General features: G+C 37.2%; 1 long non-coding RNA gene across 2 annotated transcripts; it reads right to left on the reverse strand.

The window, feature by feature from the left end:
- Positions 1-14,114: 14,114 nt before the first annotated feature.
- LOC309651661 lies at positions 14,115-44,309 on the reverse strand. 2 transcript variants are annotated; one of them, XR_014258287.1, is made up of 3 exons: positions 34,795-44,309; positions 22,928-31,880; positions 14,115-15,290 (listed from the first exon to the last, which is right to left on the reverse strand). It is a non-coding gene; the product is annotated as an uncharacterized lncRNA (long non-coding RNA). The 2 variants fall into 2 exon arrangements; XR_014258288.1 differs by having other exon boundaries at positions 22,928-44,309.
- Positions 44,310-72,089: the final 27,780 nt, after the last annotated feature.

The raw sequence follows: 72,089 nt of genomic DNA on the forward strand, positions 1-72,089 counted from the left end.
TAAAGTGTTTTGAGAAGACAGTAATACCGAGAAGAGGAAGTTGGGGAGAGACAGGACTCAGGCGGCACAGACTATTTAAAGCTGTGGGGTTGAGAGGAGATGATTCCATTCACTCCTCCCTTCCTTCCTTCCCTTCTTCCTTCAGCAAATATTTATCTTAATCCTGTTCCTCTCCCGATTAAAATCCTTCAGTGGTTTCCTTTTTTACCTAGAGTGTAAAACAGATTTCTCCCCCCGACCGTCATGGATACAATGATATGATCCCTGCCTACTTTGCTAACTCCACCTTATGCCATCTCTCTAGTTCTGCTGTTCAGGCACAGTTTTCCTTTCTGAACTGAACCCTTTTCCCTGTGGGAAACACTGCACCCCACCACACCTCCATCACACCCCACCCCGTCCCTATCTCACACACACACACACACACACACACACACACACACACACACACACACACACACACTTTTCCAGTAGCCGGTGGCTTCTCATCTTTCTGGTCTCAGCTTAAATCTCAACTAGTCGGAGAGACCTCCTCCGACCACCCTATCCAAGGCAGTTATCCTCTGCCCCAATATTTGTCTCTATCTCGGAGCTTTATTTGTTCCTTCACAGCCCTTATTACCACGTGTAGCTCTTTTATTTGTTGGTGTGTTTGTTGTGTGCTTCTACCTCTAGACATACACCCCAGGAGAGCGACATGTCCGCTTTGTTCTTTGCTGTGGTTGTGTTAGCTGCTCCCCTCACAGTGCCTGGCACTGAATAGGTGCTCAGTAATGAATGGACAACGAAGGTTGCAGAGGCTGGGATGATGAGTGATGGTGGAAGAGGCTACTCAGTGAAATCTCCTTAGTCTAAGAAGCAGCCTGTGGCTTTCATTTCTAAGCTTCTTCAGGGACAGAGGCGCTCTGGTGGAGCAGCCTCCAGCAGCAGGGCGGAGTGAGGACCAGAGTCAGGCAAACCACAGTGTAGCAGGGTCCCTAAACCCTCGGAAGAGGTTGCCGCTGGATCCTGATTTGCACGTCTGAGTGTTCATGAGGACGTGCTTTGCTAACGTGGGTTCTATTGTCATAAGTTGCCTATTGGCCAAAGGCCCTTGCAGATTATTCCCTTTGTACTGGAAGGAAGCATCAGAAAGTACTGGTGCTCTTAGACAGGGCAGTATGTTGAAGTGTGGATACTCTGGTCCTGGTCCCTGGCATCTCACTGAGCCAAGGCTAGTGCCTGGGTCACCGTCAACACCCCTCCGGACAGCAGTCACAGCAATGTGCCAGCAGAGGTGTGGAGTTCCCTGACTTCCAGTGACTGGGTCTTCCAAGAATCCTATTTACAGCCCTCTGGGGTGTATTAGGGAAGTGTGCTGAATACCAGGATGTCCCTTCTCTCTCCTCCCTCCACAGATCCTTTCATCCTGCCCTAATGGAACCATACTTCCCTCAGCAGGTCTTCCTCTCCTGCTCCTCAGGCTGTTACATCCCTAGGTTATGACATGGTTGAGCCTATGACGTTCAGCTAATAGTTTGCAAACTCAGTGGTCTAAAGAACATGGCAGTACTCTGCAATTCTTCCAGAGCTCAAGGACAGATATGCAAATCTGTTCCCAAGAATCTCATGGTTCCCAAGGCAGTTATGCAAAGTAAACTCTGATAATGATTGCTTTGGCTTTGGCTCTTTCTTTTGTTTTTCTGCCCTGCAAACCGATTCATCTGTACCATTTTTCTAGGTTCCACATATATGCGTTAATATACAATATTTGTTTATCTCTTTCTGACTTACTTCACTCTGTATGACAGTCTCTAGATCCATCCATGTCTCAACAAATGACCCAATTTCATTCCTTTTTATGGCTGAGTAATATTCCATTGTATATATGTACCACATCTTCTTTACCCATTCATCTGTCGATGGGCATTTAGGTTGCTTCCATGACCTGGCTATTGTAAATAGTGCTTCAATGAACATTGGGGTGCATGTGTCTTTTTGAATTACGGTTTTCTCTGAGTATATGCCCAGTAATGGGATTGCTGGGTCATATGGAAATTCTATTTTTAGTTTTTTAAGGAACCTCCATACTGTTCTCCATAGTGGCTGTATCAATTTACATTCCCACCAACAGTGCAAGAGGGTTCCCTTTTCTCCACACCCTCTCCAGCATTTGTTGTTTGTAGATTTTCTGATGATGCCCATTCTAACTGGTGTGAGGTGATAACCTCATTGTAGTTTTGATTTGCATTTCTCTAATGATTAGTGATGTTGAGCAGCTTTTCATGTGCTTCTTGGCCATCTGTATGTCTTCTTTGGAGAAATGTCTATTTAGGTCTTCTGCCCATTTTTGGATTGGGTTGTTTGTTTTTTTTAATATTGAGCTCCATGAGCTGTTTATATATTTTGGAGATTAGTCCTTTGTCCGTTGATTCGTTTGGATATATTTTCTCCCATTCTGAGGGTTGTCTTTTGGTCTTGTTTATGGTTTCCTTTGCTTTGCAAAAGCTTTTAAGTTTCATTAGGTCCGATTTGTTTATTTCTGTTTTTATTTCCATTACTCTAGGAGGTGGATCAAAAAAGATCTTGCTGTGATTTATGTCAAAGAGTGTTCTTCCTATGTTTTCCTCTAAAAGTTTTATAGTGTTCAGTCTTACATTTAGGTCCCTAATCCATTTTGAGTTTATTTTTGTGTATGGTGTTAGGGAGTGTTCTAATTTCATTCTTTTACATGTAGCTGTCCAGTTTTCCCAACACCACTTATTGAAGAGACTGTCTTTTCTCCATTGTATATCCTTGCCTGCTTTGTCATAGATTAGTTGACCATAGGTGCATGGGTTTATCTCTGGGCTTTCTATCTTGTCCCATTAATCTATATTTCTGTTTTTGTGCCAGTACCATATTGTCTTGATTACTGTAGCTTTGCAGTATAGTCTGAAGTCAGGGAGTCTGATTCCTCCAGCTCCATTTTTTCCCTCAAGATTGCTTTGGCGATTGAGGGTCTTTTGTGTCTCTATACAAATTTTAACACTTTTTGTTCTAGTTCTGTAAAAATGCCATTGGTAATTTGATAGGGATTGCATTGAATCTGTAGATTGCTTTGGGTAGTATAGTCAATTTCCCAATATTGATTCTTCCAGTCCAAGAACATGGTATATCTCTCCATCTCTTGATATCATCTTTAATTTCTTTCATCAGTGTCTTATAGTTTTCTGCATACAGGTCTTTTGTCTCTCTAGGTAGGCTTATTCCTAGGTATTTTATTCTTTTTGTGGCAATGGTAAATGGGAGTGTTTCCTTAATTTCTCTTTCAGATTTTTCATCATTAGTGTACAGGAATGCAAGAGGTTTCTGGGCATTAATTTTGTATCCTGCAACTTTACCAAATTCATTGATTAGCTCTAGTAGTTTTCTGGTGGCATCTTTAGGATTCTCTATGTATAGTATCATGTCATCTGCAAACAGTGACAGTTTTACTTCTTCTTTTCCCATTTGTATTCCTTTTATTTCTTTTTCTTTTCTGATTGCCGTGGCTAGGACTTCCAAAACTATGTTGAATAATAGTGTTGAGAGTGGACATCCTTGTCTCGTTCCTGATCTTAGAGGAAATACTTTCAGTTTTTCACCATTGAGAATGATGTTTGCTGTGGGTTTGTCATACATGGCCTTTATTATGTTGAGGTAGCTTCCCTCTATGCCCACTTTCTGGAGAGTTTTTTATCATAAATAGGTGTTGAATTTTGTCAAAAGCTATTTCTGCATCTATTGAGATGATCATATGGTTTTTCTTCTTCACTTTGTTAATGTGGTGTATCACATTGATTGATTTGCGTATACTGAAGAATCCTTGCATCTCTGGGATAAATCCCACTTGATCATGGTGTATGATCCTTTTAATGTGCTGTTAGATTCTGTTTGCTAGTATTTTGTTGAGGATTTTTGCATCTATATTCATCAGTGATATTGGTCTGTAATGTTCTTTTTTTGTAGTATCTTTGTCTGGTTTTGGTATCAGGATGATGGTGGCCTCATAGAATGAGTTTGGGAGTATTTCTTCCTCTGCAATTGTTTGGAAGAATTGAGAAGGATAAGTGTTAGCTCTTCTCTAAATGTTTGATAGAATTCACCTGTGAAGCCATCTGGTCCTGGACTTTTGTTTGTTGGAAGATTTTAAATCACAGTTTCAATTTCATTACTTGTGATTGGTCTGTTCATATTTTCTATTTCTTCTTGGTTCAGTCTTGGAAGGTTATATCTTTCCACGAATTTGTCCATTTCTTACAGGTTGTCCATTTTATTGGCATAGAGTTGCTTATAGTAGTCACTTAGGATGCTGTGTATTTCTGTGGTGTCTGTTGTAACTTCTCCTTTTTCATTTCTAATTTTATTGATTTGAGTCCTCTCCCTCTTTCTCTTGATGAGTCTGGCTAATGGTTTATCAATTTTGTTTATCTTCTCAATGAACCAGCTTTTAGTTTTATTGATCTTTGCTATTGTTTTCTTTGTTTCTATTTCATTTATTTCTGCTCTGATCTTTATGATTTCTTTCCTTCTGCTAACTTTGGGTTTTGTTTGTTCTTCTTTCTCTAGTTCCTTTAGGTGTAAGGTTAGATTGTTTATTTGAGATTTTTCTTGTTTCTTGAGGTAGGCTTGTGTAGCTATAAACTTCCCTCTTAGAACTGCTTTTGCTGCCTCCCATAGGTTTTGGATCGTCGTGTGTTCATTGTCATTTGTCTCTAGGTATTTTTTGATTTCCTCTTTGATTTCTTCAGTGATCTCTTGGTTATTTAGTAATGTATGGTTTAGCCTCCATGTGTTTGTGTTTTTTACATTTTTTTCCCCTGTAATTCATTTCTAATCTCATAGCGTTGTGGTCAGAAAAGATGCTTGATATGATTTCAGTTTTCTTAAATTTACTGAGGCTTGATTTGTGAGCCGAGATGTGATGTATCCTGGAGAATGTTCTGTGTGCACTTGAGAAGAAAGTGTAGTCTGCTGTTTTTGGATGGAATGTCCTATAAATATTAATTAAATCTACCTGGTCTACTGTGTCATTTAAAGCTTCTGTTTCTTTATTTATTTTCATTTTGGATGATCTGTCCATTGGTGTAAGTGAGGTGTTAAAGTCCCCCACTATTATTGTGTTACTGTCGATTTCCTCTTTTATAGCTGTTAGCAGTTGCCTTATGTATTGAGGTGCTCCTATGTTGGGTGTATATATATTTATAATTGTTATATCTTCTTCTTGGATTGATCCCTTGATCATTATGTAGTGTCCTTCCTTGTCTCTTGTAACATTCTTTATTTTAAAGTCTATTTTATCTGATATGAGTATTGCTACTCCAGCTTTCTTTTGATTTCCATTTGCATGGAATATCTTTTTCCATCCCCTCACTTTCCATCTGTATGTGTCCCTAGGTCTGAAGTGGGTCTCTTGTAGACAGCATATATATGGGTCTTGTTTTTGTATCCATTCAGCAGCCTGTGTCTTTTGTTTGGCACATTTAATCCATTCACGTTTAAGGTAATTATCGATATGTATGTTCCTATGACCATTTTCTGAATTGTTTTGGGTTTGTTTTTGTAGGTCCTTTTCTTCTCTTGTGTTTCCCACTTAGAGAAGTTCCTTTAGCATTTGTTGTAGAGCTGGTTTGGTGGTGCTGAATTCTCTTAGCTTTTGATTGTCTGTAAAGCTTTTGATTTCTCCTTCGAATCTGAATGAGATCCTTGCCGGGTAGAGTAATCTTGGTTGTAGGTTCTTCCCTTTCATCACTTTAAGTATATCATGCCTCTCCCTTCTGGCTTGTGAGTTTCTGCTGAGAAATCAGCTGTTAACCTTATGGGAGTTCCCTTGTATGTTATTTGTCATTTTTCCCTTGCTGCTTTCAATAATTTTTCTTTTTCTTTAATATTTGCCAATTTGATTACTATGTGTCTCAGCATGTTTCTCCTTGGGTTTATCCTGTATGCATCTCTCTGCACTTCCTGGACTTTGGTGGCTATTTCCTTTCCCATGTTAGGGAAGTTTTCGACTATAATCTCTTCAAATACTTTCTTTGGTGCTTTCTCTCTCTCTTCTCCTTCTGGGACCCCTATAATGCGAATGTTGTTGCATTTAATGTTGTCCCAGAGGTCTCTTAGGGTGTCTTCATTTCTTTTCATTCTTTTTTCTTTATTCTGTTCCGCAGGAGTGAATTCCACCATTGTGTCTTCCAGGTGACTTATCCGTTCTTCTGCCTCAGTTATTCTGCTATTGATTCCTTGTAGTGTAGTTTTCATTTCAGTTATTGTATTGTTCATCTCTGTTTGTTTTTTCTTTAATTCTTCTAGGTGTTTGTTCTTTAATTCTTCTAAGTGTTTGTTCTTTAAGTCTTCTAGGTCTTTTTTAAACATTTCTTGCATCTTCTCGATCTTTGCCTCCATTCTTTCTCCGAGGTCCTGGATCATCTTCACTATCATTATTCTGAATTCTTTTTCTGGAAAGTTGCCTATCTCCATTTCATTTAGTTGTTTTTCTGGGGTTTTATCTTGTTCCTTCATCTGGTACATAGCCCTCTGCCTTTTCATCTTGTCTATCTTTCTGTGAATGTGGTTTTTGTTCCACAGGCTGCAGGTTCATAGTTCTTCTTGCTTCTGCTGTCTGCCCTCTGGTCTAGCTCTTTCAAATATCAGTGTGGATTTAGAAAAGGACTGGGGGTAGGCTCCTACAGTTACTGTCATCTCAGCTCCCTTTTCTGGTTGCTGATTTCTTCCATCTCTAACTAAGAGATAGGACCAGAGTTGAGAATTACAAACTCCACGGTAACACACTGAATTCAGAAGGTAGGTGCTGGTTGAATTTAATAGAATGGAGTGTCATTGCAGTAAATCTCCCTTGGGACAAAGAAAGAAAGTGGTTGCCTTGAGAAGAGAGAGGTGTCTGCTCTTTGAGGCATGTCCTATGTGTTTGTGATTCTGCTGTTTATAAAGAAGCCAAGATGTTGGCAAAAAGAACTGATGGTGTCTCTGCTCGGCTGCATTCGGTGAAAGTGAATCTTCATGAAGATGCTCCAAGTATATGACTCTTCTCGAATCTGCATAAGGAGGCTCCAAGTATATGAATCTTCTCTGGGGATGCCTGAAAACTTGTGCAGCATGCCAGAGGAATACAAAGCACTGACTTTTAAAAGCTAAACCTTTTTTTAAAAAATTCCCATTCTTTCATGCAAAATTAATAGTTTTTCTCACCTGATCATTTCATCCACAACAGGGAAAATTTGTTTTCTGTTAGAACATGAAAGCTAGTGAGAGCAGAGCACATTACAGAAATAAAGACACTGCACAGCGCCTGAGTAACAGTGAAAGGAACTCCCAGGCTGTTTATAAAACATCTTAAACTAGTTTTACCTCAGAGTCATAATTTCTGCAAAATGCATCGCTACTGGGTAGGGACTAATAACCCTAAGGACATGTAATTATGTACACTGTTTAAAGAGCTGTGTAAACAGGTGTTCCATGGTGTTCTCACTAACTTATTTCCATCAACTTACTAAAATAGCTGTTGATCAAGGTAGTCTCCAGGTACTGAACTGATAAAGCAGAATTTCAGACAATAATTAGGTATGGTGAAAAGAAACCCTGAAGATTTAGTATTGCTTCATATATACTAAGTGCCTAATAAATGTTAAAACATTGTTATTAAAGATGTTGTTGTTGTTTTTTAATTAGAGGGGCCATCGGCACCGCAACTGAGGCCATCACTTCTCTCTTGGAGTTGGCTTTCTTCTGATTGTTCTCTGTAAAGAGGTGAAGTCTCCCTCCTTGGGCTGTCAGTGGCTGGATAGCACTATGCTCCCTTACTGTGTCCTTTTCACAGAAACGCTCTGGTGGGTGCCTCATATGAAGCTTTTCCTTCCTTTTTCTTCCTGAATCCTCTGGGATGGGTGGCTTGGGAAGAGGAAGCCATACAGGCACCATCCATGTGATTTAAACAAATTTTTAAAAAATGTTTTAAGTAACAATGCCTAATGTCTCAAGACGAATTAAGGAGACATTTCTATCAGTGTTTTGTAAACTTAAACAGACCAAATAGATTGGATTAGTTTTGATTAATTGAATTAACCTTTAAGAGTTTGTAAATTTATGTTAACATTTGGCTAATTCACCTTTGGTCATGAGATGAACTTTGAAGAACTTCTCTGGACCGCTAAATTTTATGAGATAAGAATAAAAGTAGCACAACTTTCCCACTAGTTTATTAAAAAAAAAACCCTCACCAACTATGTTCAAATTAATATATAAATTGTTATTATATTTAATTTTCTTATCTACTTAAAAGACAGTGGCGGGCTTCCCTGGTGGCGCAGTGGTTGGGAATCTGCCTGCCAATGCAGGGGACACGGGTTCAAGCCCTGGTCCGGGAAGATCCCACATGCTGCGGAGCAGCTGGGCCCGTGCGCCACAGCTACTGAGCCTGCGCTCTAGAGCCTGCGGGCCACAACTACTGAAGCCTGTGTGCCTAGAGCCCATGCTCTGCAACAAGAGAAGCCACCTCAGTGAGAAGCCCGCACACTGCAACGAAGAGTAGCCCCTGCTACTAGAGAAAGCCCATGCACAGCAATGAAGACCCAATGCAGCCAAAAAATAAATAAGTAAATAAATTAAAAAAAAAAAAAAAGACAATGGCTTACCATGATGAGCCAAACAAGAAACATATGGCTGAGAAATAGCTATTTTTAAAATCAGGTTAGCCTTTCTTTAAGTTTTTAAGATTATAGCTGCTTTCCCCTTTCCTTGGTAATTAAATCTGAGTCCAAAGTAGAGTTATAATTTGGTGAATAATTTTCTAATTTATAGAAGTTCAATATTATTCTTAAAATTTTATATGAAAATTGTCTTATAAGGTGACTGTGAGACTTTGGTTGCTTGTAACAGTACCAGTTTGCTTGAAGCATTCTGGTTTATGCCTCTTGTCTAGGTGTATCATTAATAGCACTCTCTTCACTTTCAAAAGTGTCCTGGTTTGGACAATAAATTTTATAGTCACCATATTTATCCGTCACTGGTAGATAAAACTCTAAACCAGTATCCACACCAACAATCACATCAACAACAGTATTTATAGAGTAGCAAAGAGGGAACTATTTTAAGCTCGACCATAAATGAAGAATAGCTTTAAGGTCAGTCAGAGGAGGATAATGAAAGATCAGTTTATCTGCTTTGGGTGATGTGAGTTATGGGGAGTAAGCAATAGGTTGGATTACTGGGATCCAACCATGAATCTGAACTCTTTGAAAGCCATGGAGGGTCTGGGTTGGTACAGTAAAAAAATGGGGAGTTATTGAAGCTTTATGAGCAGATATGTGATAGATTAAAAACCACTATAAGAAAGTTAGTATAGCAACAGCATGTGAAAAAGGTTGGAATAGTAAATGACATCATTCCTAGACCATAACTACTGAAAAGGGAGCCTAGTAGGTACTCTAAAAGGCAGACTTAAAGCAATAAGCAAGCAAAATAGCTGGTATACCACCCAAAGGAGTCATCATTCTAAAAAGGAATGGTAAGAGGTATATAATAGTTACAAAAACAGTAATATGGAACCTGAGTAGAAATGAGATTGGAATGGGGAGCTTGGATAACCTGGTAATTCCTTAAGCCTACTAGTATATAGCTTCAGTGGTCTTTTTCATGGTTCTTGTGGTTAAAGATAAGGTTGTGTCTTGAGGATTTAGCTCAGGATCTAAATAAGTGATCCCTCCCCTTATCACTAGTTATTATATAAGGCCATATTTGAGACATATTGGTGTTTAAGCATTAAAAGAGTTGTGAATACTTTAAGGTTGAAATCAAATGGAATTTTACTTCATAAGGGGGTTAAAACAGCTATAGAATTAAGAAAGATGTAAATAAAATCATGAATATCTAGATGGAATTTTTGAAGGTTCATTTAGTATGCTCAGGAGACAACTTAATCTTTTGAGTTCAACATCATGGAAAACCATAATGACACTCTCTGACAAATAATACTATGATGTTTGACAGAGACAGTATACACAGATCAATATTACTTTGTCCTCACTCAGGATTTATTTCTTATATTAAGAAATTGTCTGCTACTTGTGTAAGATGTCAAAAACCAGGGAAGACAAGGATGATCTAACTATACATACCAAATATAAGTTTCCCAGATAATCCTTCATCTATTTTAAATTGGTAAGTGCTTCAATTTTCATAATCCACCAATATCTCTATCACTTATTTTCTTTCTTCTTTAAGTATCTCACCTTTTATCTTTACTAGCTTAGAGCTAAGCAGTAGTAAACCTTTTGGAAAGTGGACTCAAAGAATATACTGGAGGAAAAAGAATGAATTACCTACTTCCATATGGTTTATATAAACCTCTTAAAAATCTCAGCTGACATTTCAGGAACTTGTTATGTATGCAGGCAGAAATGGTGAGGGACAAATACATCAGAGTTACTGAAGGATAATGTCTCTAATGTGGACAGCAGCTCTTACTTATTGTATGGCTTTGCAGTTGTAAATCATGAATGAGTTCACTATTTTTTATAATAGTAATAATAGTCTTGGTTAAGCACTGAACCAATACTTATTAATAATCAGTGATCAGACTTCATATAGCTTTTATAATATGTTTAAAGAATCAAAAGAAATCATGTCTATAGGATTAAAGGTAAGTATGATAACAATGTCTCAACTAGGAAAGAATATCAACAAAGTGATAGAAATTATTAAAAAATAGAGATTTTGGATTTGAAAAGTGCAATCATTGAAATGGAAAGTTCACTAGAGGAGCTCAGCAGCTTATGTGAAATGCCAAAAGAAAGAGTCAGAGAACTTGAAAATAGTTCAGTTGAAATTATCTAGTCTGAGGAACAGAAAGAAAGAAGAATGAAGAAAAATAAACATCTTCAGACACCTGTGGTACTCCATCAAGCATACCAAAATAGGCATAATGGATGTTCCAGAAGAAGAGAGAAAAAATGTCAAGAAAAAAGTGATTCATCATGTGTAAGGGATCTTCAGTAAGATTAAATGCTGACTTCTCATCAGAAACCATGGGGGATAGAAAACAATAGGATGGCATATTTAAAATGCTGAAAGAAAAAAAAGTCAACCAAGACTTCTATATTCAGCAAAATAATCTTTAAAAAATGGAGAATTAAAGAGATTCCCAGATCAATAAAAACTGAAGAGAATTCATTGATAGCAAACTTGTCTGACAAAAAATTAAATAGGCAGTACTTCAGTTTGAAATGAAAGGACACTAGATAGGAACCTGATTTCACACAAAGAAATATTGATCAATAAAAACTGAGAGAAAATTCAACTTAATAAAATCAGGAATGAAGGAGGGAACATCATCACCAACCTTACAGAAATAAAAATGATTATAAGAGAACACTGTAAACAACTCTGTGCCAACATATTATGTAACTTGGAGAAAATGAACAAATTCCTATGACTACTGAAACTAACTCAAGAAGAAATGAAAAATCTAAATAGATACACAACAAGTAAAATGATTTAGTTAGTAATATTAAAACTTGTCACGAAGAAAAGCTCAGCCCCAGATGGCTTCAATGAAGTCTACAAAACATTTAAAAAAGAATTAATACCCAAACCAAACTCTTCTTAAAAAAAAAAAAAGAGAGAGAGAGAGGAGGGAACCTTTCCTAACTAATTCTCTGAGACCAGGTTTATTGTGATACACTAAAACTAGATAAAAGTTATGAGTAAAGAAAACTACGGACCTTTTGAATATAGATGAAAAAACTAATACAAAATACTAGCAAACCAAATCTGGCACCATAAAATGGATTTTACACCATGATCAAAGGGACTTTATCCCAGGAATGCTCAGCTGGTTTAACTTTTGAAAATCAGTAGTAATACATCATATTAATAGAATAAATGACAAAAGCTGCAGAAAAAAATTTTTGACAAAAGCCAAAACCCTTTCATGATAAAAACCACTCAACAAACTAGGAATAAATGGGAGCTTTCTTAATTTGATAAAGGGCATCTATGAAAAATACACAGCTACCACCATACCTAATAGTGAATGATTGGATGCTTTTCCACTCCAAGATCAGGAGAAGACAAGGATATCTACTCTTGCCACCTCTATGCAACATTGTATTGGAAGTTTTACCCAGGGCAATAGGCAAGGGGTCAGGTCGGGGTCGGGGGTGGGGGTGAGGGGAACAAAAAGAAAGAAAAGGTATCAGATTTTAAGAAGTAAAACTATCTGTATTTGCAGATGACATCTTGTATATAGAAAACCCTAAGGAATTCACTAAAAAGCTATTAGAACTAATATATGAATATAGCAATGTTGCAAGATACAGCATTGAAATAATAAATAAATTGTATTTCTATACACTAACAATGAACAATCTGAAAATGAAACAATTAAAACAATTCTATTTATATTAGCATCAAAAAGGATAAAATACTTAGGAATAAATTTAACAAAGGGGTGTAAGACTTGCACACTGAAAACTACAGAACGTTGTTGAAAAAATTAAAGAAAACCTAAATAAACAGAAGGACATTCCAAGTTTATGGATTAAAGACGTAATATTATTTTAGATGAACATACACCCCAAATTAATCTACAGATTCAATGCAAACGCTGTCAAAATCCCATCTGGCTTTTTTGCAGAAATTGAGAAACGATCTTCAAATTCATATGGAAATGCAAGGGACTCAGATGGCCTAAACAATATTTAAAAAGAAGAAAAAGATTTGATTACTTACATTTTCTGATTTTGAAACTTACTACCAACTACATTATCTAAGATAATATGGTGCTGGCATAAAGGAATAGTTGAATAGAATAGAATTGAGAGTGCAGAAATAATTTACATTCGTGGTGCATTGATTTTTGACAAGGGTTCTAAGATGCTTCAATTGGGGAAGAGTAATCTTTTCAACAAATGGTGCTGGAGCAACTAGATATCAACATGCAAATGAATAAAATTGCACCACTAACTCACACCATACAAAAAAGAAAAAAAAATCAGAGACCTAAATGTAAGAGCTAAATCCATGAAACTCTTAGAAAAAGGCAGAGAAGTAATTTTTTTTTTTTTTTTGACTGTGAGTTACAACTGTTTCCTAGATACAACACCAAAAGCACAGGCAAGAAAAGAAAGATTACGTAATTGGACATTAATTTGGCACTTGGTAATTTGGTAAGTAGGTAAACTGGACAAATAATTCAATTTAAAAATGAGCAAAAGATTTAGTAGATATTTTTTCATAAAAGGAATACAAATCACAAGTAAGCACATGAAAAGATGCTTGATCATTAGTCATTTAGGGAAATGCAAATTAAAATTATAATGAGATACTTCATATGTAGTAGGATAGCTCTAGCTAAAAAGTTATACAGTAAAAAATCTTGATGAAGCTATGGAGAAATTGAAATCTTCATATATTGCGGATGGGAATGCAAAATGGTGCATCTACTTTGAAAAGCAGGTTAACAGTTTTTTCAAAATATTAAGCACAGAGTTATCATATGATCCAGCAATTGTACTCCTAGGTATCTACACACGAGAAATAAAAACATATATCCACATAAAGACTCGTACGTGAATACTGATAGCATCATTATTCATAATAGTCAGAAAGTGGAAATAAATTGTCTCTTAACTGATGAATGGATAAGTAAAATGTGATATATCCATGCAGTGAAATATTATTTGTCAATATAAAAAGAATAAAATATTTATATATCCTATAATATGTATGAATCTTGAAAACAATATACTAAGGGAAAGAAACCAGAAATGAAAGACCGCATGTTGTGTGTGTGATTTCATTTATACGAAATGTTCAGAATGGGCAAATTTATAGAGACAGAAATTATATTAATGGTTGCCTGGGTGGAGAGTAGAGAATTGGGAAAAGTAGAGATGACTGGTAATGTGCATGGGTCTTTTTATGGAGTGATAAAAATGTCCTAAAGTGATTGTGGTGATGGTTGTACAACTTTTTGAATATATTAAAAGCCGCTGAATTGTTTGTCTCTCTAGAGCTGCCAAGTAATGAGGTTCCAAACCCAGGGACAGAGACCTGGGGACACAAACCACTGGTGGTACTAAAGAAAAACTAGGCTACCATTTCCTCTGAGAGATATGGCCAAGTTGAAGTTGAACACTGGCCAGAGAAAAACATGAATCCTACCTGTGTAGACATCTCAATATGAACAAAGGCCATCAGCATCAGAATCTGACAAAACCAGAGAGCTTTAAATGGGTGAATGATATGGTGTGTGAAGTATATCAAGTATTCACTTTTGTTTAGAAAAGTATACTGACCTTTGGTTTTCAAAGCTTTTTCTTGGTTTTTAAGCCTGAGGCATTGCTGCTCTTCTTGAATATAGAGCATTTGAAAGGTAGCGATGAAGTTGGTTTAGAAAAGACTAGAAGGTATAAAATTAGAATATCCAGTATTCTTGATTCTCATATTATTGGGGTATAAAACAAAATTGATTTTTCCATGTTTTCCAACGTTCCATATTAAATACCTTCTTCCCTTCATACTCATACACAAGTTAAAATTCACCTCTTGCAACTAGAGCTTTGATCTTGTCTCTCTGTGAATGTGTGTGTGTGTGTGTGTGTAGCTGGAGGCTGGTTATGGTCTGGCTTTGAGATACCTCCAACCCTGCTCCTTTCTTTTCAGGGCTAGCTCCTTTGATGTCGGAGCAGGGACAGGAAAGAGAAAAGATACTGAAATCAAAAGATATTTTTAAATAATGGGTGCATGGCAATGCAGAGTAGCTAACCTTTAAGCTCTGGTTTAGTGTAGTCTTTTTTTCTGATGCTGATGGCTTTTGTTGATATTGAGATGTCTACACAGGTGGCATTCATGTTTTTCCCTGGCCATTGCTCAACTCTAACTTGGCCCCTATTCTCACTAAGGAAAGGGTAGCCTAGTTTTCTTTTGGCATCATCAGTGATTCATGTTCCAAAGTCCCTGTCCTTGAGTTTGGGTCCTCTTTACCAGGCAGCACTAGAGTAACTTATCCTTTAGCATCCTTTTGCTTTCATATGGTGCCATGGAACTGTTAATTATCTTTTCCAGGTACTCACAGTGCCATGGGGAACTGTGATGGAAAATGACCCCATCTTTTTCTTTCCTGTATGTTCTAACACGTCCCCTTCAAATCCCGTTGGCTTATTCTCTGGCTGAGAGATGAACACTCATCTTAATGTTCACATATGCTCCCAACTTCACAGTGCAGATGCCAAGCTCTTATGTAGGCTCTCTCATCCAGCTCTACCTTTGGGTGGCTGGATAAAATCAGGAATGAAGGAGGGAACATCATTACCAACCTTACAGAAATAAATATGATTATAAGAGAATACTGTAAACAACTCTGTGCCAACATATTATGTAACTTGGTGAAAATGAACAAATTCCTATGACTACTGAAACTAACTCAAGAAGAAATGAAAAATCTAAATAGATACACAACAAGTAAAATGATTTAGTTGGTAATTTTAAAACTTGTCATGAAGAAAAGCTCAGCCCCAGATGGCTTCAATGAAGTCTACAAAACTTCATATAGTTTTCAAAACTACAAATAGTTGGACCTGCAGCTTCTCCAGCTGCGTAAGTATAAAGCCAAAGAATGATATCCCAAATTTTTACTCTTGCACACTCCATCAATATCAAGCCTCTCCTCCCTTACTAAGAATTAGAATGCTACTCTCCCAAGGAGAATAATACATATAGTCACCCCTGTTAAGACTTGAAACCGTAAAATTCCTAGGACAAACATAAGCAGTAACATCAGTCTTAGCAATGTTTTTGTGATTCTGACTCCAAAGGTAAGGGAAACAAAAGCAAAAATAAACAAATGAGACTACATCCAACTAAAAAGCTTCTGCACAGTGAAGCAAACTATCTCAAAACAAAAAAGCAGCCTACTGAATGGAAGAAGATATTTGCAAATCATATATCTGATAAGCGGTTAATATCCAAAATATATAAAGAACTCGTACAAACAACAACAAGAAAACAAACAATGTGTGTAAAAACTGGGCAGAGGAGCTGAATAGACATTTTTCCAAAGAAGACATACAGATGGCCAACAGGTACATGAAAAGATGCTCTGCATCACTAATCATCAGGGAAATGCAAATGAAAACCACAAGATCACCTCACACCTGTTACAACGGTTATTATCGAAAAGACAAGAAATAGAAAATGTTGTAGAGAATGTGGAGAAAAGGGAAGCCTTGTGCACTGTTGGTGGGAATGTAAATTGGTGCAGCCACTATGGAAAACATTATGGAGTTTCATTCTTAAGAAATTAAGAATGGAACTATCATACAATCCAGTTATTCCACTTTTGGGTATTTATCTGAAGAACATGAAAACATTAATTCAAAAACATATGTGCATCCCTATTTTCATTGCTGCATTATTTACAATAGCCAAGATACAGAAACAACCTCAGTGTCTATCAATGGATAAGTAGATAAAGAAGATGTGTTATATATGCACAATGAAATACTACTCAGTCATAAAAAATAAAATGAAATCTTGCCGTTTGCAACATGGTTGGACCTAGAGGATATTATGCTTAGAGAAATAAGTCAGAGTGAGAAAAACAAATACCTTATTATTTTACTTATATGTGGAATCCAAAAAATAAAACAAAGGAACAGACACAAAACAGGACAGACTCATAGATACAGAGAACAAACTGGTAGTTGCCAGAGAGGAGGGGATGGGGGAATGAGTGGAATAGGTAAGGGAGATCAAGAGGTACAAATTTCCAGTTACAAAATAAATGAGTCATGGGGATGAAATGTACAGCATGAGGAATAATAGTCAATTATATGGTAATATACTGGTATGGTGACATAATGACTAGACACATTATGGTGATCATTTTGTAATGTATAGAAATATCTAATCACTGGAACTGATTTAGTGTTGTAGGTCAATTATACTTCAATCAAAACACCAACAAGTAGTTATGAGGGTTATTTCTGATTTCTTTTATCTGTTTTAGTTCCAGGTCAACAATCAGGTCTCGTATTCTTATATTATATTGTAAATCTTTTTATGTCTTACCTTCCCAACTATTTATGAGCTTTTTGAGGGCCCATGTATTATGCTTCCTTGGAGCTCCTGCAGTGCTATGCACATAGTAGGTGCTCAGTATACATTTTTTTCTTAATGTCCTTTTTTTCTTACATGTGAATTCAAAGTATGGTACCAATTCCTATTGTATGATTCTCAAAACATTTTGTACTATTAAAAAAGAAATAATAATTCTTCAGACTATTAAAATACTGATATTAGAATATGGCATCTGCCATAAGACCCATATTGGCTTCAGTCTGTTATGTGAACTTTCCCATGCTCATTAGACACTTGAATTTAGTTTATGTGGATGAGATTAAACAGATTAACCACTTGTATGGGAATGTAGCTACTGAAAAATCCCCTTTGGCCCAAACTCGATGTACAATACTGTAAGAGTAACAGAGATGGCCAAGAGGATGATGAAAAATCACTGAGTCACTGCAAGTAATTTAATTATAAATGGAGTTTTTATTAGTAGTGTTCATGTGTGCTACCTCAGCTAACCTGACAATAAAGGTTTCACAGGCTACAATGACATCTGGAACCAAATCACATGGAGGAATTATGCAGCAGCAATAAAAGCCACTTAATTAGCATTGCAAAGAGTGTTCCAGCATTTATGAGATGTCTGCAAATTTGCATACAGATACATAATTACATAATTTGCAGCTGTTGTGTTTGTTTCATAAGACCTTGCCACTTTATTAGCAGAATATGTAAATCAGGAATTAATTCTCTTTATCTTTTTCATTCTCAGCCCTCTAAAGATGTGTGGTAAATCATGGTGATTTGGTGCAACTCTTTTACATGGACTTCATTACCTTGTCTTAGATTGGTTTTAGAACAAAAACATATCCCGTGACTTATTTAGCAAGAGGGTATTTTGAATGATTTGTAAATACCATTTGTTAATGAATGAATATCATTTATTAGCTAACTTTGCCTTTCCATATTCGTCTTTGAAGTCCTTTACTTGCTCTGTCACTCTAGAAATATGGCCTATTTATGTCATGCTAGTTTAAAGAGGTTAATTATATATTTGCTGTTATCTGTATCTTTCAGATAGTGGTAACTATCTCATATTCTAAATTAATGCAGTCCACTGAAATGGAAGAATCTAATAAAAATGGAATAGCATCTAGTAAGAGTTTTAGATACAGAAAGCTGAGCAGATCTCGCAGTTAAACACAGAATAGAAAAGAGGTGCACTCAATTTATTATCAATCTTTCTGAAGGAAAGCCTAGTTGAACTAATTTAATAAATTGTGTTAGTACAATTTCATGTCGTAGAAGCATAAATTTTTATACTTCAGATCTAGAAATTGTGAAGAAAAAAAAGTCCCACCATGGCTTTGTGATTTATTATAAACTAATCAGATTAAAAAATATGCAGTTGAGTGTGCTGTGATGGCTTGAGATGGTCTAAGCTTAGGTGTAGTAAGTACAAGATACCTCAGAGAAGTCTAAGGTATCCTTTGATAGGCAGGGGACTTCTGTCTTACATCCTTGGGTACTGCAGCAAAAATTATTTCAGGACATCAGATTAGGTGTAGAAATAAATAGTAGTCTTTGAGGAAAACTGCCTGGATAGGATGAGATTTCAAGATATAGACTCCATTATTCATTCATCCATTTATCTGTTTATTTAACATTTATTGAAATAGGTGTTAAGGAAGAGAAGTCTTAAGCTAGGTTATAAAACTGGGGGCTAAGGATAAGGAAGACTAATGTGTTAAGTCTGACCATAAATCTCACAAGTTAATATTCTTGGTCACTGTCAAATATGTTTTCTAAATGCCCATCTTTATGGAGTGCTGGGCTGGCTATAGTTCAATTTTTTTTTTTTTAAGATTTATTTATTTTATTTATTGATTGATTGATTGATTGCTATGTTGTGTCTTCGTTTCTGTGCTAGGGCTTTCTCTAGTTACGGCGAGCGGGGGCCACTCTTCATCGCGGTGCGCGGGCCTCTTCACTATCGCGGCCTCTCTTGTTGCGGAGCACAGGCTCTAGAGCACAGGCTCAGTAGCTGTGGCTCACGGGCCTAGTTGCTCCGCGGCATGTGGGATCTTCCCAGACCAGGGCTCGAACCCGTGTCCCCTGCATTAGCAGGCAGATTCTTAACCACTGCGCCACCAGGGAAGCCTATAGTCAATTTAAAAAAAATAAAATTCCTAGCTTTATAGGAATTTTAATCAAAGGTAAAACCCATGTGCAAAAAATAGATTGTTAAATTAAATATAAATATATGAAACTCTGATTATATATATATATTGTGGCTTATGGGGGGGTTCGTATTTAAACGGAGTTAAGGGAAGAAAAATCCCCATATCCTTGGATATTAGGTTTCTTAAAGTTCCTTGTACACTTACCCTTGTAGAAAAGGTAATTATATGGTAAGTTCCAAGAACTCCCAGTGTTCTAGATAGAGCCTCTATGCTCATAATGGTACTGCTCAGGCCAGCTTCTACCCATCAGCTCTACATGGGATGGAGATTGGTACCATAGTGCTCGAGTCTTGTTAACTGTGGGATAGAAATTACATAGTAACATGAAAAGATGAAATATTGTCTACAAATGAATTTTGTATAAACAGGGATCTCATAAATGGAAAGGGTTTTTTTTTTTTTTTTGGTGGTTCCTTTTATTCTCTCTGTATAGGATATTTTTATTCTTTTACAGATTCTTTAGCCACGATAGTGAACACCTGGTTGTTTAAAACTACCTGTGTGAGAAATATATAATTTGGTTCTTTTTCTCAAGTGTTGAACCTTGAAATTTTTCATAGAACTGGCTGTGACAGTTTCAAGGCTGTTGCATCCAAGGCAGGTCAGCATGCTTTTCTCATCTGCCCTCTTTCTAGATTCTCATGGATTCACCTTCAGAAATGAAATATGGGTTATCTCAGTTTCTCCCCCATTCCCATTGTGCCAACTTTGTTCTTTAAGTTTTTCTTACTATGTTCGTAGAAAAGCTGAATGATTATTACTAGTAGGTCTGATACGCAGGCAAGAGGCTGAAATAAGGAGGCAGCTCAGAATTTTTCTTGGCCAGAGGCTCCTGGGTCTGCCTTGGAACCATCTATTCCAGAGGCTGAAGACTTGCCCTCTAGTGCCTTTATGTGTGCATGGGTCACATTTTTCTCTGCACTTGTTTGAACTGGGTAAAATGATTTATCTGGTCTGTAGCTTTAAAGATGTTTATAAACTTACAAACTACTGTTCTTTCTTCTTAAATATCAGAAATGGTAATAAAGATAATAAACGTTTTTCTAATAGTAAGGTGAAAAAAATAAAGAACTGTTTAAAGGATAATTTGGCAATTTTCAGCTTAAGCAATAAAAATGAATTAAAATTATGCATTAAATTATAAAAATTATTATAATGTTAATTAACAATTTCCACTCTAGCCTTAATCAAATGACTAAGTGGTTATTACCTGAGTACAACAATGTTCCCTAGAAAGAGGTGGAAAGTATTTCGTTTATGCCAGTGCAGTTACTAAATTCTTTCTTTTCACCTATTACAGAGGAAACTGTTCTTGAATTTTATGGCTTCTATTAAGTAACTCACTGAAAAAAATCAGGTCCAAAACTTATAAAGTTGGGTTTACCCCAAGGAAACAAATATATTATTAATTCATTTGATTTTGTAATAGCAAAATAGCGTATCAATAAGCTCTGATAATATGATCTTTATAGTATTTCAGAGATATCTTATTTTTATGTTTACTCTCTGACACTTTCATTGGAAGTAGTAAAAAGAACCTATAGCTTACGAAAAAATAAAGTCTTAAAAACTTACCATGGCACTAAAAAAAAACCAATTTCCACGTTAAGATGGGTATTATGGAGAAGAAAAAAGTGTATCTGTTAGAGTTCTATCCAAAAACCAGAAGTCACTTCAAGTTTTTTAAACAGGATGGTATTTAATTCAGGGAATTAAATGCTTTCAAACTTTATGAAGTGCTGGGAAAGTGAAGGTGAGGGCAATCTATATGAACTCTTAGATGCACTGTTAGCTTTTAGAGAATCAAGGGGTCACAGACCCAGGAAAGAAATGCCGACAATCATATTTTTCTCCAACATTTAGGAAGGTGATTTTCAGGAGCACACTTGGAGGCCACCAGAAAAACCTCATATTTGCCACATGCCTGCATGTTTGCCTGCCATGTCCAAAGACAAGTTCAAATGGCCTCTGCCTCTCTTCTCCATTCCAAGTCCTCGCAAGGGCTTCTCACAGGCAACTCCGCTAGCTGGGGATGCAGGGGATGCTGGGAGTTTGCCAAGGGGTAGGACAGGGCTGTGTGGCCACAAGATAAGTACTCTAGAATCTTCTAATAAAGTTGAGTATCTCTCAGTTTGAGGGATTTGGCATTGCTTACAGAAGGAAATGGCATAATTAAAGAAAGCAGTAACATTAACCCTGCATGGTACTGCATTCCTGGTGTAATTTAGTCAGAGAATGGGAAAGCCCACCCACCATTTCTGTAATGATAGCTCTCATTATCTGCATTTCTCATCATCCATAGAACACAGTGTTCTGTACAGCTGCTTTTCCCTGCATCTTCCCCACTCTGATTCACCTCCCCACCACATTTATTGCACTTACTACATAGGGGTGAACTTTCTGTTCTGTTTCCTAATCATTTCTTCCTTCCTTTCTCTCACTTCTACCTGCTATTTTTCCTGTTTGTATCACTTCTCACCATGGGAATTGGCTTAACAGCGTAGCTATGGTCAAGATATTTATATCCAGAAAAGACCAGTGAAATCTTATTTCATCCATTACTGGACTGATGGTTATTTTAATTGAGCAACTGATGAGTTTAGCGTCTTCCCCTCTTAATTGCAGCTTGTTCCTATCTTAGCCAAATTTAGGGAAGAGCAAAGACTAAGGTGGGATATAACATCTTCTTGTTTAGCCTATATGTTTTCAATTTACACTGTTGAGGCACCCACGACATCTGTTTTATAGTTCTTTGTCTTATAGTTCCTCTACTTTTACAGTCTTCATCCATGATCTGTAAGCACCACTCACTCTTAGGCTTATACTCTGGACTTTGCTGTCACCCAGAATGGCTTAATATCTGAAATGTGTCCTGACATTTTTTTCCCACTGCCTTTTACTGCCTATATTCCCCCTCCTTACTGACTTGTTCTCTGATCTCATCTGTACCTTCAGTTTCCTCACCCCTCCTTGTCTTCTAATGTATTATTTACTTCCTTCTTGACTCTTCACAAATACTGTTTCACCTGTGTCTTGGATTATCTCAACTTAAATTTCACCATATAAAGTTAATTCCTAAAGAAGAAACAACTAGAACCCGATGGATTATAATTTTTTATATCTTGGAATCCCTAATGACTAGTCTAGTACTCACACTTAGGAAGAACCCAATTTGTTAAATGAATAAATGAACCTAACTCCTTGTTTTCTCTACTTTTATTCCTGGGATGCTGGGAAAAACATTGTATATCTCTACTTACTGACTGAATATAAATTTATAATTTCTATCTTCAACTGGGCCCTTAATTTGTAATTAGGCTTTTTTTCTTGTTCCTAGTTGGATAGTGTCTCTGCCTAGGTTTCCTAGAAACTAGTGCTTGAGGCACATATTAGGGGCTATGCTTCAGTATGAGTGCAACCCAAGCAATGCAAAAGTGAGGGGAAAGGTGAGTCAGGCTGGGAAGGATGGACTAAAAATACAAGGGAGTTGTTACAGAGCTGGTCGCAGCCATCTCACACAGAATATCATCAGAGAATCCACGAGAGGGTACTGCCCCTGCAAACAGTCCATCCAAAGAGTAGAAAGCACCAGAACTTACTTGCTAGTAACTGTCTTCCGTTGGTCAAATTTCAGCCCATGGAGCGTTCTCTCCCTCACGATCCTGGGTTCCAGATATGCAGATGTTGAGAAAGTCCTGTGGCATCTTGCACTTTAGCATCAACCAAAAACCCTGACAAGGGACAGAAGAGGTGCACGGCATAGGTATCAGGTGGGTGCCATCAGGTGTAGTTCATGATTGCTATGAGGCATGTGGTGCAGCCACACAGGGGGCCCCTGCATCTTGTGTTGGCAGCAGCAACTGGCTCTAGAATCAAGGCACCAGCACAATCTCTTGCCAGGGATTCTCTGGGCAGAATACAAGCCAAATGCATATACCTGGGCCGGCACATAAATTAGTCACTTTTCTTCTCCATGGAGGTTTTCACAAGTTATTACTTTTATCAGGTAAGAGAGAAGTATAGTGCATAGTATGAGTGGCACATTCATAATGGTTTGATACTGAGATTTTTTATTATTTTCAAGGACAGGATATCTTATATTTATATTTTACATTGTACTTTTATGTGAATGTGAGTGTTATGTCAAAACAACTCAACGAGTAGGTTTGGGTAGTGTTAAAACATTAATTTTAATAATGACAAAGAGACTCAGAAAAGCTGAAAGTCTTGTCCAAGGTCACAGAGCTACAGTATTTTGGTAAAAAGCACTTTGAACTGGGAATCAAAAGACTTGAATTTTAATTCCAGCTCCATATCTTACTTTTATCTTATCATCATTTTTTAACCAAGGATCACCAGTATCCAGACCAACCTGGAGAAATGGGCTCAGCAATCCTCTGATCTTGCAGTGGGCTCATATTAAACATGTCACTAACATTTTATGGAAGTCTGTATGTCTGCACAGATAAGATTAGGAGAGAAAGGGAATGAGAACTGTGTGGATTACTTGGCTTATGACTTCTGTGCGTTAGAATTAAGGGCAAGCCAGTTTTCTCTATTTATTTTGAAAATGTCTTTTGGTTGGAATTAAAGAAAAATCTGGTTCCCACTAAAACAAAACAAAACATAAAGAGAAAAGTTCTTTTTCTCTGTAATTTTCTTTCTTTTGACAGTGAATAATATTGGTTTTTATGTTGTAATATTTCATAGTATTAAAGGTATTATTTTATAAACATAACTCATACTGAGTGATTGCTTTGAGGCTGAAATGTGTAAATTAAGGTTAAGGATCAGGGTTTTTTCCTGCCAACAATATGGTCTTACATCAAATTTCACAACTAAATAGGCTTTCAGAAAATAACAAAGAACTGTAATCAAAGGTAACAGAATCTGCTAAACCTAGTCTGCAATCACAAACAATTCTGGTCTTAATGCTGTACAAGTAAAAAGAAATAAATGAATGGAACATCATGAAAATGTTGGCGTCTTTCTGCCACCAGGAAATGATGTAGTTTTTACGTCTTAAAAATGTATAGCTTACTCCTTCCTGGTGCAAATAGTCATTTAATAACAGAGTTATCTCTGCATGTCCAAAGTAGATTGAATTAGTCCTCATTGCTCAAGTTGGATATTGTAAACCATCCATCCTGTTTGTCCTTTGGCTTCCTCACCATTTCTCTGCATTTACATCAGTATTATAGCTTAACTGGTGGTGACCTTCCACATTCAATCATATATATTAGTTATTTTACGCATTTCTTAATAATAATTTTCCAGAATACTTTTATTTCCTAGCCAAAAAATGAAGTAGCACAAAATAGCCCAGGCCACTTGCCAGCATCAAATATTGGTGTAAATTAAACTGAGTAGTTGGAAGCTAATTCAATATTTTTTTCTTGATCAAGAAAAGATAATTAGCACATCTACAAAAAGCAAGTCATTTTTATTATCTGTGAAGACTTTGCCAAAATGAATACATCATTACCTGTACAAATAAGAAAGTAGAATGCTACAGTTCATATTCTGAGCTGTTATGAGTGGGGAAGAAAAACAATTCAACCTTATCTTTTTCTTTATAATTAGCGTTGCTGAAACAACTCTAAAGGCAGAACCAAAGCCGATAAAAATGTAGACCGGTAACAAGTCGGGAGGAGTTTATTGTAAAAGAGAACTGTAATTATATAGGGAATATACTAAATAGGAAGACCTGTGCTTTGAAAGTGTAGAACGTTGAGCAACAGAAATCTACTGATTCTTTAATAAGAAGTAAGAGAAGGAATATAAAGCAAGGAATTTGGCTCTCTTAGAAAAACTGAGCTGCCAGGGAAGGAATATATTAGCAGCTTGACAATGAAATATGCAAAATGCACCTTTAAATTGCTGATAAAGTTCATAAGGCCAAGCTCCATAAGGAGCAGGAATCAGGACCTTTGGGATATAATCTTTGATCTTGTGCTGTTGTTTATATTCATAAAGAATCTTGGTTTTGTCATATGTAAAATTATGATAAAGTCCATGGCATTCTCTAATTTGCCAGTGGGCTATGCTCCAGGACTGTTTGGATCCTAAAGCCTAATTAGAAGGAATTGTATAGAATTTCTCTGGTTGTGTTCTGACTTGGGGGGCCAGGAACACAGAAGCACCCCTTCCTAGGTATCCAATGACCCCCATGGCCAGGAACAGGAGCGCCTCAAGTGTTCCCCAGGTGAGTAGAGATGGAGACCCCTACCAGTTAGGGATTGAAGATCATGGGCGGATAGGATTTTCTTCTAATGAAGAACTCTCAGGGCTATTTCTCAGTCTTGTGTCAGCTCCCTGTTTTCATCCCACTCTTCCATTTTTTCTAATAAAATAGACATGGAACTAGTTTGCTTGCTCTTCTTTTTACCACTGCTACTGCAGCTTCCAGCAATGCACTCTTTACTCCTTGACCCACTGGAGGAAAGGGTGCAGTCAGTCACCTGTCCTTCTGTTTCTGAAGAAGCCTAAGGCTCTTTTGAGATTTTATAGCATTTATTCTTTGAATGGGCTTTTTTTTGAGGACATATTATGTTCCATGCTTATGATTAGACACTAGCAACATAAAGATGAAAAGGAAGTCAGTGCCAGACAACAGATAATTAAAATAATATGTGACAGTCACTGCCTACCCATTAGGAAGCTAACTATCAGAAAAGTCAGAAAATAAAAAGCATTGGTGAGGATGTGGAAACCTTGGAACCCTTGTGTGCTGCTGGTAGGGATATAAAAGGCTGTAGCCACTATGGAAAACAATATGGTGGTTCCACAAAAAATTTTAAGTAATTACTACATGATCCAAAGGTTCCAACTCTGCATATTTATCCAAAAGAATTGAAAGCAGGGTCTCAAAGAGGTATGTGTACACTCATGTTCATAGCAGCATTATACAGTAGCCAAAAGGTAGAAGCAAACTAAGTATTCACTGATGGATGAATGAGTAAACAAAATGTATTACATACATACAGTGAAATATTAAAAAGGAATGAAATGCTGACACATGCTGCAGTTTGGATGAACCTTGAGGATATTATGCCAAGTGAATAAGCCAGTTAGAAAAAGACAAGTACTGTATGATTCCACTTACATAAACTATCTGGACGAGTCAAACGTGAAGAAACAAAGTAGAGTGCTGGTTGCTGGGTGTGGGCGGGGGGGAAATGGGAGAACTGTTTAATGGGTATAGAATTTTAGTTTTGCAAGATGAAAAAGTTCTGGAGATTGGTTGCACAACAATGTGAATGCATTTAACACTATTAAACTGTACCCTTAAAAATGGTCAAGCTGGTAAATTTTATGTTATGTATTTCACCATAATTCAAAATAAAAATATATAACATGACACATTCTATCATAAAAGTGCGACGCGGACCGTGAGGATATAGAAAGAAAATACCAACAACTGGAGGGGCTTGGGTAGCGTATGTGGAAGAGCTGACTTTTTGAGCAGTGGAGAAGATGCTCCCCAGAGAAGAGGCAGAAAGGCGTCCTGAGCAAAGGAACAAGCAGATACAGGCAAAATGTTAGAGTGTGTAAGGGCAAACCCTGCTGCTCTCTATGGCTGGGATAGAAACAAAGGAGAAAAAAAAAAAAAAAAACGGTGGAGAGGAAAGTGCAGGTTGTCAAGTTACTTAAAATGAATGTTTGTGTTTGGCATTAATTGGTCCCACTATTGGAAGTGAATTTCGGTCTTCTCAAACCTCTCATTAGCTTTGATGACCATATCCTCATCTGCACCAGTAAAGGGGTCACCAGTGGAAACTCAGATTGAACGAGAATAGTCCAGCATAGGCAAGATCTGCAGAGCGAAGGGTGAAGGGAGAAGAGCAGAAAAATATTATCGGTGAATATGTGATATAAAGGGGCTCTGGCTTCCTCATTCAGCCAAAAATTGCATTTCAGGCCCAGCCAGGAGGCAGGAGCCACCTGTACAAAGCAGGAGATTACTAAGAAAATATTTGTAATGTGGAGTTTTTGAAAGAAAGGGGTGCTTCTGTGAAAGTGGGAAGTTGACTAAAGGGTAACTGTCTTTCGAGACACAAAGCGTTGATCCAAAGTATGACAAGAGGTCTTTAGCAATACTGAGCTCAAGGCTGGCCCATGATTTGTGTTTCATAACAGTTCCCAAAGCATTTTGGGCCCGGTGGCTGCTTTTTCCTTCCAGGCTGCACTGCTTGTTAGTCCCTTGTTTTCTTGTCTTAGAGGGCAGATTCACGCCCTTCTCATGGCTTGAGTGTGGAGCATACACCAATGCCATGTAGTAGTGGAGCCAAAGTCGCTTTTTCATAATGGATAAGGCCAAGTATTTTTCATAAACATGAGTTTTCAGGGAAATCACAGTACTGAATTTACCTTGAAATTTTAATTAAAAATATTCCATCTTAACGATTATGGGAAACGTAAGACATAATACTTTTTAGTAAATTAAGACATAAAAAATGCAATTAAAAACTGCAACCCTTTAAGTATAAACAGGCTTCATTCAAAAGTCCTTAGATTTCTCATTGGCACCTTGGTGGGTATTAGTTGAGAGCCTCTGATGGGCTTTCTAGTTCGAAAGTTACGTGAGTTTGTATTTCTTGTCTGGCTCAAGGGCTGACACAATCTTGTCTTTTGCTAGTTCTCTGTTCTTATCCTATTATCCTCCCCTTCCCTCACTCTGCTCCAGCCACACAGGCCTCCTCCCTGTTCCTCAGACACACCAGGCATGCTTCTGTTCAGAGGCTTTGCATTAGCTGTTCCCTGTGCCTGAAACTCTGCCCTCAGATTGCTCCATGGCTCACTCCCTTGCATGCCACCTTCCACATTCACCCTGTTAAAACTCTCTCTCTCTCTCTCTCTCACACACACACATTCTAGGCTCTTTCCCTACTTTATTTCTAGAGCACCTATCCTCATTAAACAGACTATACTGATTTAGATGTTCTTTTTAAAATTTGTGTAATGGCTGTCTCCTTTTCTAGAACTGAATCTCCATGAGTTGGATGAGCATATGACACATTACGTAATCTGGAATACTTTGACAGTGCAATGGTTTTTATTTATAGTTACACTAAACAACGGTTTTATGCAAACTTATGTTCATGAGGGCTGAGATTTTGACTGTTTTACCAATACTATTTTCCAGCGTCTAGTTTAGTGCATGGTGCTTAGTACATGCTCAATTAATATTGTGTTGGGTGTTGAATAGATAAATTTTGAGACCTAAGTTCAAATCTACATCATTTCTTACTTCTGATTTGTTTTCCTGACCCCCCTTCCCTCTTCTATCCATTCTTCCCATTGCTAACTAAGCAACAAGTCACCCCACTATCTAAAAAACCCCATTATCATCCCAGTACTTAGAGTGGACCGTCCAAACTACTTAGCACGACCTGCAAATCCTGCCACCATCTTGACTTCTCCAATCACCTTTTCAGTACATTTCCTGAGAATGTACCACTCCTAAGATTCTCTGAACTTGTTCAGAAACATCCTATTGTTTCTCACGGTATCAAGCTCTTTCACACAGATGCCTTTGAACAGTGCTCTGCCTTCTGCCTAACATCACTCTTCCTCCCTTCATTTTGCAAACTCACATTAACCTTTCAAGACCTCATTCACAGGTCACCTTGTCAAGTCCTTGAGACACCCAAGTATTTTGTTTGGTGATAGGGATTTCTTCTACATTTTAAAAGAATAATCACTAGGTATCGCTCATATTTGTTGCAAGATAATTTATTTTAAAATATCTTAGGATTTTATATCTTTCCCTTGTATGTGTGTGTGTGTGTATGTGTTAAATTCATTCCATATTCTAGTAATTGTTAGTTTGTATTTGAAGGACTTTAGTAAGAATTTCACACTCTAGAGGTGTCTATGGCAAGTAGTTCAAGTATTATCTAACTCCACAGCAGAGAGTTTGTTAATCAGCATAGAGAATACTAGAAATGGGTTTTTATTTCCTTGTTGAAATTAACAGTTCCCAAGATAAATAGTTAGCTAGAAAATAATTTATGGACTTTGCTGCCACTGTGTGAATGAAGTACTGGAATCTGGCAAATTCACCAGGGTCATACCTTTAGTGTTGAGTCCAAGTTTTCAATGCCCATTTGGTCTTTTCACCCCACTCCTGCCAGGACTGTTCTGTCTAATCTAACTCAAAGGTTAGTGGATCTTGCCATTAGAATGTAACTGTGTTCCTCTTAGAGAAACCTTTCACGTCAAGTGCTTGTCAGAGTGGTTAGGACAGATTGCAGGCATCACCGAGTATTTTTTTTAAGTGCATGACTATTTTGAAGCACCTTTGCTTTTATTCTTTATTTTTTTGTTTTTTTTGGGGGGGGTTTTCTTGCAGAATGCTTAGAAATGATTTATCAGTGAAAGACTTTTTCTAAATACTTATTCCATCATTCTTTTTTTTTCACATCTTTATTGGAATATAATTGCTTTACAATGTTTTGTTAGTTTCTGTTGTATAACAAAGTGAATCAGCTATATGTGTACATATATCCTCACATCCCCTCCCTCTTGTGTCTCTGTCCCACCCTCCCTATCCCACCCCTCTAGGTGGTCACAAAGCACCGAGCTGATCTCCCTGTGCCGATGCAGCTGCTTCCCACTAGCTATCTATTTTACATTTTGTAGTGTATATATGTCAATGCTACTCTCTCGCTTTGTCCCAGCTTACCCTTCCCCCTCCCCGTGTCCTCAAGTCCATTCTCTATGTCTACAGCTTTATTCCTGCCCTGCAACTAGTTTCATCAGTATCATTTTTTTTTTTTTTTTTAGATTTCATATATATATGTTAGCATACGGTATTTGTTTTTCTCTTTCTGACTTACTTCACTCTGTATGACAGACTCTAAGCACCTTTGTTTTAAATGTTTGAATTTGCATCAGGATTGGTCTGCGACTTGCCTTTAATGTAATTTTTTACCTGGTTAAAAAAATAGTTCCTACCTGCCTCCTATTGCTGGAGAAAACAGATATTTTCAAAAGATAAATAACCCCATAGATGTTAGTGAACAAATTTGCTAGGGTCAGTCTGAAGCAGTATTATAGTGACTCAATTATGTGTTGAGGTCAGGTCGTACCACTAGGCTTGTGAGCTCTTTGGATGTATCCATGGAGCCTGCCATATTGGTGAGCTGGCTCAGCAAATGCCTGTTGAGTGAATTAATACAGACATACCACAGAGATATTTCGGGTTCAGTTCCAGACCACCGCAATAAAGCAAATATCTCACAATGAAGCGAGTCACAGGAATTTTTTGGTTTCCCAGTGCATTTAAAAGTTATGTTTACACTATACTGTAGTCTATTAAGTGTACAATAGCATTATATCTAAAAAATAATGTACATACCTTAATTTAAAACTACTTTATTGCTAAAAAATGCATCACCTGAACCTTCAGTGAGTTGTGATTTTTTGATGGTGAAGGATTTGAAATATTTCAAGAATTACCAAAATGTGACACAGAGAGACAAAGTAAGCAAATGCTGTTGGAAAAATGGCACCAATAGACTTGCTCAACGCAGAGTTGCCACAAACCTTCAATTTGTAAAAAACACAATGTATGCGAAGAACAATAAAATGAAGCGCAATAAAAAGAGGTATGCCTGTAGATGAATTATTGGACCTTTAACATTAGAAACAGTGAAAGTCAACATAACTTAAAAGACTGAAAGATAACAAAATTGGTAGGGTCACAGGGAGAGCAACCAGCAGGGTTGCCTGGGAATCAGGGGTTTCCAGGATATGAGACATTTGTTGCTAAAACTGGAACAGTCCTGGGAAATACAGTGGGTTGGTCACCCTGATATGCCTTTTTTGTTTTTATTTAAATACTTATTCATATTAAAACATTTAAAAATATGCAAGGTAAAATTAAAGTGGCTAATGATTTCTTAGTGTATATAAATTCTACGTAAAAATCTTGGAATTAAATTAAAACAGCAATTTCTGGATGTTACAAAACATTGTTTAATTTAGGTAGCCACAAATGATTTCTCACATTCTCTTATATCCTCTTGAATTGGAAGATGTTACAGATGGTTCTCATAATAAGACTGCTTTTCTTTTGTAAAGATTTTTATAGTTTTAAGGCATTTAAAAAAATGCAATTTCACCTTTACAATAAGCCTTTAAGGCAGGTAATGCAGTTAGTACATGGGAGTTACACTGAGAATTCATCTAAGAATTTGGAAATACATGAAATGCAATTTCTCTGAAAGAGTTAAACTAATTAAGTCTCTAAGGTATAAAAAGACACAGTTTCTCCTAGGCCCAAGGTATCAGCTTCCTAACTGTAGATTAGCTATTGATAGAAATATATATTAGGAATGCTTTTACTAAAAACAAACAAAAGCCAGAATTTCACCTAAAAGTGGCCTAAAATGGCAATAAAGCCACTTAACAATCTGTCACAACAAGATGTTTAGACTGGGGAATTCCCTGGTGGTCCAGTGGTTAAGACTGCACGCTTCCACTGCAGGGGGCATGGGTTCCATCCCTGGTTCGGGAACTAAGATTCCGCAAGCCATGTGTCGTGGCCTAAAAAAAAAAAGATGTTTAGACTGACACTTCAGGGTTAGGAGTGCCTTGATGATGCTACTAAAACCCAGCTTTCTTCTAGATTTCTATTCTGCTATCTTAAGTGTTGATTTGACTCGTTTCATAACCGAGTTTGTGATGCTGCAACCCCAGGTCTCATGTCTTCAGTAAAGACAGGAGGAAGGGAAAAGGATGTCCCCTACTTTGCTTGCCCCTGGTATCGAGAAGGCAAACATTGCCCTAGAAGAGCCCAGCAGTCTTCACCTTATCTGTATTGACCAGAAGTTCCAAAAAGCTATCCCTAGTTCCGAGAGAGGACTTGGAAGCAGGTATTTAGCTTCTTTACTAGGGTTAGGCTAGAGAGAATGGGTTTGGAATTAGGTATTGTCTTAGCCAGTCAGAAACCTAGGTTTTCTGTATAATATTGAGCAAGCCTCAACTTCGTGAGTGAAAAAGATCATTATAATTTTATAGTGGACATCTGGTCTTTTGCCTGCCCAGCATCTCTTCTTTTCTTTTTAGGGATTAAGCCTTTCTCATTTTCAGTCCCTGTGGGTTGGGAGGAGCTGACCTCCACTCCTGACCAACAGGAATTCTACATGCCCCTGGCCACAGAGATGGGTTGAGGATGGATACATGTCCCTGGCCTGACCACACCTTGAACTCTTGCTGCAGCTCTCAAGGAAGAGGTGTTTTCTTCCACTTCCAAGATAAGTTTATTAAGTGGAGTGCTTGGTAGCCCAGAGTATTGGTGACCATGCTTGTTACCACACAGGGAGAACCTAACTGAGAATAAACACAGTGGAGAGAAAACAGAGTCAAGAGATAGAGACAGAGAGACAGAGACAGAGAGATAGAGACAGAGACAGAGCAGCTATATCGTGGTGCCATTGTTTAGCCTCTGAAGGCCACCTCTGCCTGAAATTAGAAACTCCCTTTTTTTTTGCATAATTACATAAATTTCCATTTATTTGAGCTGGATTTTCTTTCATTTGCAATCCAGTCATCTTAGGGCTATTGTTAAAACTGCTATCTACCGCAACATATAATCATGAATGTAAACTATCTTTATAAATTCTAAAGTGCCATATAAAAGTGAGGGATCATTTCTCTAAAATAGAATGTTCCTCCTGCATAAAACTGTAAATCCTACCCCAGATGCATGTGACCCAGGAGAATCACAGAGTGGTAAATCCTAGCCTCGCATACAAATGAGTAATTTCTTCTCTCAGTTTTCTGGAAACACCACGTAAGAAAACTCCTATTACAATGGCAAACGACAGGTTTCCGTAGTTGTAAAGTTACAGTGACTATCTCCTACTTCGCCTGCCCTTTGGCCCTAAGAACTGGCTAAAACTCCTATTACAATGGCAAACGACAGGTTTCCGTAGTTGTAAAGTTACAGTGACTGTCTCCTACTTCGCCTGCCCTTTGGCCCTAAGAACTGGCTTCACTTTATGCAGCAGCATCGTTTTCCTTGGCCTTAGTGGGCCACTGGGCAAATATCTTGTATTCTGAGATTGGCAGAAATGCCCAGATCTAATATTTTCAGGCTCCTCATATACAGGATTTTATTCCTTGCCTCGTTTCTCATGGCCAGCTTCTATACTCAGATCATTCACTGGCCTGTGCTCTTTTGCTTGGGGTACCTGGATTCAGACTCCAGTTATTACCAATGTTTTTCCAGATTTAATGCTAACCTGGATTCTGAATACAAATTAGTCTGTGTTACCTATTTCTGTCCCTTATCACTCACTGTTCGCCATAATTACCATATAGAAATATGAACTAACATGAATTGGAAAACCCAGCGCCGATTTGTATTATCTCAGTGTTTGTAACCCTCCTAGAAACCCAGAGATCTATGGGGAAGCCTTCTATGTTGTATGTTGAACATACAAGGATGACCTGGAAAGCTCCAATAGGTTGAAGAAGGTCTGTCTTACGAACAGTTCCTCAGAATCTGTTCTCTGGTGCAACTTCTTGTCAATAAATCTAGTTACCCACCACTTTATCTATCTATCTATCTATCTATCTATCTATCTATCTATCTATCTATCTATCCGTCTATCTATCCGTCTATCTATCTATCTATCTATCTATCTATCTATCTATCTATCATCTATCTATCTATTCTCTCTATCTGTCTATCATCTATCTGAACTATCTATAACTATTTTCATATCTGGATTTGGGAGAGTTATGATTTTAAAACCTTAACCTATAACTCAGAGTTCTTGCTGATGCTTTTGGACATGATGACATTTGATTATATTTTAGGGCAGCATATGGGACGTCATTATGGTTTCTTAGCTTCTTAGGCTGAGATGTTTTTATTTAGTATCTTCCATCATTATTCACCATTTAAAAAAATTGTTAGAAAACTCCACTTCAAAATTGAAGCTTTCAAGCACCTACTTAACTTAGTATGCTTGAAGAGAACTTTTTAGATCAAAAGTAAATCAGGAAATGTATCAAGTGGTTAAAAAATAAGGTACTTAAATTAGTTTTGAAAGGAATGAAATACATTGAGATATTTAGTTGTTGGACTATGTTCTTCTTGCTGATTACATATTAGGCTTAAAATTTTTATTTTATTATAATAATTTATATTGTAAAGTAAAACATAAAAGCCTTAGGTCTGGGCAGCAAATATTATGCATTTAGCAATTGCTAAAGTAAAGCAATTACATGATAGGCTCCGGCTCACCTATAAAAAGAGGAACACATGTTTAAAAGTGTCCACAAGTATAATTTACACTCCAGGTAGTAACAATGCTCCAGGAATTTAGAGTATGTCTATTCTAGGTTCTCGTTACCAGAAATAACTGTTTCTGAAACTGCTTAGATTTCCCAAAAGAATAATTCAGGCAAAAAGTTAAAAAGCCAAAGGAAGATTAAACATTTTACTCACAGAAGGCAATAGAAGAAACCCATCCATTTTCAGATTTGAGTGCATAGAATTCTCAGACTGAATTCAGCAAAGGGAGTGAGTCCAGGGATGGTGGTTGGCTTCTAGCATTCCATCTCACTGGAATGAGTGTTTTGACTTGACTTCCAGCATTCTGGTTTTTACCTACTTATTCTTTACTGTCTGGTTCCGAGTTGTGTCCTAAAGACTGGAGCCATGGCTTTCATTGATGTCAAAAAAGGCCTTCTAGAATGTCACAGGGTTAATAAAATCTGATGGGGTATTTCTTATGCTAATGGCTATTTACTCTGGGCATATGGTACTTCTCACAACCTGGAAGAAAATCTTCCTTGAGGAAATGGGTTTGTAGTTAGCAGAGACAATCAGTTAATCTGGTTTTCTAATCCCAACACTTGCACTGGATTTCCATACAACTGCAGAGGTGGATTAAATTGTGAGTGCTCAGAATTTAAACATGGGCTAAGTTTAAAGAAATCATTTTTTTTCCCCGTGCACTTAATTAATGCCTGTCAAGTGGCTGGGGAAAGGTTTGCTACTGAACATAAGGAATTATTTAGATATAAATCCATATTTTAATTTCTAACTCATTTACCCATGGATAAAAATATGGAAGCTAAGGCCCTGCCTCAAAGAAATGACAAGCCAAATGATCAACTTTATTACTGTAATTACCATTAATAAACCAATTTATTTTTTAAGTTTGTGGGAGGGGTTCGATTTATATATAATTATGATTTTAATAATTTTTTACTGATAAAATTATGTCTTTATTTTCAGAATAATAGCTAACATTTATGTAATACCTCTTATTGCCAGCAGTTGTTCAAGATATATAGATATAGATACAGATATATGACACACATGAAATATACATACATATCTTAAAAACATATATATGTATATACTTATAGGTATACATATATGTATATGTATATCCCAAACCCTCTGAGGTTTACTATTATATTCATTTTACACGTAAGAAAATTGAGCCACAGAAATATATTGCCCAAGGTTACCCACTAAGTAAGTGGAAAGAAGAGTTGGGATTCAAGCCCAGTCAGTCAATTAACAATCTATAACATCATAATTAAAATAGCCTTAGTTACTTAATAATAATAGAAAACATTAGAGAACAAATGTATGGACACCAAGGGGGGAAAGTGGTGGGGTGGGGCGGTGGTGGTGGGATGAATTGGGAGATTGGGATTGACATATATACACTAATATGTATAAAATAGATGACTAATAAGAACCTGCTGTACAAAAAAATAAATAAAATAAAATTCAAAATTTGGAATAAAAATAATAGAAAACACTTATTAAGGGTCACTATGTAATAAACACTACTCATCATACTTTTCTTTTATTAATTCATTTAGTCCTCAAAGCAAATCTATAAGATAGGCTTTATTATTATTCCCATTTTATAGATAAGGAAACTGTGGCATGGAGAAAGTAATTTTCCCAAGGTTGCATAGTTAGTAAGTAGATAATCCAGGATTTGAACCCAGGCAGTCTGGGTGCAGAATCTATGATCTTAACTGACATTATACTGCCTTATTGTTAACATTAATACTAAAGTAGAATTAATACCATATTTATCAAAATGGTAGCAATTAAATATATTCATCAACTCTTATGTGCTAGGGTCCCAGTTCAGATTTTAGCAAACTTGAGTCCACTTAGTTATTTTTAGAACTTTCAAAGTAGGTGTTTGGAGCCCATTTTAGAGATGAAGAAGAAGAGATTAGAGAGATTAAATATTCCCAAGGTCTCACAGCTAGTAAAGGAAAAACTGGAATTCAATTCTGTTCTTTCGGATTCTAAGGCCTATATTTTTTCTCCCCCACCCCACATTGTCTTTCAAGTTTCTGCTCGTAACATGCTGTATTACAGTGATAGCTGTTGTGGGCTTTGTACAAAAATAATGGATTGGGAATATGAAACACTCAGAAAAATTTAGGTCTACAAAGGAGCAAAACTAAATTAGCATTGCTTTTAAGAAGGGAAATTATAGAGCAGTAAAATTTGACTCTAGTGAATGATATCAAGGAAAATAAAAATCAACTAGATAACCAAGTTATAAAAAAAAAGAAACTAAATAATTAACAATTATAAGTGGAACCACTGATTTTATTTTCATTAAGCTATTTTCAAAGTAAGCATGCATGTATGCTTTTGTATCTCATACAGATTTACATACATTTTTGATACAGATTCAAAATTTGTCTTTGATAAATGGCTTCTCCAATTAATTTTCACATTAAATAATATTAACCAGAATCATATCTTGCCAGTTTGAAAGCTTACTAGTAAATTACAGAATTAATTATTTTCTGCTTTATGGTTTAATGGCTTTTCTTTACTTAATAACACCCAAAGGACATTCTTTTTATTTTTTACATACGTTGTTAGTTGCTCACATGTGTACTTGTGACTCTGCATACATATGAGAAAGGTGGTAATGCCACTTATCTCAAGGGGATAACATGATATTTACCAGGGACTTAAATGGACCTCACCACTTCATCAATCATCTTTTATTTTTCCAGCTGCCCCATCATGAAAGGTGCTGAATCATATATTCTCAAATATTGTTTTGAACTTGGAGGTCTTTAAAAAAATAACTAAAGCAATTTGTGATATATAATGAATTGAAGATATATAATTTATGAGAACTTGTGGAAAATGAGATCCAAGTTGGGCATCATTTTTTAAAAATATGCATAGTCTCTAGATAAGGATTCAGTAAATAATGTAGATGGGACCATAGTAACTTTCACTTTTATTTATTAATTCCCAGAGAGCTTGTATATTAAGTCATATTTTTTTGTTAGAACTTGCTGGTCTTTAGACTCCCAGGGTCAGAAGTGGTTAAATCCTCAGGGGGTTTTATATATATTCTCAGGAATAAAGTGTAATTGGCTTATGGGAATTCATAAATATAATCACTTTCAATATGTGGCCTTATATTTATTAATTATTGCCTTTATTTGAAAACATTCAATAAGTTTATATCTGAGTTACTTTAAATTTAATATGTTTACCTTTTATTTTTTTTTAAGATTTTTTTTTTTTGATGTGGACCATTTTTAAAGTCTTTATTGAATTTGTTACAATATTGCTTCTGTTTTATGTTTTTGGTTTTTGGCCACAAGGCATGTGGGATCCTAGCTCCCCGACCAGGGATCGAACCCACACCCCCACACCCCCTGCATTGGACGGTGAAGTCTTAACCAGTGGACCGCCAGGGGAGTCCCTGTTTACCTTTTAAATATTTACTTGTTATGTCTATGAATAAATCATTAACTTTTTATTATTACTACTACTTTTGTTGCTGTCATTACTAACCCTTATCCACCTAGTGTCTTTTTTTACAATGACTTTTTTTCTTACTCTTCTTTTTCTTTTTTTTCAATTGAAATATAGTTGATTTACAATGCTCTGTTAGTTTTAGGTGTACAGCAAAGTGATTCAGTTATAAATACATATATATCTATTTTTTTTCAGATTCTTTCCCTTTATAGGTTATTACAAAATATTGAGTATAGTTCCCTGTTCTATACAGTAGGTCCTTGTTGTTTATCTATTTTATATATAGTAGTGTGTATATGTTAATCCCAAACTGCTAATTAATCCCTTCCCCCCCTTTTCCCTTTGGTAAGTATAATTTTGTTTTCCCCACCTACTGTCTTGAAGGAAATAGTAGACCATCCTGAGTACCTTATTTTGCAGTATGAGTGCTTCTTAGGATGACATTTTCTAAAAGGAATTTCTCTTTTGAAGTCATTTAGTCACGTGATCATTACCATGTAAAAAATAATGATCAAATGTACCTGGATAACAGAATGATTGTCATAGTCAAGTAACTGTCAAAACAAAACTTTATTTCCAAATTGCAAAGCAGAGTAATCTTGGTTTGGAAAATATTTATGCTGTCCTTATATTTTCATGTTTATGCAAGAAAAAATTCAAGGCAAAAAGGAGAACATATCTCCCTGCAAGCAAAGATTTTATGAGATGACACAACACCCTAAGAAAATTACATAACAAAGGTGCATGGGGAAGCATGCAACTTGACGGCTGGCATGCCCCATGGTTTAGTATGTTTTACATGAATCAAAACTTTAGCTCTGTGATCTGGTAATAGTTAAGATTTTAGCCTGTTAATAGCTTGAGTTTCAATGACCAGCATCCACTGTACTGCTTCTAAGAAGTAGTTTGACAACTCGAAGAGCACAACTTTGATTCTAAGACTTACCAGAAAATGTATGCTCTCTGAAGCATGTGCAGTGCTATAATGTCTGCTGTTATTTCTTCACATGCTGACTTTCAGGATAATTATATTTATATCTCAACGACACAATATTGATTATCCAGTCTGTGGATTGTCTAGGCATTGCATCAGACTTGGTGCCCTTATTTTGGCTCTTTCACTTTATAGATCCTACGCTGGAAAGCACTGAGGTAGAGAGGCACAGCAGAGATTGAAAAAAGTTACTTTTGCAATAATTTGCAGTATTTTAAGATTATATATCAAGGGGTTAATTAGGTAGGAATAAAACATTATAATATGTTCTAGTTCTCAATTGCAAACCACCCCAAAACTTTGTGTACCAAAACTACAACAGTCATTTATAGTATTCATGGATTTGCAGTATGGGCAGGGCTGGTAGAGACAGTTTGTCTTTGTTCCAAGTACCACCTGTTGGAACATATTGACTGGGCACTGGGGGATTCATTTCCAGTATGGCACTCACATAGCTGGCAAGTTTGGGCTGGCTGGTGGCTGGAGGGTCAGTTAGGGCTGTGGGCTGGGGTCTCTATTTCTCTTCACATGTTTTGCCACAGGCCACTTGGACTTTCTCTTATTGCATGGTGGTTCTGAGAGTGAGTTTTCCCGGAAGTAGAAAGTGGAAGCTGTCTGGGTCATCATCAATTGTACACTAGTCTATTAATCAAGCACAGACCCACTTCTTGATAGGAGGTAGATAGGAGGTATGTCAGAGAACTTAGAGCTATGTTTCAATACTGCTACATAAACCAAACTAAAAAAAAAAAACTAGCTTTCAGATATCCAATTTATTCATATATCTGATGTCCCTAATTAATTATTAATTATTTCAAGATAACCATACCTGGTATTTTTAAAGTGTAATAAATAATTAGAAACAAAATAAAACTGGAAACAAAGCAGGTATCTTAGAGTACTGTTGAGCACCTGGGATATCATATATATTTTAGTTGCCATATCTCAAAAAAGGCCTATGGAAACTACAGTAGGTTAGGAAAGGCCAACAAAAATAATATAAGAAACAGAGTCATACTGTATAATGTAAACTTTAAGGAAAAAAAACCTTTGAAATTATTTTCAGTTGTGACATAATAATAATAATAACATCCAAAACTCATTGTTTGGCCCGTCACACTTCTGAGAGCTTGTATGTGTGAACTTGTTTAATCCTGATGACCACCCTGTGGAGTAGGTACTACTATAATTTCCATTTTACAGAATTAGTCACAAAGCCCCAGTGGTTAAATGACTGTCCATCCTGGTAAATGGCAGAACTGCAATTTGACCTTATCTCTTGATTCCAGCGACTCCCTCTTAACCAGTGTACCACACGGTTCCCCTGGGCTGAGCTCTCCAATTCTTCCTCCTCCTTTTTCAGTTTTTTGTTGGCACGACTAGTGGTCTAGACATGGAGGAAAAAGCGGTGACCACTTTCTGAATTGCTGGTTCCCAGTAAAGGTCATTGTACACATGGTAGAAACTTAAGAATTTCTGCTAAATATGTGGCAGATAGAGCAGGATAGCGCAAAGCATTGTGAGGAATCCAAAAGTGGGAAAATTAGTGGAGGAAGCCTAAGCAGGCTTCTGGAAATACCCTCTACCTCTGAGCAGTGAGGTACTTGATGAGACTGGACCAGAGAGAGGGGTCGTGCTGTTGCTATCATGAGCACATCAGGGACCCTGGCAGGGAACAACATTATACAGGTTTTCCCCCGCTATCCGAAAGTAGAGCGTTCCTATGAAAACTTTTCTTAAGCAGAAATGCGGTAAAGCAAAGAAGCAACTGCCTTAGGACACGTCTTGCTAAGGAATGCGCAAAATAAATCGAGATAAAGCACCAATGCTCACAGACACTTCAAATGGCAGCTTGATGCTAAGATGCTTAGTGTAGTTTCTGGGGAAGGAGCTTGGCAGCGCCACTTCAGATACTGGAGTGCCCACTGCCTCTGAAACAACTTGCTGAAAAGCAAATGCTAAACACTATTTCCCTTTTCACATTTTTTATTTTTTGTAAAAGTGAAAATTCTCTTCAGATTTCTTTTGGTTAGTGAAAAACAGGTACTAATGTAGGTCTTTCATAAAAGCAAAGTGGCATAGAGCAAACTTTTGAAAAGCAGGAGATAACTGCATACACCAGGAATTGAAAATTGTACTGAGAAAAGAGTGGGACACTGATGGAACTAACTTCTCATTGCTGCACCAAACCTCGATGAGAGAGTTCAGTACAGACACTGAAATTCTTGCTATGATTTTTTTCCTGTTTTGGTTTCCTCACTATTCCCTGGAGGCTACCAAATATTCAAACGATAATGAAAATGTAAAGTAGATTTAAACTTCCCATTCCTCTGGAAGCTGCATCTGAATGAAATAAACAGGGGTCCATACTGATCTCTGACTAATGAACCCTCAATTCCTCTTTGACATAAGCTAAGTCCAGAGAAGCACAGAGCTCTTACCTACATGTACATTGGCAGTTGTCCATCCAGCATCCCTTACTACGTTCTCCTCCCTAAAATAGCTCTAATTTTGTTAAGTAATCCTCCTCTCTCCCACCACATACCTCATGTCTTTTCTCTGGAAGGTCACCCCATCCTCAATTCCAAACATGGACCCTAAAAAGCTATTTAAAAAGATCATAAAGATGTTGGATCCCAGCTTTTCTTCTACAAAGGTGAATGCCACATACACATATATAGTTCCTTAAAAGAAATCACAGGGCTGGTGGTGAGAGAACTCAAATAAAGAATCCGTGAACAAGGAGGCCTCTGGATAAAAGGCCTGTGCTAAGCAATAAAGCCATGTAAATCGAAATAAGCATAGCAAATACAACTAGTGTGACTTCCTCCGTAAATTCCACATTTGGCCTTCAGAGGCAGGATAATGAACTTTGGAATCAGACTATTTGAATTTGGATCCTAGCTCTGTAGCTCTTTACTATTAGGAGACCTTAAGACAATTATAATTTCTCTGAGAATTGATTTCCTAATTTGTAAAATAGGGCTAATATTACCTAACTCATAGGCTTGTAATGAAAATTAAATAATACATAAAAACATTTAGTATAATGACTAGTATATAAAGACTGCCCAATAAATACCATCTCTAATAATAGTTATGTTTAAGTTAATAGACATTAAATGAAAATACTTGTTTAATTTATATCAGAGACAAGAACATGAATGTTGCCCAGATTACTACTGAAGAAGAGGAGTAGACATATACTCTACTTGGGTCTAATTTTATAAAAGAGAAATTACATCTATGTTATATATTCATTCATTCAATAACTAATTATTGAGCACCAAATTTGGGCCTGGTACAGACTTAGCACTAAGGATATAGAAATGAATGAAAGAGTAAAAACAAAAAAAAAAAGAAAGAAAGAAAGTTTTGCCCCTTATAATATGTCATAAAGTAATAAATGCTATGGTGAAAAATACAGCAAGGAAGGGCAATAGGGAATGTTGGCGGGATGGATGTTGCAGTTTAAATACAGCAGGCAGAAAAGACTTGATTTGAGAAGGTGATATTTGTTGAAAGGTCTGAAGGAAGTGAGAGAGTGATGCATGTGTAATACCTGAAAGAAAAGCCTTCCAAACTGAGGGAACAGTAAGTGCTAGGTACCTGAGACGGGAGTGCCCAGAGGCCAAGAGGGCTGAACAGACTGAGCAAGGGGAAGATTAATTTAGAGAATTAAGGGCATCCAAAATTATAGGCCCTTTTTAGTTATTGTAATGACTTTGTGTTTTATCTAGTACAAGATAGAACCCACTGGAAGGTTTTAGGCAGGGCAGAAGCATGCTTTAATATAAATTTTAACCAAGAAAGAAATGACATAATTTAGGTTCTAAATTAGAACTGCCAATTAAAATATGACCTGCCATTTGTTTTATGTCATGTGCACATTTCAGAGAATCTTAAAATGTGAAAAATGGACTAATTCCCCCCCCCCCCATTTTTTAATGGTCCATCTTAGAGATGGAACCCAGTATTCAGGAGGTAGACTTGTTGATGAATGGGATGAGCAGGAAAACAGAATAGAGAAGTCAAGGACAGCTACAAGATGACTTGCATTTTGCTTGAGCAACAGAAAGGATGGAATCACTTTTAATTTAGATGGAAACATTTGAGAAGGATCTTTGGGAGGTTATTACGATTAGACCTGGATCCAAGGACTAAGCCCCAAGGACCTCCAGAGTCTGGAGATCACAAATGGGGCAGATCAGCAAAGGAGGCTGAGAAGTGGCCATTGAATTAGAGGGAAAACCAGGAGCATGTTGTGAACTGCAGGTCAAGGGAACACCTAGCCTCCTTCAGAATAAGGGGAGGTGACTCAAGTTTTAGAGGTGTACTGCCTTGTTTAGTCCAATCACATGAGATTCAAATATCAGTGTTTACAGGGAGAAGGGAAGGAGAAAGATTCAGAAGCAACAATGAGGTTAAGGAAGACACATTTTTCAGTTCCAAGGAGGTTGCCTAGGAAGCAGTGTCTTCAGAGCAAAAAGTAAAGGAAGTTACTTCTATTACATTTTAAGGATATAGGGAATGAAGGAGAGACTGAATGTTTCTGGAGTCACAAATTTAAAGAGGTGGGAAAGTATAAGTTAAGAATAAGTTAAGGGTATAAATTCCAGGCAGAGAGAGAAGATGTCCAGAAACAGATTAGCGGCTGGGGTACTAGAAGAAAAATAGGAAGGGCTGGGCTTCTTGTGTGTCTGAAATAAATAGGGGTACAGGGCACAATGAGAACTAGTCATGATGGAGCCGAGGCAGGCAGTGGTGATGAGATCTTGCCAGGAGTTTGCACAGCTCTGAGTGTCCCATTTCACTTCTACTAATAAAGACCTGGAGGTCAGTGGAAGGATGGTCAATTTACTTTTGACTTGGTTCCTCTTCGGCCCCTTTCCGTGGAAGTTGGCAGAAGGCTGGTCTTATTCTAAGCATGTTCATGTCTTCTTTACCCTGCAACTAGATAACTTATAAACATCATGGTGATGGTGGGGAGGGAACATTGGAGAGAATACACAAAGCATTCATAGAGAGTCTCTGAGTGGTAAAATCATAGATTGTGTTTTCTTCTTAGACTTGCCTCTGTGAAAAGGAATCATGTTTATAAATCAACATGAGATGATTATAGTTGACATAAGTAAAATAAACGTATTATGGAAGGTATGGATGGAGGGTTGAATATCCCCCCCCCTTTTTTTAATTAATTAATTAATTTTTTAAAATTTATTTTTGGCTGTGTTGGGTCTTCGTTTCTGTGCGAGGGCTTTTTCTAGTTGCGGCGAGCGGGGGCCACTCTTCATCGCGGCGCGCGGGCCTCTCACTATCGCGGCCTCTCTTGTGGCGGAGCACAGGCTCCAGACGCGCAGGCTCAGAAGTTGTGGCTCACGGGCCCAGTTGCTCCGCGGCATGTGGGATCCTCCCAGACCAGGGCTCGAACCCGTCTCCCCTGCATTGGCAGGCAGATTCTCAACCACTGCGCCACCAGGGAAGCCCATCCCCCCCCCCCCCCCATTTTTTAAACCTAATTCTGGATTTCTTAAGTGTTAGCTTCTGAAGGGCAAAGTAATTTTCTTTTCAGTTTTGTGTCTCAACCCCTAGCATAAAATAAGCACCCAATAAACACTTTGTCAATGAATGAGGTGGGATGGATACCTTGAAGTGTGAGAAACCATCAAACAGAAAAAGCAGTTTAGGGCTAAGTAAAAAGATGTATTATTTTTGCATAGTCTAGTTCAATTATGGAGCTCATTACTCAGGATAAAATATTAATTTATGTAGGAAGGCTAGGATAACAGATATCATACCCATATGGAAGGTTGGGAGTGATTGAGGGTGTATCTCCAAGCTTTTAAGAAAGATATAATGTATGAGACAATTCTACTTATTAAATCACATCCTTTAGTGAAGTTTCTCAGACAGGATACAGAATTTGAGTGACCACATCCCTGAAGGCATTGCTCTTCGCTGAGACTAATCACGTTCTTCAGTTTGGAGGACATTTTATTGTTCATAGAGTATTAGATATTATTTATTGTCATCATGGATTTTACTCATGCATCTTTTCTCTAAGTATCCAGGCTTTGAAATTCATAATCAGGTCCTCAATTGTCAAATTTGTTTAATATAATGAATTGCTTATACTACACATTTGCACGCTGGATATACAATTTAATTACTAAATTAGAATATTCTGGGACATCTCAAGAAAAAGGCACTAAATGTTAAAGTTTTCTGGACTTCTGAAATCTTTTATGAACTTTATTTCAGCGAAAAGGACCATTTAAGCCTTGGACCCAGCACATTTGTATTCTTTGAAAATGTTCCCAAAGTCTATATCGATATATTATGTGTACATTTGAAATGAGGTTCCACACTTCATAAAGCTGTGTTCTGTATTAAACGTCATCTGGGTAAGTCTGTATCAGTTTTCTAGGGTGTAAAGTGATGGAAAAAACGAACCTTGTTTGAATTGATGTTAGCTTGCTTATAAAATGGCCTCTTGGGGCATGAAGGAGAGTGGCTGGAAATTTGTGTCTGCAAAGTAGGCTGGAATCTGTAAAAAATTACCTCCAGATAAGAGGAATGAGCTGGGTAATGAAATGATTTCAATAGTATGAAACATTTGTTTTTAATGTAGAAGTCATTGGACATGAGACTTGTCTGCCTATAGTTTTTTTCTCCCTGACAAGGGATTTCCTGCTCTTAAAATATCCTTTCTAAATTTCTATTGAATTGTTTGCCAATGCAGTCCAGAAATCTTGTTAGTCTAAGGTGAGAAAATCAGTATTAACGTTCCTTGTGCTAACATTTCCACTATTGACCTAGGATTAAAAAGCCAAAGGGTTCAATCCTGGAAATACTTGAAAATGAGTGACACCTGCATCTAGATGAAGAGATATTTTAGTAAATTCGAAAGATAAAAATCCAGCTAAATTATGAATATGTGATTTGATTTTTATTGTGGACATCATAGTTTTGTTTTATATTCTGAATTTAAAACATGGAGTATTGTCATTCTACACAAAATACTGGTAACAGTGGTAACTCACTGTAAATATACTTTTCTTTCCAACTTGTGAATTAAGGAAATCACTGATACCTGAAAGAAACAGATTGATTTTAAGACCCTTAACTTTACCTTCTATGTCTTTCCTATATACTATTTCCTAAAGCTTCTCTATAAGTTGGCCTCTATCATGTTTAGAATCTGGGTAAACAGAAAAAAACAATGCTTCTGTCACCAAGAGAATATTTTAAAAATATTTTCTAAGTTTAATTGGCAGCTTCATTTGCAATCAATTTGCATTTTTCTTTAGTCTAATGAATTCAGAAGTTACATAATAAAAACAATGTTTCATCTTGAATGCTATTTGCATAAAATATTTCCTAATTGTTCATGGTGATTTTACATTGGAAATAATGCCACTAGCAAAGGAAAAATAGGCAAACTTCCAATACTAGTGTTTGTAAATCCTCCTGTTCATCACCTCTGTTCCTTTCCAGAAGAATCCGAATGGCATGATCTGGAACTGTAGATGCACTGCTCTCACCTATAGTCTCACCCAGAAAGAAACCCTTTTATTTGTGCTTTCTTAAGTTGGAGTGCTACAGTCACAAACCCAATTTCAAGCCCACCCTAAAGGATCTTGTCAGAATTGACAACTATCAGCGAATATCTTACCATTTACATGACCTTTCCACACCAATATGGACAATTCCGGTATGATTTTGTTTTCAGGCAAAGAAAGAGAGAGAGGAATAGGAGGAGGAGGAAGTGGAGAAGGAGAAGGAGAAAAGAAAAAGAGGAAGAGGAAGAGGAAGAAGGAGAAGGAGATGAAGGAGAAGAGGAAGGGTTGGGGGGAGAAGGGGAAGAAGACCACCACAAGAGAGAAGAAAAAAAGAAGAGAAGAGATATGGGAAGAAGGGAGAAGGAAGGAAGGAAGAAAATCACATATCTGATTTGCAAAGGATGTAAGAACAACCAGTAATTTGATATAAAAAAAAAGTCCCAGGAGTAAAAGAAATTATAGAAAGCCCAAACAAAGGGACACATGTTGCAGTTGTTCTTTAGATATCAAATTCTCCAAATTTGGCCTTGGAAATCTGTCCTTTGCCAGTGTGGATCTCTGGAACAGGACAGATTTTTAAGCTGTTTCTTGCAAACTTTCTTGGCATTCTGAACACTCAAAGCAAAATATGAAATAAGGTGTTGCATTGGTCACTCAGCTTGTATTGTTCCTTGGTGTTCATTTAGGTATCTGGCCTCTAATTTTTAAATGATAGTTTTTTTTAAAGGATCTATGCTTTTAAAGTTTCCAAATGAGATGGAGTATTTGAGTGACTTTGAAGGTCTCGTAACCTTTTTTCTTCTTTGAACTTCCAGTGTTCATAAAATGACATTGATGCCAAAGATGCATCAATATTTGATTAGTTGTGCCTTTTATTTTGTAACCTGTTCAAACTCTTTCTCTCAACTCCACCTTCTTCAATTAGTTCTAGTTTCTTTTCTCCATGTCTAGGGTGTGTACTGGGGTCAAAAATGGAAACTTGAGAGATGTTTTAACCATAAGGACCTAAAATGAATTGCAGTTTCTGGCTAATCCTTTCATAAAGCTACCATTCATTATACTTGAATTTTGTCCCCCCCCCCCTTTTTTTTTTGTTAGCACAGTACTATCATCTGCCAAATATATCTTTATATATTTTTTCAAATGGTCTCACTGATTTGGGTCCTATTGTTTCCCTCTCCCATGATAAAAATAATGAAATCCTCTTGATTATCATAAATTGTTTTTTTGTTTTTGTTTTTTTTTTGCTTAAGAAAGAGACTAATTTACTTTAAGGCACTCAAGGCCAGTGAAATTATTTGCATTTATCTACTCTTTTTGCTTTACATTTCAAAATCACAAGGATGTTTTTGATGATTGTAAATGTTTGGACGATATACTATCATGTACCATTTTAAAGCCCCAGTGTTTAGCTTGATTACTCTTTGGATGTCAGACATGCCAAACCTGTATGCAGTTTTTACAAGTAATTTTTTGAGTGGCTTTTACTACCTATCATCTCAGTGTGTGGTTATTTTGTTTAGCTAACTCACTTGAAAGTGTATAAAAGGAAATCAACAGCATCCAAAGAAAACAATGAAAGGTGTTACAGATGAAATGATAATAACATATTCTGAGCTGGAAAAACTTGTCTGATTGTATCTGAGCTTAAAAATATATAAGCGCGGGGGGACCTTCAAGATGACAGAGGAGTAAGACATGGAGATCACCTTCCTCCCCACAAATACATCAGAAATACATCTACATGTATTTCTACATCTACATGGAACAACTCCTACAGAACACCTACTGAACGCTGGCAGAAGACCTCAGACCTCCCAAAAGGCAAGAAAATCCCCATGTACTTGGGTAGGGCAAAAGAAAAAAGAAAAAACAGAGACAAAAGAATAGGGACGGCACCTGCACCAGTGGGAGGGAGCTGTGAAGGAGGAAAGGTTTCCACACACTAGGAGCCCCTTCGCGGGTGGAGACACGGGTGGCAGAGGGGGGAAGCTTCAGAGCCACGGAGGAGAGCCCAGCCACAGGGGTGCGGAGGGCAAAGCAGAGAGATTCCCGCACAGAGGCTCGGCGCCGAGCAGCACTCACCAGCCCGAGAGGCTTGTCTGCTCACCCGCCGGGATGGGCGGGGGCTGGGAGCTGAGGCTCGGGCTTCGGTCGGATCGCAGGGAGAGGACTGGGGTTGGCGGCGTGAACACAGCCTGAAGGGGCTAGTGCACCACAGCTGGCCGGGAGGGAGTCCGGAAAAAGTCTGGAACTGCCTAAGAGGCAAGAAACCGTTGTTTTGGGGTGCGCGAGGAGAGGGGATTCAGAGCACTGCCTAAATGAGCCCCAGAGATGGACATGAGCCGCAGCTATCAGCGCAGACCCCAGAGACGGGCATGAGACGCTAAGGCTGCTGCTGCCGCCACCAAGAAGCCTGTGTGCGAGCACAGATCACTATCCACATACACCCCCTGCCTCCTAGGAGCCTGTGCAGCCCGCCAATGCCAGGGTCCCATGATCCAGGGACAACTTCCCCGGGAGAGCGCACGGCGCGCCTCAGGCTGGTGCAACGTCACACCGGCCTCTGCTGCCCCAGGCTTGCCCCGCATTCTGTACCCCTCCCTCCCCCTGGCCTGAGTGAGCCAGAACCCCCTGAGCAGCTGCTACTTTAACCCCAACCTGTCTGGGTGGGGGAACAGACACCCACAGGCAACCTACACACAGAGGCGGGTCCAAATCCAAAGCTGAACCCTGGGAGCTGTGCGAACAAAGAAGAGAAAGGGAAATCTCTCCCAGCAGCCTCAGAAGCAGCGGATTAAATCTCCACAATCAACTTGATGTACCCTGCATCTGTGGAATACCTGAATAGACAGCGAATCATCCCAAAATTGAGGCGGTGGACTTTGTGAACAACTGTAGACTTGGGGTTTGCTTTCTGCATCTTATTCGTTTCTGGTTGTATGTTTATCTCAGTTCAGTATTTAGAGCTTATTATCATTGGTAGATTTGTTTATTGATTTGGTTTCTCTCTTCCTTTATTTATTTATTTTTATATATATATTTTTTTTTTCCTTCTTCTCTTTGTGTGAGTGCATATATGTATGCTTCTTTGTGTAATTTTGTCTGTATAGGTTTGCTTTTACCGTTTGTCCTAGGGTTCTGTCTGTCCTTTTTTTTTTTTTTAGTATAGTTTTTAGCACTTGTTATCATTGGTGGATTTGTTTATTGGTTTGGTTGCTCTCTGCTTTCCTTTATTTTTTTTATTACCTTTTTATTTTTTTTAATTTAACAATATATTTTTTAAATTTTTATTTATTTATTATTATTTTTGGCTGTGTTGGGTCTTCGTTGCTGCACGTGGGCTTTCTCTACTTGCAGAGAGCAGGGGCTACTCTTCATTGCAGTGTGCAGGCTTCTCATTGCAGTGGCTTCGCTTGTTCTGGAGCACAGGCTCTAGTCGCACAGGCTTCAGTAGTTGTGGCTCGCAGGCTCTAGAGCGCAGGCTCAGTAGTTGTGGCACATGGGTTTAGTTGCTCCATGGCATCTGGGATCCTCCCGGACCAGGGTTTGAACCCATGTCCCCTGCATTGGCAGGCGGATTCTTAACCACTGCACCACCAGGGAAGCCCTTCTTTTTCTTTCTTTCTTTTTTTTTTTCCTCCCTTTTCTTCTGAGCCATGTGACTGACCGGGTCTTGGTGTTCTGGCCAGCTGTCAGGCCTCAGCCTCTGAGGTGGGAGAGCCGAGTTCAGGACATTTGTCCACCAGAGACCTCCTGGCCCCATATAATATCAATCAGCGAGAGCTCTCCCAGAGATCTCCATCTCAATGCTAAGACCCAGCTCCACTCAACGACCAGCAAGCTACAGTGCAGGACACCCTATGCCAAACAACTAGCAAGACAGGAACACAACCCCACCCATTAGCAGAGAGGCTGCCTAAAATCATAATAAGGTCACAGACACTCCAAAACACACCACCGGATGTGGTCCTGCCCACCAGAAACACAAGATCCAGCCTCACCCACCAGAACACAGGAACCAGTCCCCTCCACCAGGAAGCCTACACAACCCACTGAACCAACCTTACCCACTGGGGGCAGACACTGAAAACAACGGGAACTATGAACCTGCAGCCTGTGAAAAGGAGACCCCAAACACAGTACGTTAAGCAAAATGAGAAGACAGAGAAATACACATCAGATGAAGGAGCAATGTAATAACCTACCTACCACTCCCCAACTCATTCTACGAGGCCACCATCACCGTGATACCACAACCAGACAAAGATGTCACAAAGAAAGAAAACTACAGGCCAATATCACTGATGAACACAGATGCAAAATTCCTCAACAAAATACTAGCAAACAGAATCTAACAGCACATTAAAAGGATCATACATCATGATCAAGTGGGGTTTATCTCAGGAATGCAAGGATTCTTCAATATACACAAATCAATCATCGTGAGAAACCATATTAACAAATTGAAGGAGAAAAACCATATGATCATCTCAATAGATGCAGAAAAAGCTTTCAACAAAATTCAACACCCATTTATGATAAAAAAACATTCCAGAAAGTAGGCATAGAGGGAACTTACCTCAACATAATAAAGGCCATATATGACAAACCCACAGCCAACATTGTTCTCAATGTTGAAAAACTGAAACCATTTCTTCTAAGATCTGGAACAAGACAAAGTTGTCTACTCTCACCACCATTATTCAAAATAGTTTTGGAAGTCCTAGCCATGGTAATCAGAGAAGAAAGAAATACAAGGAACACAAATTGGAAAAGAAGAAGTAATGCTGTCATTGTTTGCAGATGACATGATACTATACATAGAGAATCCTAAAGATGCTACCGAAAACTACTAGAGCTAATCAAGGAATTTGGTAAAGTAGCAGGATACAAAATTAACGCACAGAAATCTCTTGCATTCTTATACACTAATACTGAAAAATCTGAAAGAGAAATTAAGGAAACACTCCCATTTACCACTGCAACACAAAAAATAAAATACCTAGGATTAAACCTACTTAAGGAGACAAATGACCTGTATGCAGAAAACTATAAGACACTGATGAAGGAAATTAAAGATGATACAAACAGATGGAAAGATATACCATGTTCTTGGATTGGAAGACTCAACATTGTGAAAATGACTATACTACCCAAAGCAATCTACAGATTCAATGCAATCCCTATCAAACTACCAATGACATTTTTCACAGAACTAGAACAAAAAATTTCACAATTTGTATGGAAACACAAAAGACCCTGAATAGCCAAAGCAATCTTGACAAAGAAAAATGGAGATGGAGGAATCAGGCTCCCGGACTTCAGACTATACTGCAGTAATCAAGATAGTATGGTACTGGCACAAAAACAGAAATATAGATCAATGGAACAGGATAGAAAGCCCAGAGATAAACCCACACACCTATGGTCAACTAATCTATGACAAAGGAAGCAAGGATATACAATGGAGAAAAGACAGTCTATTCAATAAGTGGTGCTGGGAGAAGTGGACAGCTACATGTAAAAGAACGAAATTAGAATACTCCGTAACACCATACACAAAAATAAACTCAAAATGGATTAAAGACCTAAATGTAAGGCCAGACACTATAAAACTCTTAGAGGAAAACATAGGCAGAACACTATGACATAAATCACAGCAAGATCCTTCTTGACCCACCTCCTAGAGAAATGAAAATAAATACAAAAATAAACAAATGGGATCTAATGAAACTTAAAAGCTTTTGCACAACAAAAGAAACCATAAACAAGACAAAAAGTCAACCCTCAGAATGGGAGAAAATATTTGCAAATGAAGCAACTGACAAAGGATTAATCTCCAAAATATACAAGCAGCTCATGCAGCTCAATATCAAAAAAACAAACAACCCAGTCCCAAAGTGGGCAGAAGACCTAAATCGACATTTCTCCAGAGAAGATATACAGATTGCCAACAAACACATGAAAGGATGCTCAACATCACTAATCATTAGAGAAATGCAAATCAAAATTACAATGAGGTATCACTTCACACCAGTCAGAATGGCCATCATCAAAAAATCTAGAAACAATAAATGCTGGAGAGGGCGTGGAGAAAAGGGAACCCTCTTGCACTGTTGGTGGGAATGTAAATTGATACAGCCACTATGGAGAACAGTATGGAGGTTCCTTAAAAAACTAAAAATAAAACTACCATACGACCCAGCAATCCCACTACTGGACATATACCCTGAGAAAACCATCATTCAAAAAGAGTCATGTACCATAATGTTCATTGCAGCTCTATTTACAATAGCCAGGACATGGAAGCACCTTAAGTGTCCATCGACAGATGAGTGAATAAAGAAGATGTGGCACATATATACAATGGAATATTACTCAGCTATAAAAATAAATGAAATTGAGTTATTTGTAGTGAGGTGGATGAACCTAGAGTCTGTCATACAGAGTGAAGTAAGTCAGAAAGAGAAAAACAAATACCGTATGCTAACACATATTTATGGAATCTAAAAAAAAAGAATGGTTCTGAAGAACATAGGGGCAGGACAGGAATAAAGACGCAGACATAGAGAATGGACTTGAGGACACGGGGAGAGGGAAGGGTAAGCTGGGACGAAGTGAGAGAGTGGCATGGACATATATACACTATCAAATGTAAAATAGATAGCTAGTGGGAAGCAGCCACATAGCACAGGGAGATCAGCTTGGTGCTTTGTGACCACCTAGAGGGGTGGGATAGGGAGGGTGGGAGGGAGGGGATATGGGGTCGTATGTATACGTATAGCTGATTCACTGTGTTTTACAGCAGAAAGTAACACACCACTGTAAAGCAATTATACTCCAATAAAGATGTTAAAATATATATATATATATATATATATGCCTTTTCATCAAACTCACAACTAATGAGTTGTGAGAAATAAACATTTTCCACCTTTTCTTTAAATTTTTTGCAGGAGAATTTTCTTCAAAAATATTGATATTTTCATGGATTAAATAGCACAGTTGCTGACTTCTAGGTGAGGAAATAACTTTGAAAAATGAAGGCAAGAGAATTAATGTAAACAAAGTTTGAAACAAAGTAAAGGAAAATGGTTAAAGAAATGGTAGTATAACAAAAAAGTAGAAGTAAGGCCTCCATTAGAAATCCTATTTTTAAAAAATGTAATCACAAAGGAAAATGTAAATAAAAAGGTCACAACATTTTAAAGAAGTAAAGATATATATATATACATATAAACAAATATACATACACACATATATATACCTAAAAAGAGAAGAACAGGTACTGAAATGTTCATATTGATTATATCTACATAGTGGCATTTCCAGTCATTTTTCTTTCTGTTGCACTATTTTCCTTATTTTTCTAGTATAGGTTTTTTAATAACCAGAAAAATTATATTATTTAAAATAGCAAAATAGCAAGAGAAGAGGCTTACTATATTCTTGGTATTTCTGTTAATCCCCAAACTAATATAAGACAAAGCAAAACAAAGCCAAATCCCTCAATTCTCATTCAAGGATGAGAGAAACAGGGGGGTTTGACTGAATGACTTTGGGCTTTGTCTTACAAAAACCTAGTTCTTCCAATCTTTAGTTGAATGGACTTGCATAAAAGGTGCTTAACATTTCTGGGCCTTGTTTTTTGTGAATATCAATGAGACCTCATAGAAAGAACCTAGAAAGGTAATTCTTGTTTTTCAAATTGTATCCATTTTTTTGCGGGGGAGTAATTCTTCTCATTTCATTTTGGAAATTCATGATGCTACAACTTGTCTCCTCCTCCTAGTCACTATTGCCTTTGTGAGCCCCTTCCTAATATTTACTGAATAAATCTCTGAAAGTTGCATTTGCTTAATAAAATTATGTGCTCATTTCTTGTTTTTCTCTACTGGTAAAGTATTTTCCAGCATATTTTGCTATTTGCAACTTGAGAAGTACAAAACATATTCTTTTTATATATGCCTTATGGCTTTGAAAATCTCTATTAATAGAAATTTATTTGCTAATTTTCTAATCTGAGGCAGAATTTATTTCCCATAGTATAATTTAATAAATACCCTTGTTTTAGTAACTTATGACTTATAGAATTAATTCGATAGTACTTCTATTAGTAATATCTTAAACTATTTTTTTGACTGTGGAATCAAAGGCTTCACCTTTACTACAAGTAATTGAAATATTTAACTTGCAGGTTGCAGAGATACAGGGGACAGGAAAAGAGAACGACTCAGAGTTTTTCAATCCCTGATATTACACCACTGTGGAGGCTATATATTGAGCCTTATGTAAGATGAGCGTGTGACTATTTCTACCATTGACTCCAGGGAATATTTTAAAGGTGTCAGAGATTTTCCTGTGGCTATAAATATAGGTAATAGTGTCTGTGGACTCACTGTTGAAGAGCATTTGCCACAATATGAACTAACCTGTTGTATAATAAAAACATTGATGAGTGCCATTCTTAATTACTATTGAAATATTTTGACCAGGCATTATTTTCTAGTTAATAAATACATTAATTGATTTTACAAATATTTATCCAGTATCTATTCTGTTGTAGACACTATACTAGTTCTTTATATTTTAGTTAGGCCAAAGTAGAAAAAACAACTGGTCATTTCATTAATATTTTAATAGCTGGTAAACTTTCCCCATCCCTACCCTTAATATTTACTACTTATATTTGGTAACAATTGACAGTTAAGAATATATACCAACATATATATTTGACTCTAACAAACCCTAAATAGATAGAGGGATACCAGATAAGGCATATGGAGTGCTATACACATGGAAGAGATTTCAGAAACTTTTACTGAGAGGGCAACCAAGGCTCAAAGATACTAAGCAGCTTCTCTTATATAACATGTTGCTTAACTATGATTAACAATCTATGATCTGATGTTAATGACATCAGCAGCCCTAGGCAAGGTCAAGTAGATCAGGCTTTGATACAATCCTTTTTTTTTTTTTTTTTTTTTGGCAATTCCAACTTGTAGCAATACTTTATTCTTAGACACTCTTCTACTTGCACATTTTCTCACACACTGGAGGGGTTTGATGTGTGGTGTAAATGAACTTACTCTCCACAGATGTTTTAACCAATCAGTGGTTGGTATACTGCAATCTGTTGCCTGTCACTACCATAGAGGAAATCCCTTGTGCAAACTCAGATTCCTGTAGCAGATAGCACTTGGCCTTCTGGGAGTCAAGTATGACTTTATAGATAAAGTCAGATAATGAATGGTTGAGTAAAATAGCTTTAAGAAAGAGAACTGTTAAGGGAAGGAAGGGAGGAAGGGAGGACAGAGGGAGGGAAGAAAGAAGGGGGAAGAAAGAAAGAAGGAAAGAAAGCAAGCAAGCATAGGAGGGAGGGAGGAAGGAAGGAAGGAAGAAAGAAAGAATTAGAAAATATCATTTTTTGGTTTGAGAGAAGAAAGCATTCAGCCTTTAGATGCCAGTCTTTAATAATGCAGGTGATTTAGTATTCGTTTTTGATCCCAGAGTTTATTTTGTGAGTAAAAGATACCTTAATCACTTTTAGAGGCATGGTTTGGGTCATAGAACCTAATTTATTCAATTCTCACTTTCTAGTACATTTTTACCATGTTGACATCCTTTGAACACAGCTTTGAATGCAGATGAGAAATCAGTGTAAGAGTAATGGTGAGATTAATGCAGTTTTGTTTCCTTAATGAACACCTACCTATTTTCAAAGTGGCTATTTCCTGGAATACAGTTAACCACAATTTAAATACAGCAGGATTTAAATTAGGTTCATAAATAGAAATATACCTTCTATAAAGCTTATAGAAATTGAATTATTTTGTTGCAGTGAGCTATTTCACATAGCATATTTCTTGAAAGAACTGGGTAACTGGTTGTAGCATAGACATAGTTATACTATATAACTCTTTGAGATAACTAGCTGTACTTTTATATTAACCTTGCAGACATAATAAGAATAATAGTAACATAAATACCATTCTTCACTTTTTACATTATTTAGAGCTTATAAGTAGATCCACATAGAATTTTAAAATAATTCTCAAAAACTATGTAACATATATTAATGCTTATTTTGGTAGTAAGGAAACTGAGGTCTAGGTGATTAAGAAGTATCCCTATGACCACACAGTTTGTAAGACAGAGCTAAGAATTAGATCTGGCTTGTCAGCCTTTGCTTCCTGCATTAGTCCCATTACACTATGCATTCTTGAATTAATGCTGACCAAGTTGGGGGGGTTGTCTAGAGAAAGGCAGGCCAGTGGGATCACTTGTGTATAGTGATTAAGCCTAGTACTTTGCTTGCTGAAGCATTGGGGAAGCCTTGATGTTCTTCAGTTTGGTACCCTGCGCACTGCCTGGAAGGATGGCAGATTGGTTAATATATATACAGAGAGGTCAAGTGTTGCTATTCATATTGCAAGTTTCAGTGATAACTTATCTGCTAGGATAAGTTATCTGGCAAGGTGTAATCTAGTGAGACAGACTTGCAAAAAAAAATGTTCCCACGGAGAGTTATCAATCAGCCTTGGTTTAATATATTAACAAGGAATTAATACTTTCAAACCCTTTGATTAAATCCTAATAGATAGGGAAAGAAAGAATAAAGGAAAGCCCAGAACTCACTAACGTGACTAATATCTGCTACACTACTGGCCATCTGTATGTCTGAAAACTAATTTGAAAGCCTCTTTCATTTAGAAAATGATTTAACCCATGGTTCATTTAAATAGAATTCTCATTGGGATAATTGGAAATATGTTTTGATTTTCACAAAACTATTCAGTAACAGATCAGCTGGGGAAAAACAATGTATGTATGTAAACATAGGTAAGAATAGGTTAGTTGCCCAGAAACAATCATCTGGCATTCTCATGAGAACATAGTAGAAATACAGATGTGTTCTTTTTATTTCTGTATTCAAGGTTAGAAATTCTTGTGCCTAGGCCTTATTTCACTCTAGTTCTGGAAGATATTTATTTGTACTTCAAGTGCTCTCATTGGTCTGAGAATGAACTAGGCAGATTGACTACTTGTAAGGGAAACATGGATGATTCCTGCACACTTTTCTTGGTATGAGGACCATTAACTAACAAATATACTTAGATTTGCTGGAAACAAGGAATAGGTAAAGGCACTCTGATACCAAAACATATTATCCTGGATATCAGTATTTAATTCCAATCATAAAAGTTCTTACAACCACAAAATAATAAAAAGGTAAATCGAAATTTGCTTTAATGAAATTTAGTGTATACATATCATGGGGGGATGATGGTATATATCTGGAGCTTTTCTGGGTTGGAGAGGGATGCAGGAGGTTTGCTCTTGTCTCTGATTCCATTGAGGTTCACATTTCAAAAGAACAAAATTATATGCAAGTTTTCTCAAATAAGATAGCATGTAAGGATTTTTTTTTAACTTATATAGTGTTAATATTGTTAATATTGCATCTTTTTACTATCTCTTTTCAAAAAAGATGGTAGGAAAGAGATAAAAGAGAACATCTGTCAACCTAGAATTCTATACCTGGCAAAATATTTTTCAAAAGTGGGAGCAAAATAAATATAGTTCTAGAGAAGCAAAAACAAAGGGACTTTGTCATTAGTAGACTGGCATTACAAGGAAGTTCTTCAGACAAAGAGGAAATTTCCCCAACAGAAAAACAAAAATGAAGGGAGGGAAGGGAGCAAGAAAAATTGTAAATATGTGTTTACATATAAATGAATGCATATTGACTGTATTAAATGATGCTAATTATGCCTTGTGAAAATATTTAATATATTCCAATATTGTAAAGTATTTGTAGCATCAAATTGAATGACAAAATCACACAAAGTGGGAGAATGCAGTGAACTGCATTAAAGAATTTTAAGAACCTAAACTTGTCTGAAAAGTGGTAGAAGCACTAATTAATAGTTGATTCTAACAAGGTAAGGATGTCTGTTGTAATCTCTACAGTAACCACTGAAAGAACAGTAAAAGGATTTATAATTCACAGCCTAATATATTTGGAAATGAGATAATAAAGGAATAAAACTAATTAGGAAAGCCAAAGGAGGTCATCTAGGTAGGCTAAAACAAAGGATAACAACAACAACAGAACAGAAACCAAGTTGTATGATTGTAGATACAAGTTCAAATAGAGCCATAATAACATGAGTATTAATGGATTAAATATCAAAATTAAAAAATAAAAGTGTCTGTCTGAATAAAAAGTAAAACCCAATTATATACACCTTACAAGAGACATCTGAAATGTAAGGATGACGTTTAGGTGTAACAACAGATAAGTATGAGTAACAGATAATCTGAATATCTAGTGCCTTATAAAAGTTGGAGGTTTTATTTTTTTCAAGTATCAGATATCTTGGGAGGGTGGTTGCTAGCATTATTTCAGAGGATAGAGGATGTCAGTGGGGTAGTGTCTGTGACTTTTTGGCTTTTCCCTTATGGTTACAAGATGGCAATTGCAGCTCCAGCTCCAGCCAAATGTCAGATTGCAGGCGGCAAGGAGGAGGAAAGAGTGATACCTGTGTCAGGAGCAGAGACATACCAAGGTAGGGGGGTGAAGGAAGTGGTCTGCCCAGGTGCAATGAGGGGTACATTGTCTGCATAATTTTAAAAATAATAAATATAACTAAGAGTCCATGGGCTTTTCCTTATCACCACGAGCTGGCAATTTAAAAAAACCTTGGTGAAAAAATATTCCTAGTGGGGTGGACCTCTCCCAACACACCCTGTTCCCCACCTTCACCCCCCTGCCATTTATCAGAAAAGCAAACTCTTTCACAGAAATTTCTGGGTGTTTGCATAGATCTCATTGGTAAGAATTGTGTCACATAGTCAATAAAGAAAGTCTGGGGAGGGTGCATTTTCAGCTTTCCAGTCTTGACAGTTGAAAAAGACAAGGGTACAATGGATTTAGATGGGTGTCGCATTAACTCCCCTACAATATTTACCATAAACAGGAGGGACAAGACAGGAATTCAGTCCCAGTGATACCAGGGTCACTGGGATCACCTGACCAAAACAGACACGGGAGCTAGGGTTGAGTAGGGACAGATGAGGAAGACTCTGAATGTCCACAATAGATTATTTTGTTTCTCTGCCTCGTTTAGGCATCTATGAAACTAGAAGAAATACCTTTTTGAGGATTTGATGAGATGATACATGTACAAAAGTTTTAAAATATACCCCAAATCTCAGACTTCTGAATTCTCTGATAGCAGGAGGAGGTATTCCGAGATGGTAGGTATAGAAGAGCTATCACAGGGCAAATTTATGAGACAAAAATGAAAACGCTTGTTGTTCACGTTCAGTATTAGCCTAGACTAATATTTTGAAAAAACAAAACCAAAATGGAACAAACAGAACAATTCTTTTCTTAATCAGAGTAGGGTTGAAACGATCTATGAAGATCCTTTCCAATGCAGTTTGTTCCTCAATCTTATTCCTTTTGCTTGGTGACAAATCAATGACTAGTCTCATCTCCTTTTCCGTATCACCTCTTGTATGTGTATATATGCACCTTTTCGCTGTGGTTTCTTCTCTGGGAACCTGTCCTCTACCCCATTTATTCTCCCTTGACTGTTGTGTTTCCCATCGTTGGGTCCCTTTACAGGTAGTGAGCGCCAGTGCTCAGCTAGCACCTGCAGGGATTGGTTTGGAGCTGAGTGTGGACAGAATGAGCCTCTTCAACAAATATGTGCTCTGTATTCTGTCAGTGTGGTTGTAGGCTGTATGTATAAATCATCTGCCTCTGTAGTCCCTGCTTCCATTTCAAGAGGCTCATTAAGACTAAAAAAGTTACATTTTTACAAGGATCTGGAACCTGATCTGAATGTGTCACAGAGACAAGACAAACAGCAAAGTGCCTGAGAGATAGTCCTCTGTATTTGAAAGTTTCTTTACACAGTGACAACCCAGGAGCTACAATTAAACAAACAAATAGAAAATGTCTCCTCACAGCCCTGTAAGAGAAAAATGCTCATATTTCAAGGTCAATCAGAACTTGCTTGAAATTATTTAGTAGGTTTAATAGAAGCAATGGCATATTCTCTCCACTGAAGTAGCCTATTTCTTCTCTACTAGAGAATCACTACTTATGGTTAGAAACAGTGTTATGCTGTAAATAATAAATACGGATGGGCCTGGGCTGTACATCTTGAGTTTGCACACAAACAGATCTGAGCTTCCTCAGCGGTGTGCCACTGATTCCTTAGCTCTTGGAGGGTCCTAATCCAGGGTTTTCATGTGATGCTTCTCAGAGGAAAGTCTGTTTTCTTCTATATCAAATATACAAATCCATTTATTAAGGATTTCATATTAGTTACGGTATTTTTCAATTCTAGGATTTATATTGTGTTCTTTATTAGTGACTCCCACAATCTGAAGACATTCATCTTTTAATTTATTTCCATTATCTTTTCCTCTAGTTTCTACACATAATAATTACAGTTATTTTAGATTTTTCATTGTCTAAGCCCAATATCTCATTTAGATGTAGGTCTATTTCTTTGTCTTTTTTTTTTTTAAATGACATCTTTATTTACATCCACTCTAACTGCAAAGCTAGCCTTTCCTTCAATGATGAATGTAGACAGCACACTACAGTGGTTTTTAGCAGAATCTGTGACCGTCATCAATCAAATCATGGATCTTTTCATATCACATTACCGTTGTTGCTGATATCCCCGAATATTATTTATGCCCATCACTCACTACTTGGAAATTATGGTAGTTTTATGGATTTTAGTTATAAAATCCTGTTTCTTGTCTTTCCTAGTATTTTTTTAATTGAGTGCCACTTATTATGCATAAAATAATTGTAGCATCTCCATATGATGTTATCTTCATCCAGATACTCTTGTAACATACATCTATGTTACTCTTTCTTCTTTTAGGTGAAATATGCTAATGTAGTGGCAAGAAAAACAGATGGATTCAAGATGCTTTCTTGTTATAGAATCAGCAGAATTTGATATTGGGTGAATGATGGGTTAGGTGTCCAGGAGCCAAAGAATGTGAGGAACTGAAGTTGATTGCCAGAATGGTAGCTCAGGCAGCTTGGTAGTTTGTGGTGCTATTGCTTGGGCTGGGGAACACTGAGGAAGGAACTTGGGTGAAAGGTGGTGTGAACAAGAGTTCACTTTTGTACATGTGAATTTATGGTGTCTCTGCTATTCCAAGTCTTATGGAATTTTCTGTATGTGTGTATTTCAGCTTTGCATTGAGTTGTGTTTGGCTTTCCAGAGTCACTCGCTCTTTCAATCTTGCTTCCGAGAAAGGGTAGATAGAGTAACAATTAAAAGTTACTATGTTTTGGCAAGCATGTTTTTCTTCAGTTAGTGCAATCTGGCTCCGTGCCTTCATTTTAACGATTATGGAAGAAATCTGTTAACTACTACCATCTGTGCCTTCACAGAAAGGCATGACAACTGTTGTTGGATTAAAAATGGGGGACTTATTGTCCACGTCTATTTTCGTAGTTTGCAATTCTTAAATTTACTTTACCTGATGTTGAGAACAGTGCCTGTGAGCAGCAAGCCTGGTATAGCTCTCCAGAGCTCTCACTCTGGGCCACAGGGTGTCTTTGATGGACAAGCTTGGGTTCCAATCATGTATTACAGCCCTCACAGCCTCTGAGTAACTTGAGGGTTTTCTCTTTGACATTTTTCTCTGCAGGAACGACAGTTAAAACACTCCCTGGATTTCAGCTAACTTAGCATTTTAAAGTATAAATAACAACTGTACCTCATGCTGACTCCTGTCTGTTGATAGACTATTACTTATTGTTTTAGAAATTTTGATTGAAGAAAAATAGCTCTCAACTCATGAAAATCAGTATTCTTAATCCTGAATATGTTTCAAATACTAAATTTCTCAGTGTTCTGCCTGATCCTGAATTATTCTCTTTATGGGTAGTGTTTTGATTAAGGTTCTTTATTTCTTATAAAATATAGAATAGGCTTTTTTTTTTTCTGAAAGGGCTACTATTTCTATTTCTTTTTTCTTTTTCTGCACTTTCCCTTTTTTAGCTATTGTTTTTAAGGAAAAGAGCATGAGGGAAGAAATCCTGCATGCTTCCCATTTTCAAGCTAACTTCCTTCTTCTTCCTCTCCTTTTTTCTTCTCCTTCTTCGTCTTCTCCTTCTCCTTCTCTTTCTCCTCCTCCCCCTCCTCCTCCTTCTTCTTCTCCTCCTTCCTCTCCTTCTTTCTTCTTCTTCTTCCTCTACCTCCCCCTCCGCCTCCTCCCCTTCCTCCTCCTCCTCCTCCTTCTTCCTTTCTTCTTCTTCCTCTTCTTCCTCTTCCTCCTCTTCTTCTTCCTCTTCTTCTTCCTCTTCCTCTTCTCCTTCTCCTTCTTCTTCTCCTTCTTCTTCTTCTTCATCTGTAAGCCCAGACCTTGTCAGAATGTTTTAAAAGCTTAACTATCAGGTCCGTAAAACCCACCTCTTGAAGGCAAAATGCATTAGAAAGGCAAGCCTCCTTTTTATTTACTACTGTATTCTCAGCCCCAGTAGCAGTGCCTAGCGCATAGTAGGCATTTGATTTTTGAATAAATGAGTAAAGGATAAATGGATCTAGTGGCCTCTGATTGCTCATTAATGAGGGAAAACTGTGTACTCAGATACACCTCCGAGATCTGGACCAACCAGCTCCACAACTCAAGCTCAGTCTATTTTTTCTAGAATCATTTGCAAAAGATAGGAGATGAGTCTTTCTTCAAGTTTAGAGTGAAGAGGTCGTATAGCATAAAGATAGTGACCTAAGCTGCAGGCTAATTCAGGATAGCATTACTCTGTTTATTTTTTATTGCCCATATAATCTACTCAAGGAAAAGAAACATGTTTGAGCCACTTTCTGTATGGAAAATATGTTTTTGAGTTCCATTCTTGGCAGGCTACAGGCTTTCCTGGGATCAACCATAATCTCAGGGGTAGGGAATCCTTTTCGGGCAGCTGGGGTGGACATTTCTCTGTCAAGATCATTTAATATGTATTAAATACTCGGTGAACTGTCAGCTGAGAAGTATTGCTTGGGATCAAAGGTGTGTGATTAAAAAAATCTCTAAAATGTGGCCCAGTGCCCTTGACTGGATTAATGACCCAGACTCTCTATTCCTTGTCAGGGAATGTGCTCACAGGGATTAGTGGAAACTGCAACAGCAAACCTGACAAGGAATGAAGGCCATGAAGTATACACAGAAATGCTCAGGAGAGAAATTACATTGCTGTCGAGCCAAGAATGCCATGATCTGGGAAAGGCCAGAAAACATGTACGTTGAAAAACAGGGTCTTTTGATTTACGCATCTCGTTGTAGTTTGTAAATGATGCCTCCTATATCACAGTATTAAAGGAAATAATGGCAAAAAACAAGAGTGTTCTCAGATGATCAAGATCCCACCGGACATGTTTGACTGACACTCTTAAACACCAAAGTGTTAGCAAGTTAGTTTACTTACTGTTTCATATTATTTGCAACTGGATGGATTCTGTTCCGTATCAACCAAAGTTGACTGTAAACAGAAGGACCCTTTTTTCTCTTTTGTTCCTTCTCTAGCTGAGCAAGAGGTACGGTAAATCTAATACTAATATCAACAATATTACTAATGCTATATTTACCGAGGACTTAATATGTGCCACGCACTATTCTTAGGTCATTACCTCCATGAACTGACCCTCACAGTAAGCCATGAAATAGGTACCATTATTTTGACCATTTTACAGGTGAAAAAACTGAGACAGAGAGTCAGTAATTTGTCTAAGGACCTAGAGCTGTGCAAGTTAGACATTCCCATCCAACCTATCTGATTGTGGAGCCCAAACCCTCAATGAGCAAGTTATGCATCTTATCCTACTTGTTACCTTTCTTTGGGGTGTTATTTAGCCTAAAACAACTATTGTGAGTCATCAATATATACAAATAAATTTGAAAAACTTCAAATCATCAATCAAAAGACATGCAGCTACCTTCATTGGAAATGGCCCCATAGCTGACATAATATCAGCGAACAGGGATAGAGAGCCTTACAATACTCAAATTTCTGCTTGTTTCTGGAATACATACCTGCCACATCTAAAGTCCATTATTAACTAAAGTGTATAAAATATTCATTAACTTTGCCTGTGTTGATACTTTATGGCTCAGCCTAAAGGATAATTTTATTCAACTGCTGGCTATTTATTATGGGGTCATTAATTGACAATTTTATATTTTATTCTGTGTTTATTTGTTTGTTCCTGAAGCTAATTATAATTGTTAGCTATCTTAAATCCTTTTCTGAGGGATACAAATTTACCTTTTAAATAAATAGTTTCTTTAAAAATATGTATCCTTATATAACACTAGAGCATCCTAGACTGTTACAACGCTTCTTGCAAGATAAATTTGTAAGCTTAACTCCTGTAGAGGCTTTTCTTCCCATATAGCAAATCATACAAAACTTTGCAGTCACCCTTTTTGTGGGGCTGAAAATTGGAAAATTCTGGATTGTGAATGATTGAGGCTTTTCCCCCCACAGTGGTCACATCCCCTAGTTTATGATTTCAGGGTTTGGTCCTGACCCAATTCAACCTTTTCTCCATAGTCCAAGGACCACCTGTGCTTCATTACTTGCTTTTTGCATGACAATTCCATCTCTGCAATAAGATTCTTTGTTCCCAGTAGACTGGGATGGCATCAGTGAAGCTTGATGAGCAGTGTTGTGTCAGCTCAGGAGGAATGATGCAATGGTGCTCAAAGTTTTAGTCATGCATGATGGTGCTAGGAGAAAGATAATTCTGGAAACCATGTGACTTCAGTAGTAGAAGGTTCTATTATTACAGTAATATATTGTAACAAAATTCAAATATAATCTTTCCTCAGACAATAAATATTTATTACTAATTAGATACTTCTTTTGCTAATAGATAAGTAAACATATATGACTGGTAGATATTTTCCAAACTACTGTATTTTCCAGGCTCCCTTTGCCCCTACATTTGAACATTTTTACATTGAAATATGTCTTAAACTAAAGTGGGTCTTTAATTTGGTACTTTATTTTTCCTTGTAAAGTTGTTATTAAATTCACTGTACTATAATCCGTATATCTCCAAATTCTAAACCATTTAAAATGTGAGGGAGAAGGAAAAGAATGAGGAAGGAGAAATTATATAGATGGAGATCAAAATATCTCTATACGCTGATTAATCTGGACTGGTAACTACATTTAAGAAGACATATCTGGCCTGGGGGCCATGCCTACTTCGACTATACCGCAGCAGGGGCAGAGAAATCTACCACTGCTTGGTAGTTTGTGGTGCTATTGCCTGAGCTGGGGAACACAGAGGAAGGAGCTTGTTTGAAAGGTGGCGTACACAAGAGTTCACTTTTACACCTGTGAATTTTAGGTGTCTCTGCTATTCGAGCAGAGGCAATGTCATATGCCGTGTTCTGTATGAGTCGGTGTCAGCTTTGCATTGAGTTGTGTTTAGCTTTACAAAGTCACTCAGCTCTTTCAATCTTACTTCTGAGAAAGGGTAGACAGAATAACAATTAAAAGTGACTATGTTTTAGCAAGTATGTTTTTCTTCAATTAGTGAGACTTCCTCCTTTGAGCGAGATGATTTGAGAAAAAAAAACAAAAACAGCAAACTCAAGAGTTTCTTTTCCAGGGCCCTAGTTATTAGTCATTCCTGCTTCCCTGGGGTAAAGTAGTAAGTTGGAGAAAGACGAGCAATGTTCCTCCTACACTTTTCTCAGCTGGGAGTGGGGTAGAAGTTTTTTCACCCTTCTTGGGAAACCTCTGGAAATGGGAAATCATCTCTATCATTAGAATTGAGGAAAAGTCATGGAATATACAAAATATTGCCTCTGAATAGTTAAATCAAGATAAATAGAAAGAAAGAAAGAAAAAAAACCCCACGATATTGTTATTCTAAAACATCTTCAAACCAAAATGTAGAATTTAGGAACATTGAAGGAGCAAGAGAGGTTTTCTCCTACAGGTTTGGGAAAATCATCTAAACATTTTCTTTCTTTGCCAAATCAGGATGGCAGCCAGTTAAATGCATTCATGCATCAAATAATTAACATTTAAAGACTTTTACTAAAGCTTGATTAGAGTTCACTTTGGAAGTAGGATAAAACCAAGACAGATATTTAAAGCACATTGTATACTTAGTTAATGAAACTTCCTATTTAAGCTTTATCTAAAAGTCACATTCCAAGGTGTCTGTCATGGTTTACAGAGATTATTCTTGAAGAGGTGTGGCTATTCAACAGCAGGTATAATCTGGCAATTAGAAGAAGCTGCAGTCTGGGTAACTTTTAGGTGTGCAAATCTCCCAGAGGCTCTGCAAAGTTGGCTGAAGATTTCATTGCTACAGTTTTATCCTAAGAATTGACTTTTTTTTTTTTTAATTAATTATTTATTTATTTATTTAATTTATTTATGGCTGTGTTGGGTCTTCGTTTCTGTGCGAGGGCTTTCTTCTAGTTGTGGCAAGCGGGGGCCACTCTTCATCGCGGTGCGCGGGCCTCTCACTATCGCGACCTCTCTTGTTGCGGAGCACAGGCTCCAGACGCGCAGGCTCAGTAATTGTGGCTCACGGGCCTAGCTGCTCTGCGGCATGTGGGATCTTCCCAGACCAGGGCTCGAACCCGTGTCCCCTGCATTAGCAGGCAGACTCTCAACCACTGCGCCACCAGGGAAGCCCAAGAATTGGCTTCTTAAAGTTAAGTACTAGTAATACAGAATTCTCAGAAGGAAAGGAGGGCTGAAATTTACACCCAGGGTAGAAATGATAGTTCATCACTAATGCAAGTATTGCAAAGAGAACCGAATATCTTAGATTTAATATGCTAGCTCCATGGCTGCTGTTCACGAATTTATTTTTTCTATTCAATATTTTCTAGATTTGTGGGAAATATTCTCTTGATGTTGCGAATCTTTGTGATTGGAAGAAGTCAGGTTGACTTTTTTGTTATTACATGACTATGAAAATCTAGTTAGGCTATTTAGGAAGTGTCTATAAACATTTTCACATAGAAAACACAAGAATTTAGAATTTTCTGTAGGGATTGGTTTTGAGAATGAACTGGAATCCTGTTATACTGAATCTTTCTTTTTTTTTTTTTTTTGACTTTTTTTTTTTTAACTAGATGTCCTTCACCAAAATTCAATATGGGCAACACATATTCCCATGAAGACTGGTCACTTTCAAAGTACTGGATTAAGCGGTGTTTAAAAAAGTTGAATAACCACATATTAGAACCCCAAGGTATAGTATGTATCTTCAAGGAACTTGACTAATTAGAGAAGTAAATTATGCATATGAAGTTGTATGACCTTGTTAAAAATGCCTTCAACTTTCTCATCTTCAGATCCCTCCTATGAGAAATGAGAGGGTTGGACCAAATAACTGCCAAGGTTTGCTTCAGCTCTAAATTCAGGGTTGAGAGTAATTTCAGATCGATATAGTTACAAAAATCATAAGGCAAATTGTATATTTATATGCTAACGACTATGAAGAATTGTGTTGCTCTTAGTCTCGCAGAATGCAGGAGATGTGGGTTGGCAGATAAGGAAGAAAGGCTGTGATACCTTCTGTTGAGACAGCTAGGGTAACCTTCCAAATTGTGCTGTTACCTGTTGAATCCATTTTATCTGTTGTTTCTCTGAGCGTATACTTGCTCCAACTCAAAGAGGTCAGTGGCTCTCCATTACCTACAGACTGGGTTTCAACTTTACAGAATGGTTATCCCTCCACCCCACCAGGACCCCTGTGCTCCTTCAGCTCTGGCACCTACTTACACATTATTTCCCATCTACCCTTTCTCAACTGTTTTCTGTTTTTCTGTCCCTGTTCCTCTTCCATGCTATACCCTCTGCCTCTTGCATATCAACATTTATAAAAACAATTGTTGCTTCTAGGTACTTAACTTTTTCCTCGGGAGACCTCTGTGATCCCAGCTGAAAGCCACCTTTGTTGTGTGTGTGTGTTAGAGGTGGCATGGAGGATACTTCTCCTCCTCTCCCTACTTTCCTCCTAAGGTCACAGAGAAAGGACTTTCTGCCATTACCTTTAGTCCATAGTGGAAGTGTTGAGAAGCTGTCTCTATTACCTTTCTACCATTTCTTATTGGAGGTGCATTGAGCTTGACAATTCTTCATTGTATAGAACTGTGACTCTCATTTCAGGACAGTGTAGCTTCTCTGCGATTGCTGATTGTGTGAACCCAAAACACTCCCTTTATTTAAACCCTTTCTTTCCCCCAGTGGTGCTCTCTGACCCCCTTGAGAACCACTGAGTCTCCTTACTTGCTCCTCTTCTTGGGAGATGGACTGATTCACCTGGTGAGGTTGATGACAGCCCAGCATTCATTAGCCACGGTTCTCTAACGGGCAGCGTTGAGATGGCAAAATTCACTTCTTCCCCCCACCCCATCTTAATGAGGTATAATTGACAAATAAAAACTATATATATATATATATATATATATATTTAGAGTATACAATGTGATGATTTAATATACATGTACATTACAAAATAATTACAATTATGTTAATTAACATCCATCACCTCACATAGTTACCATTGTGTGTGTGTGATGAGAACACTTAAGATTTACTCTTAGCAAATTTCAAGTCTACAATATTATTAACTATAGTTATTATACTGTACATTACACCTTTTAACCAACTTCTCTCTACCCCCAACCCCCCCATCCCTGGCAACCACTGTTCTACTTACTCTCTGGTTCTATGAGCTTGACTTTTTTAGATTAGACATATAAGTGAGATCATATGGTGTTTGTATTTCTCTGTCTGATTTATTTTACTATTTCACTTAGCATAATGTTCTCCAGGTTCATTCATGTTGTTGCAAGTGGCAAGATTTCCTTTTTTTTTTAAAGGCTGAATAATATTCCATTGTATATATAAAAACACTTTTTCTTAAATCATTCATACTTTTTTTTCATTTTTTAAAAAATTATGACTTTGTTGTTGAGTGTGATTGATGAAATGTATGGTAAGAGTACATTCAGTTTTGTAAGAAAGCACCAAACTGTCTTCCAAAGAGACTGCACCACTTTGCATTCTCACCAGCTAAAGCACACTTTTCAGGCAGGACCTATTTGTTTGTTCTTTTTTCTTGCTCTGTGCTTTGGTACAGCGGGCCATCAACGTCTCTGCCTGGGCTCATACAGGTCCTGTTGATAGGCTTGTGGAGGGAGGGCAGAGGGCTCCCATTCTATGTTCTAGAGTATCAGAGAGTCCACAGCCTAGGAGCAATTGAGCTCTTACCTGTCACTGTTAATGAAATGGACCCTGGAATTACATTTAGCATCTTGCATCTGTTCTCTTTTAGCTTGGTCCAAGTAAATTGGTGAATGTTTTGGGTATCTTGAGCCTCATAAGACTTAGAAACTCTTCTTTAGCTATATAAGTGCTTATAAGTTAAGCACTCACATGGATCCTTATCTAGGCATGTTGGGAATTTAGTGTGGGTTAGGATTTTGTATTACCAATTCTCATTACTGCCTAAAACTCTTAGTGCCTTTTTCATTGTCTTAAAACTCTTAGTGCCTTGTTCATTGTAGGTACTTGGTTTATTGAACTGAATAACAGTAGCCTATACTTAGTGCTTACTATGTGCCAGGCTCTTTTGTAAAGGCTGCATATGGATTAACTTATAAAAATAAAAAAAAAACTCTAAGAAGGTAATTACACTTATTATACCACTTTATCCATGAGGACATACAGGCTCAGAGAAGTTAAGAAACTTCTCCAAGATCATCCAGTTAGTAAATGTCACAGTTAAGTTTTGGAATCAGACAGTCTGACTCCAGAGTATGGACCATGGGATTGTGTCTTCAGAGAGAAAATTAAAATTGGCAATAACAAATGACACTTGAAAAGTACTGTCCATTTAATCTTAAAAAGATGATTTTTTTTAGCCCTAGCAGCACTTTAGGAAAAAACCATTTAACCAATGGCTGGAAGACATCTTGAGAGACCATTTAGTAGGGTTATTTTCTAAATAACCACCCTAAATTGGGTGGGCTCCTTGGATCTCCTCAGGGACCACACTCACTGTGTGTGTGTGTGTGTGTGTGTGTGTGTGTGTGTGTGTGTGTGTGTGGTCCATTACAAGTCCTGGGGAAGAGTGGGGTAGGCCTTGACCTTATTTTAATCAGTTCTACAAACTAAAGTCCTGTGTGTGATTTCAGTTGAAGAAGAGGCTCAGCTGCTAAAAGACTTGTTTAAAAACTAGACAGAACACCACCCAAACTGCCTAGGGTGATTGGAGTTCTATTGGTTTACATACTTTTTAAGGTGAATATTTTAATCATTCACTCTGTTAAGTAAACAAGAGAAATAAAAACACTTTGTTACTTCTTTAACGGTTATTTTACTAAGAAAAAAAAAATTGGGTTAGATCCTTTTCCCATGAGGTTAATAGACACTTTACTCAATTGTCAATAGCATAGAAATACAAAAAATCTGAAGTACAGAAAGTGTTTTCCAAGTAAGGTAGTTAAGATGCCAGATATTAGCAGCAAAGGTATGTTTTGTGGTAGCTACAAATCACAGTTCTGCTTTATCTTCCATACCTTAAATGCTCAAGCTATAAAATGAGGTTTATGTCCTTGCTAGTTCCTTCAGCTTCCATAGATCAGAACTTACATTCACATATTTTCTTTGCATCTATGACCACTTCAAAGTTCTTTTCCCTTCCCGTGCTTTACCTGATATTGTCTGGGCCCCTTCAGTAGAAAGCTGTATTATATTTACCACTGTTTTATATTTTGCTGTATTATATTTACCACTTCTGTTTCTGTAATTTGGTTGAATGTAATGTAGGGGTAATGACCATCTTTCTAGATCTTGAATTCATAGGCTCATAACAAATAAAAGTTGTCAAAACTTCAAGGTCAAATGAATAATTACCTAGATGCCTTGAGAGAATTAAAAGGCAAAGTGTAGACAAAGGAGGCACTGTTTAATAGCTGGGTAACTTTAATTTTAGAACAAATAAGTTTTGAAACAGATTTTCTGTTTTATTTCAACAGGTGGAAAAAAAGATGAAAAGGATAGAGAGTAAATTATTTAAAGATTAGAAACGAGGAAAATCAGCAAACAGATATGAATAACACAAGTCTCAGTCATAGCTGAACCTCAAAGTTCTATAGTATTCATTTTATTTATGTTAATTGCAAATCATCATAAAATAGGTTTGACAGCTTTATTTCACCTTTAAATTTTCAGTTCAAGTCCACTTGCATTTGGGAAAACAGATTAAACATAGATTGTTGCTTCTGCCCTGAGATTTAAAGACATGACTTAAGTAAGCACCTGACCAATTAATTAAAGAGAATTATTCTTGGAAGAACGAACTCTG

This window comes from Balaenoptera physalus (assembly GCF_965194825.1).
Source record: "Balaenoptera physalus genome assembly, chromosome: 21".
Lineage (NCBI taxonomy): Eukaryota > Metazoa > Chordata > Mammalia > Artiodactyla > Balaenopteridae > Balaenoptera > Balaenoptera physalus.